General features: G+C 53.7%; 3 protein-coding genes across 4 annotated transcripts; 1 reads left to right on the top strand and 2 right to left on the bottom strand.

The window, feature by feature from the left end:
* Positions 1–5,274: 5,274 nt before the first annotated feature.
* On the top strand, positions 5,275–5,814 carry GP9 (glycoprotein IX platelet; the record flags this gene model as incomplete). The annotated part of the gene is made up of 1 exon (XM_079713784.1): positions 5,275–5,814. One exon carries the CDS (start codon positions 5,275–5,277, stop codon positions 5,812–5,814), a length of 540 nt encoding a protein of 179 aa, XP_079569910.1.
* Positions 5,815–12,636: 6,822 nt separating this feature from the next.
* Positions 12,637–37,476, bottom strand: RAB43 (RAB43, member RAS oncogene family). 2 transcript variants are annotated; one of them, XM_079713943.1, is made up of 3 exons: positions 37,193–37,476; positions 15,397–15,580; positions 12,637–13,002 (listed from the first exon to the last, which is right to left on the bottom strand). In XM_079713943.1, exons 1-3 carry the CDS (start codon positions 37,388–37,390, stop codon positions 12,752–12,754), a joined length of 633 nt encoding a protein of 210 aa, XP_079570069.1. In that variant the 5' UTR covers positions 37,391–37,476; the 3' UTR covers positions 12,637–12,751. The 2 variants fall into 2 exon arrangements, with proteins under 2 accessions (XP_079570069.1, XP_079570070.1); XM_079713944.1 differs by having other exon boundaries at positions 15,397–15,574.
* Positions 37,477–43,019: 5,543 nt separating this feature from the next.
* Positions 43,020–61,285, bottom strand: LOC307059746 (pre-mRNA-splicing factor ISY1 homolog). The gene is made up of 11 exons (XM_079713942.1): positions 61,173–61,285; positions 59,062–59,084; positions 58,502–58,553; positions 57,462–57,527; positions 57,011–57,053; positions 54,055–54,167; positions 51,133–51,250; positions 47,595–47,717; positions 46,117–46,244; positions 43,968–44,054; positions 43,020–43,647 (listed from the first exon to the last, which is right to left on the bottom strand). The coding sequence occupies exons 1-11, from the start codon at positions 61,173–61,175 to the stop codon at positions 43,540–43,542; spliced, it is 864 nt and encodes a 287-aa protein (XP_079570068.1). The 5' UTR covers positions 61,176–61,285; the 3' UTR covers positions 43,020–43,539.
* Positions 61,286–69,888: the final 8,603 nt, after the last annotated feature.

Below are 69,888 nucleotides of genomic sequence, written 5' to 3'. Positions count from 1 at the left end.
GTTCTACGTTAGCGGAGACAGCAAGCAGCCTTACCCGCGCTGCAGAGGCGGAAGCGCGACGTAAGTTCACAGAAGATGCGGTGACGTTGTTCACTTCCGACCAGGTGTGTCTGCTGAGCCTGAGGAGACCAGCGCGGGGAGGCCCGTGTCAGGGCTGCAGGCCGCGTCCCGACACGGAAGCCCTCCGACTCCGGGGGCAGAGCAGGGTCTTCAGGCCACCCCTGCGCCTGAGGAGGCCGGCTCCAAGCAGCCCTCGGTCAACGCCGGCCGCGCTCAAGCCTCACGCTTCATTCTCCCCACTTTACAGACGAGCAAACTGAGGCAGAGGGAGGCTGAGACTCTCCCAGACCACAGAGCTGGCGCGAAGCACACCGGGCTCGGGAGCCAGGCGTAGCCCCGCAGCCCAGCCCCACACCGCCCTGTTGATAGAGACGCGTGTCTGCAAAGACGCAGCGAGTGACAGTCGCCGACGTGCGCTGAGACGCCAGGTTTGCAGCAGAGAGAGGGCTTATTCACGAGCCGCCAAGGGAGAAGACGGAAGAGCAAACCTCAAATCCCCCTCCCGGAAGGCGAGGCGCTGGGGTATCTATGGGATAAAGCTGAGGCTGCGGAGGAGGGAACGGTGATTGGACAGAAGAAAAAGGTGCGGTGCGATCCTTCCGCTCCAGGCTTCTTCATGGGACGCATGCTCAGAAAAAGGCCTCGTTAACATCTTCGGAGGGTGGAGTTTGGGGCCTCTGATGTCAAAGGTCAGGGAGCGGACACTCGCGCAGGCCCTGTTGGAGGGTCGGTGGTCCTAACCAGTCTTAACCGGCTCGAGCTCAAACTCGGCAAAACAACTCGGGGAAACATGTTTTTTAGGCTCCAGGCGGCCCGGAGGAGGTGCAAGGCTTCCAGCGAGCCCGTGGGGGCAGGTTACAGGTGTGATGTGTCTAGGTGATGATCGCCCTCAGACTCACAAGCAGGGTTTCTGTTTCTGCGAGAAGGAAGAATTGCTTCGGGGGGATAGTGAAGGGTCCTGGGCCCGCGGGATAAAGGTCTTCCTCAGCGTCCTCCCTTATAACACAGTAAATGGACGAAGGCTCCGCCTCCAGGTCAGGGCAGCGGAAAGGGGGCTCTGCCCCTTGTGTTTCTCGTTATTTCTTAGGCGTGTACCGCCTGAAACCGCCTAAGAGCCCTGCCCAACTTTCAGTCGCACCTGCTCTGTGAACAGCGCCCAGGACGCTTCCCGTGTGGCCACCATGGTCCCCCGGAGCTGTTGGGCTCGCGGGCAGACACACAGCAAACAGCAGCACCACTTACTCTACTGGGGGAGCGGTCCAGGAGAGCTTCCTGGAAGAGGTCATGCCCTAGGTGGATCTGAAAGGATGGAGAGTGCCAGGTGGAGTTCAGGGGAGGGTTCCAGAAAGAGAACGGCCTGTGGTGGGGAGAGGGGACGAGGGTGACCTGCTGTGAAGCTTCCGGTTACAAGGCAATGACAGGGGAGGCTGGAGAGGAGGCCAGGGAGCACCCTGCTGAGGAGCTGACTTTAACCTGAGGACACTGAAGATGAGGTCAAACCTCTGTCACCAGAGGCGGAGCCCGGCACTCAGGAAACAGCCGTCCTAGAGAGAAGCGGATTGGCTGGAACCAGAGGAGACAGGGTCCACAAGGCTGACAGATGCTTGTTACACCTGCTCTGTGCCAGGCACTGGTGTGTCCTAAACAGCGGTTACCCTTCTGAAGTTCCCATCCAGTGGGAGGAGACATTTCATAACTGCACACAAAATGTAAACAGAAGATAATTTTAGGTCCTGCAAAATGCTGTGGCAGAGGCAGAGAAAGCAGAGGCATTTGGAGGAAGATGTGGACTTAGGGGGTGGGCTTTCCAGAAGCACCGTGTTCTAGGCATCTGCAATCTGATGCTAAGGGTCCAGTGAAGAAGGAAAGGCGATGGGAGTGGGCTCGCGGCAGTAGCCATGACCTTGAACCGGTGAAGGGGGCAGAATTCAGAGCTCAAGAGCAGAGTCAGCCTTTGTGTTGATCTTCTCTTGCTGCTGTAACAAAGCCCTGCCAACGAAGAGGTGACCGCAGCAACGTCCCCTAGTGCTGCGTCCCTCGCTTCCTCTTCTGCACCAGCCGCAGAAGGCTGTCTGCATCTAAGGGCTCCCACGTTCAGCTCAGGCCTCCTGGAAGACCTCCCTCTTTCGGGGTCAGCCGTCCCATGAAACACAGCCCTGAGGTTGCACCAGATTCTCTGGGTCCAGGGATCAGGCTGTGGGATGGTGGGGGCCGTTCCTGGGGATTCCTACAGGAGCAGGAGCCCCTTGCGCTGGAGCAGGTGGGAAGGCAGGACGTGGAGGCCTGTGTGCACGCACACACACATAGGATTTTTCCAGAATAAAGGAGGCCTGAGCACGTTTAAAGACAGAAGGAGCCAGAGAGAGGGGCCTCCACAGGTAGGGAGGAAGGGAGGGACCTAGCAAGGAGCCCGAGAGGCTGGAGCAGGAACGCCTCAGCCTCCCCCCGGGGAAACCGTGTGGTCAGCCAGGCCGGCCAGCTCAGGCAGCCCTGGAAGCGGGGGTCCCCTCCGGAAGCCCAGAGGCTGCCCCCCGCCCCGTCCCCACAAACGCCTGTTGCGGGGAGATAAGGGGAGCCGGCGAGCCCTGCATGCCCAGGATCCCCACATAGAAGATGCGCCCAGAGCGGAGCCACGTGAACGCTGGTGACCTGCGGCTGGACCCACAGGCGCGAAAGCAGGGTCCCCAAGGCCGTGGACCCTGCGTGGCCCTGTTTGGGTAAGAGAACAATACTCACAGGACAGAAATAAAAGGTAGTCTTGCTGGATATCGGGGTTGAGGACAATTTTTATCATCTTCTTCCCGCTCAGCTGCAGAGTTCAGGTTTTCCACAACGAAAACGATTTCTTATTTGTGTCGCTTTTCGTGGTTTTAAGTTGTACGTGTTGAAAATAAGAAGGAAACCTCAGAGGCCCCAGAGGAGGAGAGAGCGTGGGCCCGACCAGATGAGGTCGGGTCAGGAACGGCCTGGGAGTCGCAGGGCCAACACCCGCTGCCTGTCCTGAACGTAAGGAACATTCCTGGGGGTCTGGGGTGCCGGGGGTAAAGCGCCCTCAGCCCCCTGACTTTAATTTCTCCTGCCCAGTGCCGTGACCTCCAGTGCGACAACCCTGTTTTAAGAACAAGGAATCAGCTGGAGAGGGTGCGGGCTCCCTTCCCTCCCGCTGGGGTGGTACCTGGCCCTGCTCACGGTCCAGTGTCCCCTCGGCTGGCAGCACAGCAGCTCTGGGCCTCAGTTTTGCGCTCCAGCCCAAACCCTCTGAGTTTTAAGAGGGTTTACAACTGTCCAGACTGGGGGCCCGAGACTGACGTCCTTGGCTGACTCTGGCCACAGCCATGGGGGATGGCCAGGGGTCCCTCTCCTCAGCAGCCCCCCACTCTGGGCTCCTCTCCTGGGCCCCTCTGGTTGCTAGAACCCCTTCTCCCTGTTCCCAAAGCATTGCTATACCCCAGGGGTTCCCACACCTCAGTCCCCCCACCCCGCCACGGGTGCAACTTTTGCCATCTCTGCAAATCCCTTATTGACTAAGTTAATATTTCATATTGCTGACATTTTTATCACTTATAATAAAAAGCATAATGTTTTAATTTTCCGATACAATTCTTTGTAATATTTCACTGTTCAGCTTCATTTTAATTCATATTTTATAACGTTAAAATATAATTAAAGATACATTTACCTTTTATAGAGAACTTTATATCACTAACATAGATGGGAAGCTGATGTCACTCCCCAGAGTAGAATGTCGCTATAGAAGTAAGTACAATGCACATACGACTATGGTCTTGACGTCTAGCCTGAGACTGATGCAGCTCTTTGTTAAAAAGAAGGATCAGAAAGTGTTGAAAGGCGCTGAAGATGCTACTGCACCCTCCTCCTGGATGCCTTGCACACCTTCTGGGACCGGGACCCCCCTTGGTTCTCCCGCACGCCCTGGACTGAGGATCATGGGGCACTGGCGGTGCAGTGAGATGCACTGTACCCTTCCGTAAACTGGGCTTGAACTGCGGTTCTGTGAGCAAGTCCCTGGGACCCCGAGGGCCCCCACCTCTAGAGATAAGCCCTCTGGGGGCTGCACACAGGGATAAGCCAGGCTGCTTTCACCATTTCCTTCCTCCTGCTCGGGCAGGGGCTGCCATCGGCTGCCCCACACAGAGTGATCACTGTGGCCTCAGCCAGGACAGCTCAGGCCGGGAAAGGGGCGCCCCGCCAGCAGGCCTGAAAGGTAAGCGGCCCTCATCACCCCAGCACCACCTCCCGCTGTGTGGGCCCCTGGCAGGGGAGGCGGTGGGACCAGGCCGGGCAGGGAGAGAGGAGGCCAGCAGGCAAGTCCAGCTTCTGTCCCTCCTGGGGGGTGGGGGGCACGGGCAGGCGTTCACCCCGAGACACCAGGTCCTTGGCTGAGTCAAGATTCATTGGTTTATTCAACAAACGTTCATTGGAAGCTTGTCTTCGCGAGGGGAAACGGCCCGCACCGAGTCCTGGAGGGGCAGTGAACCAGGCAGAAAGCAGAGGCTTGAGTGCCAATGTGGTCTCTGACGTGGAGCGCTGGGCAGCTCTGCACAAGTCACTCTCCCTCTCTGGGCCTCAATTTCCCAACTCCAAGCACGAGCCTCGATCAACAGCTTTCCAGGCTCAGCCCCTTCTGGGTCCCCTTCCCCATTCCCCCGTCAGCATCCTCAGCCAGCTGCCTTCCACACGAGAGACCACTTGTGAGAGTTCACTCCGCTGGGGCCAAGCTACTTGGAATCCGCGGGCCGAGGTGTGGTCTGTGGCGTGCACACCATCTGCCAGACCAAGGCTTGAGGGTGGGTGTTGGGAGCAGCCTGGGAGGCCCTCCCCGGCCTCGGGGCGGGGGCGGGGCCAGGCCTGGGATCCTTTAGCAGGCATCTGCTTCCCCCACCGCGGAGTAGAGGCTGGGTCTCTGCCAGAGGACGGGAGGGTCCTTCCTCTTCCCAAAGAAGGACTAAGCCCGCTCCGTGCTCCCCCCGCAGCGGCCGTCACGGTCCTGCCTGCTGACCATCCGGGGAGGGTCAGCCGGCCTGGACCCCGCACGCTTCACTTCCTTGATCCCAGCACCCATTTCACAAAGGAGACAGCCCGGCCGGAGAGGGAGGTGAGTGGTCCCTTGTCCGGTCGGGTCCCACCAGCCCTTGGGTCGGGTGCAGGCCGCCAGGACCTCACGGCCACTGTCCCCGCAGCCCGTCCTGCCCGATGTCCATCTGGGCTGCCCTGCTCTTGCTCTGGGCGATCGCCGAGGCCTCCGAGGACTGCCCCGCCGCGTGCGCCTGCCGCGCCCTGGACACCATGGGGTTGCTGGTGGACTGCGGGGGCCGGGGACTCGCGGAGCTGCCCGCCCTCCCGGCCCACACGCGCCACCTCTTGCTGGCCAACAACAGCCTGCGCTCAGTGCCCCCGGGAGCCTTCGACCACCTGCCGCAGCTGCAGAGCCTCGACGTGGCGCACAACCCCTGGCGCTGCGACTGCGGCGTCACGTACCTGCGCCTCTGGCTGGAGGACCGCGCGCCCGCGGAGCTGCTACGCGTGCGCTGTGCCGGCCCCGGCCCCGACCCCGCCTCCGGCCGCGCGCTCGGGCAGCTCAGCGGCTCGGAGCTGGGCAGCTGCGGCTGGAGCCTGCGGGCGTCCTGGGCCGACCCGGGGCCCTGGTGGGACGCGGCGCTGGCCGTGGTGGCCGCGCTGGGCCTGGCTCTCCTGGCGGGCCTGCTGTGCACCGTCTCCGTGCCCCGAGCCTGAGCCGGGGCCCCCCAGGTCATCCCGGACCCGGCCCTGGGTATTCCAACCACCGGTAGCTCAAAATAAACCAGCGGCTTAGCCGTTATCCAGGCTCAGAGATGTTTCCCTCTTAGCACCCGAGTCTGTCTCATCCTGGAAACCTGCGACCATGTTTGTTTTGACAGATATTGACTGGGGCTTCCCTATCCACCAAGTTCCTAGCAAAATGGTTTATCCCACGTCCACACCTCCTCCAGCCACCCCCAATGCCACCATCTCTGGACACCCCGGGCACTTCCCCAGGTCCCGGGAGTCCCGTTCTCACACCCTCCTGGCTGCTGGCACCTCCTTCCCACATGGGCCGCCAGACAGCCCAGGCCACCCTCACATCAATGTTCTAAGTTCCACAAAAAACCTTGTCCTAACAACGCAGCAGCAAACAGACCCCAGGTGGGAGGAGGGGAGGCATACCTGTGACAGACCTTGGAAGGCACATCACTGTTCCCAAAATGGGCTTTGGCCACCCTGACCTGGCCATGAGGCCACCTGGCCTCACCCCACCCCGTCCTTTGTCATCTTCTTCTCTCTCTCACTCTCTCTCCTTTTCCTCCTCTCTACGCCTCTTCTTCAGAAACCAAACCACCAATTCCCCCCTTTCTCATGGAAGCAACTCCCCTCCTGATGCTGGCATCAGACACCTGCAAACTCTGGGCTTCCACCTCTACCCTAAGCAATGGTCACCAAAGTCTTCAAACAAAATGCTTCTCTCCCTCAGTGGGTTTCTGGTGCCAGCAGTTACAATATTAAACTTTTTCCCACCATATGAGATAATAATTACAGATCCATTACTGGCCAACCCAAATCCAATATAATTATACCAAAGATCCCCCCGCAAGGAGGCCCACATAGTGGGGCTGTGGGTCAGAGGGTGCCACGAGGAAGGCCAAGTGGGCACCAGGCGCCACTGGAGGGCAGTGACCCACAGAGGTGAGGCTGGACCAGGAGCCCCAAACTCGGGGCTGGTGGACAATAGGGAGTGCTGGGGACTGCGGTAAACCGGGGAGCCCACGCTCCATCCAGAGGCCCAGTGGAATGTTGCCACGTGGAAAGGTGGCCAGGTGCCTGTTCTTCCAGAGAGGTTGGAAGAAGTTTATGTTAAACTGAATTATTCAAGCATTGGCGACTAAATTTAAATTTTTTTAAAATATACATCAACGGGACAAATAAAACATATTAATCAACATGAATAGTCCGGAGGCTGAGAGTTTGGTTTCTGCATTAGGAAACAGCTAGCATCCGCTCGCTGGGCACTTACTATGTGGGAGGCTCTGCATAAAGCACCCCCCACGGGCCTTTCTCCTGGACCCTGTGAGCCCTGTGAGGGGGTGCTGTCCTCCTGCACCACATGGAGGTGGACTCAGGCCCAGGCCCGTAGTCACTTCACAGGCACAGGCCAGACACGTCCCCCATCAGACCTGAGAAGCGCTCCCTTGGAAGCTTCCTGGCCCTGGGCCCCCAGAACTGAGCCCCTTCAGCCTCAAGTCCCCAAGCGGGTGCCCCTAATTTCTGCCCTGCTCCTTCCTGGGGGGCCGTCCTCCCGTGACCCCCGTGGCCTCCGCACCCACGGCTGCGGATCAGGGCTGAAGCGGCAGGGTCCGCGGCGCCGGCCTGTGGGGAGCACACAGAGGATGCCTGGGAGTCGGTCCAAACCCGCCATCCAGCCGAGTCTTTCCCTCCCAGTGGGGAGAACCCACAGCAGAGGCCACAGCTCCGGGCAGAGTGGGGGGGCTCCCCACCCTCGGGAGGGGTCCTGGGCGTGTCAGCAGAACCGTGTAGCTGCCGTGGTCCCGGCGGGCCTCCCGAAGGAGACTGGGGGCAGCGGAGCAGTGCCAGCCTGAGCGAGGAGGTGACCGTCAGCGTGTGACCTGCCTTAGGATGTTCCCTAGCCAGGGTGGAGGGGGTCAGGCAGAGGCTGGGCAGGGTGGGCAGTGGCCGTGGGGAAGGTGACCTGGGGTGACCTGGGAGGGGAGGGCACAGGACTGGGCCGGGGGCTTCCCTTCCCTGGAGGCAGGGCTGGAGGGGCCCCTGGGCGAGTGTGTGCCAGGAGCAGAGAGGGTCAGGGCTGGAGCGCTTGGAGCCCCGGGGGCCGGGCAGGGTCAGACTCAGCCCTGGGACCCACACCCAGCCCGAGGCTGGCCCCCGGCAGGGGCTCAGGAGCAACTCAGTGGGGACTTGGAGCAGGTCCCTCTGGACACCGGCCTCAGGTTCCCTGTCTTAAAGGCCAGGACTGGACCTGGTGCCCTCCGAGTTCCCCCCGGGTCTGGGCAGTCCCATGGGGTGGGCAGAGGTGGGGGTGGGGGGGGCTTGGGACAGCCAGCCCCTGGGGAGCGTTTGGAGGGCCCAGCTCAGATGGCCCAGTTACACGGTTTTCGTCCAAGGGTCACTCGGGTGGGGATCCTCGCTTTCAGTGAGAGCAGGCGGTTCAAACGACAGGTGTTTCTCGTCCCTGGAAAGATGGTTGGCAGGTGCGTGGGGCTCGGCCCACCTGGACAGTCCCTCTCCTTCCCACCCACCCACCGCACCCCCGGCTCCCCAAGCCTCACAGTGGCTTCCTGGGATGGGATGCAGGCAGTGCAGGAATCAGTGTCCCGAAGAAACCAGGCTCTGGTGGAGGAATGCCTCGTCCAAGGTCACAAACCAGCCTGGGCAGACCTGGGTTTTGAGTGGAGGCTGGTGTGACCCCCAGCCTGTCAGCCTGTCTTGGGGGAGGCTGGGCAGGTGGGCACAGCACACCTGGTGCCCTGAGCGGCTGTGCCCTCCCGTCAGCAGGGCCCCCCTCTCTGAGGGACCAGGGACGGACTCTGCTGATCTCGGGGGGCTATAGATTCATGGGGTCCCTGGGGTCAAGGCTCTGATCCAGGTGCTCAGCAGCTCTCTGAGCGCCTACTGTGTGCATGGATCCGGGCACGGTGCTGGAGAACAGTGATGAGCAAGACCCATCCCACCCTCCGGGACCTCGCAGACCCTGACTCGGAATAACAGCTGTACTTCCTCGTGGCTGCAGGACTCAGGCAAGGAACTCCCTACCCCGAGCATGTCAGCTCATCTGAATAAATCAGGGGTGGAGGGATGGTAACACGTGTGCCTCGCAGGGTTGCTGGGCTGGTGCCCCTGGCGCTCACCAAGTAGCACTTCCCAACCTGCCTCCCCAACACGAAACCAGATGAGGGATCCTGGGGCCCAGAGAGGTGCAGTGACTCGCCCAAGGTATCCCTGGCAGGGATGGGACCGAACCCCAGCTCCTCCCTGCCCCTGAGGCACTGTCTGCTCCTCTGTCCAGGGGTCCCGATGGTCTTAACAGGGCTCTGGGCAACAGACGGGCAGGGGGCAGTGTGTGGGCCTGGAGGCCAGTCGGGGGAGCCAGCCAGGCAGGTGGGACATCTGTGGATCCGTGGGCACTGGAGCCAGCTCCGAGCTCCAAGCCAAGAGAACCAGTCTGGGCGCTGCCGGCTCGTTACAGAAACGTTTAATGGTTTAGGAATGCGTACACTCTGGCTCTGCTAAGTCTCCATAAAGGCAACTTTTCCATGTTTTAAAAAATAGATTCGCTATAAAGATTTATATATTCATAAATAGGCAACGTGAAAAATCCCCAAATTCAATGGCATCCTTGGGCTGAGGCCCTCCCCACCCCAGCCCAGGTGCAGGCTCAGAGGTCTCTGAGGGCCCAGCCTCGGCAGCCCTCCGGGGAGAAGTAACTGCATTCAATGTGAATTAGGAACTTCCTCCAGCTTCACGCCTGCTGGGGCCTGTGTCCTTGAGCTCCACCCCCAACACCCGCCCCGCCCTCTGGACCGGGCCCACCTCTGTGGCTGAGGAGTCAGGATCCCCGTCCCTTGCCTGTCCCCCTCCCGGGAGTATAAAACACAAGCTTTCCTCTGGTTCTCCTTCAGCCCAGGCCACAGACAGCCCTCCTCCGCCCGATGGCTGGGACACTTCCTGGCCCTCCTGCCCGGCTTCCTCTCCCGGCCCCTGGCCCCTGACCTCACCTGCCCCTGTTCTTGGGCAACTTATAAACAAAGGAAGAGGCCCTGGGAGAGGGAAGAGGCGGGGCCGTGCTGTCTTACACACTTCCCCGTTGTCCCTTGGCCAAGTCCATCCGTCCGGGCCCATCTGACAGAGGACTTAGGCCCAGAGAGGTAGTGAGGCCCCTACCTGCCAGGGCACCCCAGAGCAGGCAGCCAGCAGCACGCCCAGGGAGGTCCTGAGCACTAGCATTTGGCTCTGAGACAGAGGACGGGAAGCCTCTGTAGGAAATGGCTTCAGCCCAGGACGGGAACCTCGCAGGCCAAGGGTGGGTAGGGAAGGAAAGCATTCTTGCCAGGGGGTACGATGAGCAAGGGACCAGCTGGGGCCTGTCCTCAGAGGCATCCCGCTGGTCATCTGTGAGATTCTAAATGGCACGTATTCAAGGGCAGGGTCGGTAAGCGGGGGAGGGCAGGAAGGAGTCTGCCTGGACAGAAGCTGCTCCTGTGGGCAAGATGGTGCAGGGGAGAAGGAACGGAGCTGTGTGAGGCCTTGGACATCCGCGTGAGGATGGACTGCATCCCGAGGGCCCAGGGGCGACTGGAAGGTGTCAGGATGGGGGAGGGACCTTTCATAGCGGCCCCCCTCACAGCAGCAGGATGGTGCTTGGGCTGGTGGAAGCCCAGGCCAAGGAGGTCAGGGAGGCATCCAGGGGAGGGGATGGGGCCCATCTGGGCAGAGGGGCCAGGGGCACGGTTATAGGGTGGAGGAGAAAGTGGGGAGCCCGAAATGACCCCTGAGTTCTAGGCTACAGCCCTGGAGCGAGGCTGCTCTGTGCGGAGGATGGGTGACAGGAGACCCACTGGGCCCTGGGACTGTGAAAGGAGAGAGTGAAGTGCTGCTTCCTTGGTTCTGGGTGAGGAAGGGCCACCGTGAGGCCACCTCCCCTGTGCAGGGCTCCGGGCACAGGAGTAGGGGGATGGCTCACAGCCCAAGGTGGCAGGTGAGCCCCTGTCACCTGTCTCCTGTACCTGTGCACCCTGGATGCTCCCGGCAGCCTGGCAGGGCTCCTTCTGGAGGAGGTGAGCTGGGGGCCTCCCTCCTTCCCTAAGCCCTGTGAGGCAGCCCTGAGCCCAGGGTCAGTACCTGTGCTCGCTGGAACTGGGGCGCAGTCCCGGCCGCTGCTCCTTGCATGCACCCCACCCCCCAGAGCAGCAGGTCTGTGCAAGGTGGTCTTCGTGAGACTTCTCTCCCAGCTGGGCCTGGACTGAACGCCCAGCTCTGCCCAAACATCAGCCCCCTGCAGAGAGGTCATGGGGCTGGAGGACCTCTGCCCTTGGCCTGAAGGGGGCCCCTCTCTGGGGAACCCCTCAGTGCAGGCACTTTCTACTGTGCAGGTGGAGGGGCTGGGCCCCATCCCATCAGCAGGGACGGGGGAGGGAAGCCAGGCAGCCTTCTTGCTCCCAGTTCCCACCCCACTCGGCCGACAGCGGGCTGACCCCTGCTCAGCAGCTCCTGGCCCGTCCAGGCCAGCGTCCTTCCCCTCCAGGACCAGGCTCAGTCTCCGCGGCTGGAAGGGCCAGCAGCCCTGCCCGACCCGCCTCCTGGGGCTGCCTGGCAAGGTCTGACTTCCTGCTCTGCGTCCAGGCCTGCCTGGGAGGGTTCAACGCAGACCAGGTGCTGGGATGGAAGGCAGGGAGCCCGATTGCAGCTGTGCGGCACCTCTGGGCTCCCAGGGGCCCTGGGCTGTGTCTCCCTGATGTGGCCTCGCCCATGGCTCTGAGAGCAGCTGATTTCCTGGGGCCCCACACTGGGGCGGGGGGCCTGCAGGGCTGAACTGGGCTGATGGGAGGGACTGGGATTGGCTTAGGAAGACCACCTGCTCCCCCAGTCCAGTCCCTGTGCTCCTCTGAGCTGCACCCAGAGAACGGTGCTGCTTCCAAGGGCCCCAGTGATCCTGGTCCCCCGCTGTCTAACCTCAGTGCCCAGCGTACGCAGAGGCCATTAGAGTGGGTGGGCCCAGACCCAGGCCTGCCGGGGCCTCTCCTTTTCTGTGTGGGAAACTCTCTAAGCTGGACTGGGAGCGGCGGGGGAGCTGGCACTCTGAACGTGGCACGCAGGATCTCTGCAAGTGGGGTGGGACACGGTGGGCTCAGGGGCGCGAGCGTTTACTTTTCCCTTACATGTCCACACTCCTATCTCATTCCCACCACCCCCCAGCTTCTGAGAGCCGGAGCCAAAGGATTCACTGCTTTTGCAACCTGAGTGGCAAAGCTTCGGGCCCCAAGCCAGCAGACGAGCGCTGTGGGCCGTGACCCACCGTCGTCCCGGTGAGAACGAGAAGCTCCATGGAAATGGGAGAGGGAGGCCCCGCTGAGGCAGGAGCCGGCCCCGGGCGCCCGGGAGCTGAGAGCTGGCCGTGAAGGAAGGAGGGAGGTAGGGACCCCCCGGGACGGAGCTCAGGACTGAGTCTGCTGGGCCATTGCTCCTGCACAGGAGGCCCTGGAATGCCCTGGGTGGACCCGGAGCTCCGGCCACATCCCTGGAAAGCAACACCCTGCTGCGGCCTCGGGTGTGCAACGGTCCCAACCAGGCAAGCACGTAGACCGGGAGGCCCACTCCCAGCCCCTGGGCCGAGGTCCACACCGCTGGGCTCGGGCCAGTCCTGGGACGTGCCGCGTGCGGCGGGGACAGCAGCTGGCTGGCAGGAAGGGCCCCACACCCTACCCTGTGCCAACAGGGCCTCCCCGGGAGGAATCCTGCTTCTTCCTTCCTGGAGAGCAGTGCTCCCATCAAGCATCCAGGCCACAGGCGGGGTAATTCCAGGCCTTTATCTGGCTGGCACCCTGGAGGCCAGCTCTGGAGGGCTGGGCGAGGAGGCCCCAGGGCGGGAGGAGGTGAGGCGGCCCCGCCTGCCTGCCCTGCACCCCGGTCAGCACCCGCAGCCCCAGCTCTCTCCGACGTCCTTGCTGTCCAGCTGGATGTGGTCAGTGCCCTTCTCGCTGAGCAGAGGGCCCCCGTGCCGCATGACCAGCTCCGTGGCCACCCTCACGAAGGCCTCCTCCACGTTGCTCGAGTCCTTGGCCGACGTCTCGATGGCGCACAGGATGTCGTGGTGCTCCGCCAGGCTCTGCGCCTCGGCCAGCGGCACCTCCCTCAGCTCCCTGAGGTCCGACTTGTTCCCTGCGGGGAGGTGGGGCAATGGTGAGGCCCAGGGCCCAGGTGGGCGCAGCTACAGCTAAAGGCAGCGAGCCAGAGAGTCTATCTTTAATGCTCTTATCCCATCCTTTTGTCCCTCATCTCATCTCTTCCTATCTTTGCCAGGGGCTTGTGCATTTTATTGCTTTTTCCTAAAAAATAGAAGCAGGAAGGTCTGGTGAAAAGAACAGGGTGCTTAGAGCTGGAAGAAGACCTGGGTAGAGACGCCAGCTTCCTGTCACCTGCTGGGTGACGCTCGGGTAACACACTCCATCTCTGAGTCTCAGCCTCCCCATCTACGACACCACCTTCTGCAGAGCAGGGATTAAATGACACAGTGGACACGAGCTAGCACCTGGCGGGCACTCCACCAATGCTGAAGTTAAAGAAATCTGGCCTTGCTATTTTTTTTTGGCTAAAACTTTGTCATTTTTCTGATTATTTATGCTCTCCTGTTTTCCTTTGGAATTTTTAAATTCTCTGTAAGATTGTGGGTTTTGATTATTTTGCTTTTCTGATAATGAGAGCACAGACTACAGCTGCCCCTGAGAACACACCTTTGCTTCTCCCATGAGGTATGAGGTGTTTCATTATGTTTTAAATAATCTGGTCAATTGCTCCTTGGTCCAATTTCTACAAGAATTGTTTTTAAGTCTCTAAGTGATTGACTTTTACAATGTGATTATAGGGACAAAAAAAAATAGATAAGCATCTCTGAAGATCTAGGGACTTCCCTGGCGGTCTAGTGGTTATGGCTTGTTGCTTTCACTGCCAGGGCCCGGGTTCAATCCCTCGTCGGGGATCTAAGATCCCCGCAAGCCACGTGGAATGGCCAAAAAAAAAGAAAAAAAATTTCTAAAATTTCTTTGGTAAACTTAAACAATGCAGCAACCAATTTCAATGTTTGGAACTTATTTGGATCCTGATTTCAACAAACTGGAAAGAAAAGCACGTGTGATATTTATGAGCAATTATAAATCTGACCACAGATCAGCTAACTTGATTGTATTAGGAGATGTCAGTAGGTTTTAAATGTGAAAAGCGTACTGTTATTATATATTTTTAAGTGTTTGTATCTTTTATAGATTCATGCTGGAACATTTGCAAATGAAATCATTTGGTGTTGGGATTTGCCTCAAAATAATATGAGGTCGGGGGAGGGGCCGAGGGCTGAAATGAACGTGCACAGGACTTGCCGGCTCTGCTGAATCTGGGGTTTGCTAACACTATTCCTTTTATGTCCTTGTGTAGCGTGCTCTATGATAGAATGTTTTATTTTAAAAGTCCTGGATTGGGAATTCCCTGGCGGTCCAGTGGTTAGGACTTTGCGCTTCCACTGCAGGGGACCCCGGTTCGATCCCTGGTCAGGGAACTAAGATCCTGCAAGCCGAGCAGCGTGGCCAAAAAAAAAAAAAAAAAAAACTAAGAAAATTAAAATAAAAGTCCTGGATGAAAGGGGAGCATCAGGCCACGTAGGGAGAACTCCCTTCCTGCCCGGGGAGATCAATCCACCTAGAGCACCCACACCCCAGTCCAGGCCCATCTGCACTTGCTCACCTTAGAGGAATCAGCCTGACTGTTGGGACGAGCACCCCAGGGACCACACACATGGTCCAAAGCTTCTTGAATCCACGCCCGAGAAGTTTATGCCGGAGGAAAAGGTAAAATGGAGGTCACGGCACCCCCTGCAGCACCGGTTCTCAAAGTGGGATCACTGTGTCACCTGGGAACTTGTTAGAAATGCACATGCATGGGTCCCCCCAGTGCTCCCGAATCAGATGCTCTGCAGGTGGTGCCAGCGTCTGCCCTCCACCAAGACTTCAGAGTGGCTGGGGGGAGTGTGGACACCTGAGAAGCACCCCCTGCAGGGTGGCCGACAGAGCAGGCCACTGAATCACGATCGGCCACGTTTACATGCTCACAGGCTATGTGGACGCGATAAATGACTTCACTTTTCTGACCCTCAGCCCCGTCCCTGACACATGGGGAGCAGGCAGGGTTATGAGAACACACATGATGAAGACCGAACTAGCCTGGACCAAGGTGCGGCCACGTGGCGACCGCTTCCTGGCCTGCAGTCATCTCATTTCCACTTTGACTGTAACTTTACAAGTGATTAGCAGGATCCGAAGTTTCTTTTTTTTCTGGCTGCGCCTCGTGGCATGTGGGATCTCGAACCCGTGCCCCCTGCAGTGGAAGCTCAGAGTCTTAACCACCGGACCAACAGGGAAGTCCCCAAATGTTCTAGATCATGGTCCTGGCTCCGCTCCTACCTGGCCAAGCTCAGCCCTCTCTGTGCTCTGTTTGCCCTTTGTTTAGAAAGGAGAGAGAGACTGAGACAGACAGACAGACGGGTGGAGCGCAGGGGCCCCCGCTCACCGATGAGCAGCTGCACGATGTTGGAGCCCGCGTACTTCCTCACGTCCTCGATCCAGTGAGGCACCGACAGGAAGGAGCTCCTCTTGGTGATGTCATAGGCCAGGATGGCCCCGTTGGCGCTGCGGTAGTAGCTCTGGGTGATGGTGCGGAAGCGCTCCTGGCCAGCCGTGTCCCAGATCTGCAGCTAAAGGAACAGGGGTCCCGTGAACCCGGGGGTGCAGCCGAGTGCAGGGGACGGGGAGGCCGAGCCCCCAGACCCACCCCCACCCCAAAGCGCTGCTTCCGGGGGCAGGCCACCAGCCACACCTCGGCAGGCACCACGCAGGACGGGCCAGAAGGTGGACGGAGCGGCGAGGCCTTCTGAGCCCTTGGAAGGCAACTCAGCAGCCTGAGCAGGACGGGGGCAGCAAAGTGGAGGCGGGCAGCCCCGTTTCCACCTCCAGGGTCCCAGGACAAGGGGGTGGGTTCTGCACGGTGGCGGGAAGCACACTGGACCCCGAATCCTCTCTGCCCTGGACACCAGGCTCACTGCTGGCACTGTGTCCAGTGCCTGCCCCCCTGGGCCGTGAGTGCCCGCCGCCCCCGCCGTCGGGAGGCCCCCAGCACTCAGGCTCTCTGTTCTGCCTCAGCAGCGCCGAGGAAGATGCTCACGCTGGGCAGCGACGGCCCGGGGAGGCTCCTCTCAGGCGGCCTCTGCCATCAGCTGGCGCAGCCTGCTAACCCTAACCCCGGTCCCAACCCTCCTCCCGCCCAGGTCCTCACTTCACCAGCACCCATCAGGGCCGCTGCCGGGCCTGCCTGGATGGGCGCCCGGGGGGGCGGGAGCATCCCTGGCTTCCAGCGGCAGCAGCAGGATGGCGGCAGAGACGCCAGGTAGGGCGGCGGAGGCTGGGCCAGGGGCCGACCTGGACGGTCACTGTGCCCGGGCCAGGAGGCTGCACCACAGAGGGCACCAGAATGGGCAGGTCCAGGGCTCTCAGCGGCTCAGGGCCTGCCTTCTCTGCTGCACAGACCACAGGTCCTCGGGGCCCTGAAGATGACATCCTGAGCCGCAGGCCATCCACCCTCCTCCACTGGCACAAGCACTCTGGGTGCCTCTTTATCCCGTTCTCAAGGGGCGTCCGGGGTGGAGACAGACCCAGAGGCCTCAGACAGTTCCTGCGGGCAGGGCTTCTGGCCCTGGCACTGTGGAGGTGACCACCTCTTCCTGGGCCTCACAAGAGGGGTCCACCAGTTGACGTGTTCTGAGCCACGACTCGCCAAACCAAACCCCCGGCCTGAGATGTCCCATTTGCTCCGCAGGGTGAGAGGCTCCAGGAAGCAGGCCCCGGGGCACAGCTCACACAGGGGTGACGTGAAAGGCGGGACCTCGGCACCACACCAGCCTGGGATCCAGACGACCTAGGACTCCCCTGCACACCCCAGAGGGGAGCGTCAAACACAGAGGCCAAGCAGACACGGGAAAAGGCAACTTGGCGGAAATAGAAACTAGGCAGTTTCTCAAAACAATCTCCAAAATAATCATCAGTGTTTTCAGAGATAAGAAAAGGTCCATGAAATGATAGAAGAACACTCTTATTTTAAGTAGAGGGAACATTCGGAAAGGAAAAACGAGCTCTTGGAAATTAAAAATATAACATAAATGAAAAATGCAACATAAGGGTTGGAAGATAAACTTGAAGAATTTCCAAGTAGGGGGTAAAAATGCAAAGAGATGGAAAAGAGAGAAAAGGAATTGGGGAACCAACCTAGAAGGTCCACCATCAGGATAGTAAGAGTTTTGGAAAAAAAGAATAGTAAAATCAAAGAAATGCTTCAAGAAAATTCCCCAGAACTGAGTGAAAAGGCCCATTAAGTACACAATGGAGGAAAACAGACCCACACAAGACACTTGGCCGTGGGAACTCCAGAAGAGTGAGGAAGAAGAAAGGACCCTAAAAAGTTGCAGGGGAAGAAAAAGAGAGAAAGGAAGAACGGGTTTGAAGCCTTCACAGAAAAGATCCATATCGCATTAGACATTCAATGAAACGATGCCTAAAATTACAAGGGAGGGCTTCCCTGGTGGCGCAGTGGTTGAGAGTCCGCCTGCCGATGCAGGGGACACGGGTTCGTGCCCCGGTCCAGGAGGATCCCACATGCCGCGGAGCGGCTGGGCCTGTGAGCCATGGCCGCTGAGCCTGTGCGTCCGCAGCCTGTGCTCCGCAACGGGAGAGGCCACGGCAGTGAGAGGCCCGCGTACCGCAAAAAAAAAAAAAAAAAAAAAAAAATTACAAGGGAAAATAATTTCCAGCCTAGAATTCTCCACCTAATCACTATGAGTCAAGTGCGATGGTTTAACAAAGGCATTTGCAGACACAGGGGCCTCAAAAAATTTACCTTCCTGCCACCCATTCTAAGGAAGCTGCTGAAATCAACCAACATGAAGAAAATGGGGGATCCAGAAAGAGAACTCAACTCAAAAGAGAGGCGAAGGGAAACCCTGGGGTGGTAGGGAGATCCCAAGACAGCAGCCAAGCCGCAAGCCAGGATGCGGGCCAGTCGGGAGCCTCCAGTTCTGGCAGAATATTTAGTGGCCGTCGAGACCTCCCTCCTTAAACAACCGGGAGACTGAGAAAAACATGGGAGGCTACTGTTTTCAGGATGTAAACAACACAGCACGAGACCCTAATCCTTGAAAGAAGCAAAACTCATGGAAGGCGCCTCATGATTGCCAGCAGTCTACAGGGGACGGTTTCCTGACCACAGGACAGGGGGCTAGATTCCAAGCAGGGCATGGAGCCTGGAGCAGCTGGTGTGACCGGGACGAGGAGCAATGTGGGGGAGTCCCTGGTGGGTCCTGGCCCGCGGGCTCCGTGCACAGTGTGGGGCTCCCAGGTTCTAACCAGAAAGCGGCTCCTCCGGGGGTGAGAACACACCAGAGGTGGAGGCTGAGCAGTGCTGGGGGATATTCCAACCCAGCCACGGGGAAGAGGCCTCCTTAGCACCTCGCGAAGGACCCAGATATTGAGCTGAGACATCAGGAAGGCTGTGCCCCACGAGTGAGGACCACGGCAAGAGGCAGGCCTCCCGACACCTGCCCAAGAAACCCTAAACCAAGCTCTCAGGTTTGGAGGCCGCGTTCTGTCAAGGTGAAAGGCTAGAGAAACACTGTCAGACTTGCATCTCTGCCCTAACAGAACATGAAGACAAGCCACACAGGTTCGAGGTGATCAGCCAGTCACTGAATTGACTACTAGAACATGAATCAGTGCCCTTTAAACACGTTCCAGAGTCACTACCCAGTATCAACCAGTATTTCCAGTATACAATTTAAAAATTGCTAAACATGCAAAAAAAAAAAAAAAAAAAGACAATTTAACCCCAAGAGAGAAAAGCAGTCAATAGAAAATGATGCCAAAATCGCCCAAATATTGGATTTAGTAGACAAAGACTTTAAAGCAGTTATTTTAAATATGATCAGAGAATTAAAGGAAAATATGTTTGAAGAACTGAAGCAAAATATCACTCTAAGTGGGCAAATAGGGGATTTCAGTTAGAGAAGTGGGAATTATTTCTAAAAACATATTTTAAAAGGGTCAAAATTCTAGAACTTAAAAGTACAGTAAGTGAAGTGGAAAATTCATTTGATGAGCTTAACAGCAGAATGGAGACAGAAAAAAAGAATCAGTGAACTTGAAGAAAAATCAATACCAAGTATTTAATCTTTGATTAAATAAGATCTTAAATCTTAAGATAAGCCTCAGTAAATCTCAAAAGATTGTATTCTTACAGAATATTCCTCTAGCCACAGAAAATCTAAAACAGAAATTAAGAATGCTCTGGGAGAGACTTCTTCAAGAAGATGGAAGAGGGCTTCCCTGGTGGCGCAGTGGTTGGGAATCCGCCTGCCGATGCAGGGGACACGGGTTCGTGCCCCGGTCCAGGAAGATCCCACATGCCACGGACGGCTGGGCCCGTGAGCCATGGCCGCTGAGCCTGCACGTCCGGAGCCTGTGCTCCGCAACGGGAGAGGCCACAGCAGTGAGAGGCCCGCGTACCGCAAAAAAAAAAAAAAAAAAAAAAGAAGAAGATGGAACTGAGAGGCAGCAAGATGTTGTGGGGACAATTACACAGTACATGGGGTAGATGGAGAGGGTGAGTGTGCCAATTAGGGGAGGATTTGGAGCTGAGTTAATGGTAAATACATAGACCCCACGCAGAAACAAGATAATCACTACCGCCAGGAAAAACTAGGGAGCACGGGGAATGAAAGACAGTGCTACATGGCTCAGCCGTGAACAGCTCTTACTAACCGACATGTGTTCATTCAGCCATTTCAACAGCGCTTACTGGACACCTGCTCTATGTTCTAGGTACCAGAGAAAGCAGAGGAAACAGATGCAAATTCCTGGGCTCAAGCTTACAGTCTAGTGCAGGAGACAGATGCTAAGTAAGATAATAATAAGTAATATGGATATATATTTGTTTATATGGAAATACAGAATATAAATAAAATATTTATCATAAAATAAGTAATACAGTAATCAGTATGCTAGATAGTGATAAGATGGAAAAAAACAAGCAGAGGAAGAAGTGATCAAGTACGGTGAGGAATGACGTTTTAGATAGGAAGGCCTCATTGAGATAACAGTTGGGTAAAGATCTGAAGAAAGTTAGCTAGCTGTGCCGATGCCTGCGAGACAAGCATTCCAGGGAGAGAGAGAGCCAGTGCAAAGGCCCTGAGGCAGAGACATGACTGGTGCACGAAGATCAGTGTGTTGGGAGCAGAGTGAAAAGGGAGAGAGAAATGAGGGATGACCGAGGAATTGGGCCAGATCATGCAGTGGTGCCCTGGAGACCACAGCAAGAACTTTGTCCTTCACTGTGAGTGAACGGGAAGCCAGGGAGTTTCGAGCCAATCAAATTTACTTTTAAACAGGATCACTCTGACTACCGTATGGACAACAGATCAAAAGAGAGCAAGGACAGGGAATTCCCTGGTGATCCAGTAGTTAGGATTCCATGGGTTCACTGCTGAGGGCGCGGGTTCAATCCCTGGTCGGGGAGCTAGGATCCCGCAAGCCGTGCAGCCAAAACAAAAAAGAGGAGGCACAGAAACGGGGAGCCCAGTTAGATGGTTGTGGCCATAATCCAGGGAAAAGACCACAGTCGTCGTAGTGAAGTTAGGGAGAAGTGATCAAATTGGGGCTATGTTTTGCGAATAGAACTGAAAGGAACTTAATGCTGATCTAATCAACATTACCACCCACCTCTACTGGGAGGGTGCAAAGTGTGTGTGTGTGTGTGTGTGTGCACGTGCATGCGCGCATGTGTGTGATGGGGGCTAGGGTAGTGCTGAGAGAGTTAAACCCTCATCTTCCAAAGCAGGAAGTCAATAGAGGATGCGTGTACCTGGGGAGGAGGGATAGCAACACGAGCAAGAGAAGGAGAAACAGAAGAGCCGGAAGCGGCTGCCCCTAGAGGCTGGGGGCAGAGGGGAGTGTCCGGAGGCCGTCCTGTAACAAGCCTTGCTGAACCATCCTACACAAGTGTAACCGATAACAAGGAAAAATAAAAACCCAACACAATAGCTACAGATTACGGTATCTGGGTCAACCGACTCGTGAAATCTGGGCAGTAATGGAGGAAATATTTTTGGAAAGTAGGTCCTTCTCATGACCGGTAATACTCTAATCCTACTTCCCCACATCAGAGCCAGGGGAAGAGAAAGAGCAGGGTCAGTGCTCGGGCCCGGCAGCCTGAGATCCTGGACCAATCCCGTCACTTCCCACCTTGGCGTCTGCAGGCTAAAACCTAATTCAGTTTTCATCTGTCAAAAAAGGTGCCGTAAGGGTCAATGATCGACGCAGTGTGCTCAGAGCCGAGTGCAGAGAAGGGGCTGGATAAATGCGCCCACTTAACAGTGTTACTGAGCTGGCATCACTTGGGGCTGGCGTTTTTAATACACGCCAAGGAGCTTTAATGCAAAGTCGAACACGTAAAGGGCTCAAAGAAAGGCACACCGGGCTGTGTGCACGACCACACATTTGTTCATTCAGTACGAACTGAGCGTCAGCCATGTCCTAGCCCCTGTTGGAAGGACTGGCCACGTTGCAGGGGGTGAAACAGGAACAGAGCTCCCTTTCCAGTAACAAGGAGGCAGACGAGAAGAAGGCCAGTGGGATACTTGCAGAGAAGGGGGCACGAGCACCCTGAAGAAAGCAAAGGTAACGGGAGGGCCTCCCTGGATGGCACCTCTGAGGGTGGTCACAGAAGGTGGCCCCTGGGCTGAGGCTCCTGCCAGTCATGGGAACAGTGTTCAGGCGCAGGGGACAAAGGCGCAGAGGCAGGACAGAGCCTGCCACACTGGAAACACAGCAAGGGCAGTGTGGCCAGATGGCGGCAAAGCAGCACCCCGGAAGGCGAGGCCGTCGGCGGTGCCGGAGCCAGAGCCTGAGGGTGGGTGTTACTTCACTGTGGTGGGAGACGGCGACAGATCGTCCGAAGCAGGGGATGTGTATCAGACGCCTCTCATTCCGCTTTGCATGTCTTAGCAGCACCCTGTGCTCCAGCCGTTGCTGCAGCAACCACCCTCGCACAGAAACAGCCTTCGAGCCTCCCTGATCCTAGCCCGGGAGGCCCGCTGGAAACCACCAAACACTCGGGACTTGTGACCCAGATGAGAGGGACCCGCCAGCCTATGGACTGACATTCAGCCAGCGCAGGGCAGGGGATGCCGGGCCTAATCAAGCCCCACTTGCCCACAGAGGGACCCACGTGAGAATGCAGCCTACACAGCCTTTCCTCCCTTCTCTGTTCTAGAAACAGATGAGCTCCGCGCACGCTCTTGCCTACGGCTGTCCTCAGGGAACCCAGGCAAAGCCGGGACGTGCCCCGACTTATGTCTGTAAAGCTGCCGGCTGCTGGGTGGAGGACGGTCCTACAGAGGCGGCCCTATGGCTTGGCCCGAATGCCCCCTGTGTTCCAAGAGCTGGGTGAAGCCAGGCTGGGAGCGGCCCCGCTTTCCGGGCAGCCCAGCACAGCTCCGCCACCAGGCAGGGCCCTGGGGTGGCTGGTGAAAAAGTTAATGAGGCTGATCAGCCACCTGAGCTACCAGAGACCCAGGCGAGCAGAGCAGCATCGTCCTGAGCCATCTCCGGGCAGCACAGGCCCGGGCTCTGCCTTAGAAACCAGAGCAGGGACTCCCCTGGTGGCGCAGTGTTTAGGAGTCCGCCTGCCATTGCGGGGGACACGGGTTCGATCCCTGGTCCGGGAAGATCCCTCATGCCGTGGAGCAACCAGGCCCATGCACAACTACTCAGCCAAAAACTTAAAAAAAAAAAAAAAAAAATTAGAAACCAGCGCAGAAGCGCCGTGTGGATGCTGTGGGGACCTGTGCAGGGGTAGTGTGGGGACCCGCGGGGGGTGCCGGCCTCGCTCGGGGTCTCACGGGGCTGTGGGCAAAGACCGTGAGCCCCACGTCACAGAGGAGAAAGCCGGCTCTGGAGATGCAGTGATTGGCCGAGGAAGGCATCTCGGCATCGTGCTGGGTCCGAGCCCATCTGCCTGCCTGCCTGCTCCCCGGCACAGACCTCGGCAGGGGACCGGCGCCCGGGAAATCACGGGTGTGGAGGCCCCTCTGCTCTGCGGTTCCCGCTCCTTCACACGCATCACCGCCAAGCCGGCGCCAGGCTCCCTGCGGACGGCCTCCACCTGCCCAGCACCCGGCCCACGCCCCGCACAGCAGCCACTGTGGAGCCGCCAGAACCCAGCTGAGATCCTGCAGCCCCTCCGATCTCCGGCCTCCACCCTCAAGTGCGTCCCCCGAGCCCTCCGCATCGCCTGCAGGCCCCACAGGCCCCGACTTCCTGCAGCCGCCCACCCCGCGTGTCCAGCTCCCGGGAGGTCGCATCAAGGCCCCTGCCTGAAACGCTCTTGTCCCAGCCCCTCGCCAGCCCAGCCCCGCACCCCAGGGCCCCGCCTCAGCCTGTCCACCGCCCGGCTGGACACAGGCGTGCACGCACACTTCTGAAATGTTTACTGTGCCTCCCTCACGTGGGACGCTTGAGGGCAGGGGCCGTGTCTGGCTGGCTTTCTGCATAAGCCCACCAGCCAGCACAGCACCTGGCGGGTAGAAGGTGCTCGATGAATACACGGTCCATCCATCGGCTGGATGCGCACCTGCCTGCCAAATTGAAGCCACCACCCCCGCCCACCTCCTTCCCCACCTGGAAGTCCTCCACCTGCACTCACTGGACAGACAGACGGGGGCCTTGTTCACGGATCACACCCGAGCCCCCTCCCCGACGCCTGCCTGCCACCCACCTCCCACCGGGCATATCGCCAGTTTCTCCGACCTTCCCAGCCAGGCTCACTCATCTGACAGTTGACTTTGGGGGAAGTTCTCTGGCCTGCTGATACCCAGAGTGAAGTCCGGAGGCATCTTCGGGGCACAGAGGGTAGGACTGAGGCCCGGCCAGGATGGACAAGGGCTCCCAGAGCACGGATGCTCAGGAGAGGGGAGCTGCCCCCTCCAGCTCCGCAGGGGTCAGTCAGGTGAGTTTCAAACAGGTGGGGCGGGGATTTCAAGGGGAAGTATGGTATCAAGGTGAGGAATGAGGCTATTTTCCCTCCTAAGCTCCACACCTAACAACTCCCAGCTCACACTGTCCCTCTGGGTCCCCACACCCAGGAAGGGTGTTATCATTTTGTCATTATCTCCTTTTCTAGGATAGACTGCATTCCTCCTGACCTTTTGGTGAACTCCTACCTAACCGTCAGGGCCCCAGTTCAAGGTCACCTGGTCAGTGGCGCTTCCCCGACGCACACACCTGGGCCCCACACCAAGCGGACTCAGCTTTCTTTTCCTCGTGGTCCACAGCCCTTTACTCTTGCCTCTATGACAGCATACACCACAGAGGATGTCCACTGTCCCAAACTTGGGTGCCTCTGGGGGCCAGGAAGGGAACATAAAATGCAGCAAGGTGACAGAAAAGGATATCCTGCCTAAAGCAAATTCAATAAAAAACAAACCAGCAAATCACCACTGCGCAGGCCAAACGAAACGGTTCAGGGTGGGAACCGGCCCAGGGCTGTATGTGCGGGGCTCCCGGTTTGTAACTCTGCCCCTCGCCATCAAGGATGGGCTCTGGGGGCTTCCCTGGTGGCGCAGTGGTTAAGAACCCACCTGCCCATGCACGGGACACAGGTTCAATCCCCGGTCCGGGAAGATCCCACATGCCACGGAGCAACTAAGCCTGTGAGCCACAACTACTGAGCCTGTGCTCTAGAGCCCCTGTGCCACAACTACTGAAGCCCATGAGCCACAACTACTGAAGCCCACGCGCCTAGAGCCCGTGCTCCGCAAAAAGAGAAGCCACCGCAATGAGAACCCCACACACTGCAACGAAGACTAGGCCCCGCTCACCGCAACCAGAGAAAGCCCCGCGGGCAGAAACGAAGACCCAACACAGCCAAAAGTTAAAAAACAAATAAAACAAAAAATAGGCTCTGGTGGGGACAGACCCGATCTCATTCCTTTGCAACCTGGCGCAGAGCAGGCGCCTGACCAGGAAGGAAGCCCTCTGAGAGCAGGTCCTGCGGTCAGGCCAGTGGGAGCGAGATGAGGCTGGCGGGGCAAGGGCTGCTCTCCAGGGAGGGTTCCCATGTGCCCCGGTGGGAGGTCAATTCTGCTTCGTAGGTTAAATAAACCTAGTAAATAAAAGCAACTGCACCGTTGGCGATTCAGGTCCCAGAACCTTTGTCCAGCACCATCCCTCCCGATGGAAACAGAAGAGGATTTTATCTGAACAGCCTTTCTCCCACAGGATGAGGCCGGCAGTGGGAAGTTCCTTGCTTCTTCACAGCAGAAAGGGACCTTGGAAAAATTAGTTCTCAAGACAAAACTCCAAAAACTGCTTAGAGAGACCCAAATACGAGGCCCCACGCTGCTGTTCATCGTGTCTCGGAATGTGGGGAGTCTGAACCAGGAGGTGGTCTGCAAGCTACTCCCCGGCCAGCCGCGGTCACTTCTGCCTCAGTCTTCAGGGAAGAGCTCAGCCCCGAGCTTGAAAATAAGCCTCGGCCGAGAGGCATGTGCACTGCTGGAAGCGACGGTAAGACCCTGCAAAACCTCCAATGTGTTAGCGGGTGAGACAGGCAGGAGGGGATGGAGGCTAAGCGAGGAGAACCGGGGCAGCGACACCGGCCGGGGGGCCGCGCGGACCTGACACAGACGCGCCCCCCAGCGGCTGACAAGGGCTGCGGACGGGTTCCGGGGCCCACATTCCTCCCGCCCCCGAAACACGACTGCTCAGGATCCCAGCGTCAGAGGCAACCTTCTGTGTCCCTTGTCACCATGCAGCTCTCCCTGTAGAGCCACCACCACTGGAAGAAGGCAGGCGAGACCCCTGGTTCCCCGCCCTGCTCTGCCAGCCGGGGGACCAAGCGTGATCAGGTGGCTTCCTGGCATCTGCGTTTCACCTCCAGCATCTTGGCAACAGTGGTGGGAACCCGGGTGATGAAGATGACAGACGCGCTGTGAGCCCCTCCAGGCTGACTCTGCCGGAGCTCCCTGTCTCGGTACATTCCATCCTCAGGCAGCCCTGCAGGTGCACCTCAGCGCCTTTTACAAGACGGGTCCCAGGGCACAGGAGAGGAGAGCTCAGTCTGACTCCGAAACCTGTGCCCTTCGCTGTGGGCACGGCGCCTCCACAGACCATGTCCTGTGCTCTTTTCGTCAAACCCCCTCCTCCTGCAGGAATCAGTCAGCCTGTCCTTAAGTCCTGGTGGGAAGAAAGGCCCAGCCTCCGCCCATGGGGGATGTGGGCAGCCTGAGCTCCCGGTGCAGCGAGGAGCTCTGGGGAGCTGGTGGCCCTGTGCTGGTGACCAAGGTGGGACTCACAGGTGGCCTCTTACCTGCTTGTAGCCCCTTCAGGCACAATGGGGTACATGGGGACGAAACCCAGGCAGGACGCCAGGCAGCAGTCTGTGCCCCCCAGGGAGGTCAAGAGCAGGGGCCGCAGCACCTGGACCAGGACTTGCGGCTGCGCCGCCACCCAGCGCCAGACAAAGCCAACCCATTCGCTCCTTGGCCCAGAGCATACCTTCCAGCATGACCGGAAGGCGGATCCCACGGCCCACGGGGCCCCACTTCCCCTGACTGGATGAACACCAGGCCCTCTCCTGCTTCCGGGGCTGCACATGAACACGGCCCTGGAGCACAGCCCGTCTTTCCTCACTGGGAACTGTCCTCCTTCAACGCCCAGCTCCAAGCCCGGGAAGAGGACCGCGCATCGTCTGTGTCCTAGGCACCAGGCAAGCAGCCCCGTGACAGCATGGCACCCGAGCAGGAACAGTCCAAATTTCAGATATCTGGTCCGGCTATGGCCACGGTAAACACACGTGTGCTTGTAAGGCCGCATGATTCGGTTCCTGGTTTCGCAGTTCAGTGCCTGCAGCAGCAGTACGGACGGCACTCATGCTAGTTAGGTGCTTGCACGTCTGTCCCCCAAGCCAGACATGAGCTCCGAGGCACAGGCACACATCTCATGTGTCTTCCTTTTGTAGGTACTCAGAAGAGCACCTGGGAGAGAGGAGGTTCTCACAGAACAAACCCTGAACCCACTGACGTGCAGTTTCTGTCCTGGGTGTCACACGGAAATGTCCAGCCAACAACCACAGTTAAGCTCGACAGAGCACCTTCTAAGTTTCAGGTGTTTTTCCCTTTTCATCTCACTTAACTTGTCTGTTGCTCCAGACAGAAGAGGCCAGCTCAAGGCCCTGGCTCTTAAATTATAACCCAAGAAACAAAGGAAAATGGAGCAAAAAGGAATCTTTAACAATAAATGTGAGTGGAGATCAAACTTGGCCTCACCTCCAGCGGGGGACCTTCATCACGTCCCGCCTGCCATGGGGCAGTGTGGGTGCAAACATTACCCGTGGGTCATTCTCGCCAAAACCCTTCCACCCGAGTGTCTCTGAACCTCTAAACTCAACCTCCAGTCTACAGAAAATACAAAGGATAGAGGAACAAGGGAAAAGACACCACGAGGGAAATGGGAGACAAATCCAGAAAGCGACTCTTAAAAAACATCAGTCATCAAAACAGAAGTGAGGCATCGTTCTGGACTAAACCCACACTGGACTCCAGCTCAAGGGGGAAAACTCTATACAAGACATTTTGGAGGACGTTGGGGAAACTTAAAAATGGACTAAGTAGATGCTTATAGAAACAATGATTTGCTTAGGTATGATAACACACTGTGCTTACTTTTAAAAGCTGTATGTCAAGGTATCCAGGGGTGAAGTATCATGCTACCTGCAACTTACTTTCAAATAAAAAAATTTATATTACACATACAAAAAGATAAGACAAATTCAGCAAAACATGAGCAACTGTTAAATCTATGTAGAGCATATATGGGGCTCACTATGTTATTCTTCCAACTTTTCTATATTTTTTAACTTTTTCATAGTGAAAAATTGGGAAAAATAGAAGTATTAATAATGTCCTGAAAATGAAAATATTACCGATAGGAGAAAGTACCAACTGGAGATCTTGGAAATGAAACACGTAATTGTCAGAATACAGAAGCTAAAAGATGAAATGAACATCGGGGGCTTCCCTCGTGGCGCAGTGGTTGAGAGTCCACCTGCCGATGCAGGGGACACGGGTTCGTGCCCCGGTCCGGGGAGATCCCACATGCCACAGAGCAGCTGGGCCCGTGAGCCATGGCCGCTGGGCCTGCGCGTCCGGAGCCTGTGCTCCGCAACGGGAGAGGCCACAGCAGTGAGAGGCCCGCGTACCTCAAAAAGAAAAAAAAAAAAAAGAACATCGGAATAGAGGCAGCTGAAAAGTAAATCAGGGATCTGGAAGGTGGGGCACGGGCTGCCAGAACACAGCACAGCAGAACACACTGTCACTACAGAGGCCAGACCGTAAGCCCAGCTCCCGCCCTGCGCAGCCTCCAGAGGAGAACAGGGAGAATGACAAGAAGGAATGAATCGAAGCAATACAAGCAAATCCCATAGATCTTCAGGAACATGGGACTTTTCATATTGATTATACCTACTGAGCTCAGAGAGGACGCATGGGAATATCCCATCACCTGGAGAGAGTGCTTTACTCACCTGCCAGGACACACGGGGAAGGCACAGTGTCAGGTGCAGACGCACGGAACGACACGGTGACCGTGACTTGGGGGGTGGGTGGAGTGCTAGGAAGAAAAACCAAGCAGGGCGAGGAAGGGATGAAAAGTAACTCAGACCTCAAAAACATGACCCAAGGACCCCGCGACAGTGCGTGGTTCCATGTACATGTGTGTCCAGAAGCGGCAGCTCCACAGAAATGGGCTGGGGGAGAGTGGAACAGGCATGACTGCTGAGAGCTACCAGGTTCCTGTCTGGGTGATGAAAATATCCTAAAGTTGACCCTGGTGAGTATTCAAAACAACAGGAAAAAACACTGAATTGCACACTTTAAATGGGGGAATTCACAGTATATGAATTTTATCTCAATAAAGATTTTTTTTAAAAGGAACTTGGTGGAGTACTACTTTGGACAGGATGGTCAGGTAAGGCTGACTTACGTAAAGCAAAACAATAATGTGTTGATGTACATACACACGTACACACACACAGAGCAAACTGCCCCAGGCATCCTAGCACACGGGGCCTTCCATCTCCCCGGCTCTTGCATGGACCCTGCTCTGCAAGCTGAGGTTCCAGACCCACCTCCGGCGCAGACATGCCCCTCCGCCTCTCCCCCGCCACACCCCCCGCCCTCTCCCTCACTCGCTCCTTCATTCAGCCAATACTGGTCAAGGGCTTATTCTGGGGAAAATAACCTGATGCAAACCGCAGAGCTGGAGTTTACATTGAGGTATTTACCTTGTGATTTCAATATTAAGGTTAATTTTTCCCATGCATTTCATCTGTAATGCAAACATGGCAGATACTGACAATTCATAGCTGGCAAACTGAAGTTTATCCTGTGATCCATTTTTTCATCATGAAATCATCCACTGTTCGTGTCCCCACTACAGATTTAAAACCCGAGAGTAAAAAACAAGTCAAACCAAAAAATCAAAGTGTTTCACTGAAAAATATAAACAGAATATTTTTAATTTTAAAAAAAATCTGATTTTTACACTTCTCAGACATAAAAAAAGGCAGAGGTGGGGACTACCTGGCTTGAAACTACAAGGAACTTTCCTCAAGGAAAATGGAATCCCTCAGTGATCGTGGTCCAGCCTCCTCATATGGCGCCCAAGGAAACTGACATGCGGAAGGGAAATGACCCGCCGACTGTCCGCTGTGAGGTGGAGGCCACCTCTGCAGGCCTCTGGGATCAGGATGAACTTTGTTGCCCACACATGGCGACTGCGCTCAGGCAAGGCCCGGCCTGCCGTGAGCGTGGACTCTGCTTTCACAGTCAGACCTCATCTGGGACCAAAGGCCTGACAGCGTGGCAGGCTCTGCTCCGGTGTCCTCTGACCCTTCTGAGTCATCAAACCCACCCTGTGATCCAATATCCGGAAATACTTGTGCAATTTCCCAAGGAGACCACTTTGAGAGGGACAGGTCCTAGCGACACATCTAAGCTCCAGGTTGTTGCCTTTTAAACAACCTGTGTGGAAAGTCACGTACCTGGTCTAGGGCTACTCTGACCTCTTCCTTGGGTAGGAGAGGGAGGCCTGCAAGGCCAAGCAGGGCAGGTAAGAAGGGAGGGGATGCGTATGTAACCCACGGAGAAGGGTGCTGCTAGTCACTAACGGTCCTGACTCACTACATCCCCAGAGCAGGTTGCAGGCGCCTCTACCTACCAGCACTGGCTGTACGTTCAATAAAACAGCATTACGGGTCTTCCCTGGTGGCGCAGTGGTTAAGAATCCGCCTGCCAATGCAGGAGACACGGGTTCGAGCCCTGGTCCAGGAAGATCCCACATGCTGTGGAGCAACTAAGCCAGTGCGCCACAACTACTGAGCCTGTACTCCAGAGCCCACAAGCCACAACTACTGAAGCCTGTGCGCCTAGAGCCCGTGCTCCACGACAAGAGAAGCCACCGCAATGAGAAGCCCATGCACCGCAACCAAGAGTAGCCCCCGCTCGCCGCAAGTAGAGAAAGCCCACACACAGCAACGGAGACCCAACACAGCCAGAAATAAATAAATAAATTTATAAAAAAAAAAACAACCCAGCATTACGTAGGTCATTCTAGAAGGCAGGCGCTTTCTTTTGTTCACACTGGCCATAAGCACCGCTTCTGCTAATTAATCTGAATTAATAAGGATTTGTTTAACAAGCAGATGGCATTAGTATGTTGATGTGACACCGCTAATCAAAATGTAAGAAAATGTAAAATGCAAGTGATAAACGACGGCCCCGATTTCACATTGGTCCCAAACCTTTCCGTGTGTGTGTTCATGCACGTGTGTCTGTGTGTGCGTGCGCGCACATGAGCTCACACATGTGCGTGTGGCAGCTGGTAGTGGTAGAGGGCGTGCACAGCGATGAGGAAAAGGCGCCACACGAGGAGCTGGCAGGCAAGGTTCTGGTTCAGACCTGCCACACATGGCCTTCATCTCCCTGTCTGTGAAATGGGGTCTCACCGGGTGGCTGCAAGGACGAGGCAGAACAGAACACGAGAACAGTGGTGAAAACTCGGGAGATGATTATAAAGCAGAAACTAATTTAAAAAATAATAATAAAATAAAATATATTATAAAAAAACACAACACAAAACTCGGGAGATGGGGGACTCAGGGAGGGAGGGCTACCCCCTTACTACTAAGCTTTACGATCCCTCACGCCCAAAGCCTCTCTGCAAGGGCCACACAGGGCTGACGGAAGGAAGGAAAACGCCAACAGGCCGAAACACCAAAGGGATGGAAGCAAAAAAAGGAGGCAGGTGGAGGCCCTGAGCTGTGAGAAGGCCCGGTCTGGGCGATGCCGCCCCCTGTGACCGCAGTGGGCTTGCCTTTTCATACACAGCGGGCCCTCCATGGCACGGACATGGGGATTCTGCCTTCACTTCATCGCTGGGGAAGCAGATCAGTGCACAAGGGCAGCTGGGCAGCCAGGCTGAGAAGCTGAGCCTCCGGAGCCCCAGGCCACCAACTCTCTCAGGGGACCCACGCTCGTGTCAGCTCCCACCTGCTGCTGCTCTGCTGTGCGTCAGGTCCCTAAGCTCGGGGTTGACAGGCGAACAGATCAGGAGCGGTGATGCCACGTGCCCCAGGCGGCAAAGCCAAGATTGTGACCTGGGGCCCGAGGCTCTACCGCTGGCCCCCTTTCCACCGTCTTCCCACAGCATGTGCTGCCTCGGAACTTGCAGAAACCTCAGGAGGCAGGTTCGTTTTGCCATGAGGATGATTGTCACCGGCATCAAGAACAGATTTCTTGGGCTTCCCTGGTGGCGCAGTGGTTGAGAGTCCACCTGCCAATGCAGGGGACACGGGTTCGTGCCCCGGTCCGGGAAGAGCCCACATGCCGCGGAGCGGCTGGGCCCGTGAGCCATGGCCGCTGGGCCTGTGCATCCGGAGCCTGTGCTCCGCAACGGGAGAGGCCACAACAGTGAGAGGCCCGTGTACCGCAAAAAAAGAAAAAAAAAGGAACAGATTTCTTCAGACAACCAGCGTGACCCAGAACTTATCTCTTATCTAGCGATCCTTTTGCTATCTCTGATCAAAATCGGAAGAGTCAAACCAATTTTACCCAAATAGGAAAAGCACATGAGCAAGGCCACACCCCCAGCTGGAAAGGCTAAGGATGCAAACTTTAAAAAGAAGCACTTTCGCACCAGGAGGGCGATGGAGCGCAAGGTCCCGGAACGTGGGGCCCGGGGCCCAGGGCAGAGACTGAGCTCTGTGTGGGAGGACCCTGGCTGCCTTCCCAGCATGGGGACACTGACCCCGACAGAGGGCCGAATAAAGGGGCGCAGCTGTCCAGGGCCGACCCGTGTGCGCGTCCCCTGTGAGGTGCACAGACCAGTTTACATAACAGGCCTTTGTGTCGTCCCAGATAAGGGTGCGTGAGCAGCACTCGGATGTGCTCAGGATTTAGAACCGGCTGAGATTTCCTGGGGGATGGTGAGGTGGGGAGGGGCAGGTTAAGAAATAATCCTAATAATAATCCCTGGGGAGGAAAATGCTAACAACAGCAACCATCAAATAATCCCTTATGTTTGTAACTCCTTGGTTTTATTCACAATAGCACTTTCAAGATAGACAAGAGGTGGGTAGCATTGTCTGCCTTTTCTTACACGGTGTCAGAAATGGAAAGGACGGCTGTTGTTTTTTTTTTACGGTACGCCCTTTTATGTCTTTGAAATTTTGAAATTCTGAACCATGTGGATGAATTATCCAAAAACACACAAGGGGAATTTTTAACTATTTTGAGCGTGTCCATAGCCGTCCAACAACCCTGAGAAGTAGGCAGAGCAAAGATCGTTTGTTCCATTTCACAAAGGAGGAAGCCCGGGGCTCCAAGAGGGGACAAGGAACCGGCCAGGGCTAGGATGAGGCTGCACAGACCTTTGGACACCTAGTCCAGGGTTCTCCTGCAGAGACATCACCGCTGAGAGGCCAGCAGCTCCCAGAGTTGCCCCCAGCTTCAGCCTGCACAGCTAGAGCCCAGTGAACTCACACAGGGCCGCCCGGGGACCAGCGCCACGGCCAGAGCCTTGCCACCAGCAAGGCTGCTACGGGAGCTGCCCAGGGCTGCCTGATGCTCTGTTAGCAGACAGCACCCTGAAACTCCTTGGGGTTTCCACCCTCCTTCCTGAAAATCTAGAAAATGCCCAAGTCCATACGCTTCTCTCCAAGTGCGGTGACCACAGTTGTCTTTTCACTAGAGTCAATAACATACAGAGTCTCAGGGTCATCGGTACGAACTGAGTGGGACTCAGAAGGGTAGTCAAGTGTAAAAAGAGGCGCTGCAACTCGGAGCCAGGGAGACCCTGGGTTCAAAGCCTGGTTTTGCCACTGACTTGTGTGGGGCCTTGGGAGTGTCGGTCACTTCCTTTATTGTGGCCTCAGCTTCCTCCCTATAAATAAAAATCAATGAACACAAAGGTAGTGAGCACCGTGTGTCTGACACTATTGTAGGTGCGGGGATTCACAGGTACGCAAGGCGGTGTCCACTTTCAAGGAGCGGACACTGTACGGGAGAGACCCACACACAAGGGAATGTCAAGTCCTGGTAAATGCTATGAACCTACCCTGTAATGGGACGGAGGGCCTAGGAGGCCAGGGAAGGCGTCTCTGAAGAGGTGGCCTGTGCAGTGACAGCCGAATGATGAAGCAGCTGTTACACGGGGATCTGGGGGTGGAATGTGGCACGCAGGACAGCAGAGACAAAGGGCCTGAGGCAGGCATGTTGGAAGGACAGAAAGGGCCGGCGAGGCTGGGGACTGCGTGTGGGGCAGAGGCAGGGAGATGAAGTGGCCGAGGCAGACAGGGGCCCAGCTCTCCAGGTCAGGTGTTGGGATGTCATTCTGGTCGCAAGAGGAAGTGACTATAGAAATAAAGGGATTTAATTCAATCTGTGATGTTCCCGACTTTTTATTTTTTTAGCAGCAGAACTCTTCAGTCAAAGACAAGCGGAACCTCAATATATAACTGGATAAAAGTAAGCTAGTTAAGGCCCTTCTGACCCTGCGGTCTCTCGGCCTCCCTCCTTCAGTCCGCAGCTCCCCAAGTACAGAGCAGCTGGAAAAGCGCTAGGTGATCTCTCTTTGAGCTTCCTCAAGAGCCAACAAGAGCCAGCAAGCACAGGAGAGGCGGCTTTGAGATCCTGCTGGATGCTTGCTGGACCCCAGACAGGCCTGGGAAGGTTTTAAACTAAATCCCTGATGTGGACATGCTTTCTGCAGAAACAACAACGATAAACTCTGGCTCCTCAAAGGTTCCAGTTAAAAACCACAGTGTTGAAACTATAGGGACAGAAAAGAGATCAGTGGTTGCCAGGGCCTGGGGTGAAGGGAGGATGCTGACACAAAGGGACACAGGAGAACTTTCTGGGTTGATGGAAGGAATCTATACTCTGAATGTGGTGGTGGTGACAGGACTGCATAGGTTTGTCAAGATTCACAGAACTCGACACCTGAAATGAGGCCCATTTACTGTGTGTAAGCTGAACTTCAATAAACTTGCTTTTAAAAAAATCACCTTGCTGGAAGACACCCCAGAGATAGTTTATGGGTGAGGAAAAATGACCTGCCCCCGCTGAGTCCCGAGAGCCCAGCACCCGGGGCCAGGGAGGCTGTCCTCTCACCCCACCCACCCAACTGCAATTCACAGCCTCTTCAGTGCCTGAGCCTCAGGATTCTCTGGCTGCAAGATCAGGAAGTAAATGCTTGCACAGGCTTTCCCACTCCACGCAATCAGAAGCAGCAGTCTGGTGTAGGGAAAGACCCCAACGCCCTGGAGTCCGAAAAGCTGGAAGAAAACTTGCACGTCTGTCACTTCCCAGCTGTGTGCCTGGGGAAGCCTGCCCCGTGTGAGGCGGGGTTAATCACAAGAACACATCTGTAAGACAGCTGGCACACATCAGAGTCTTGAGAGGGGTGGCCGCTGTTAACTCTTAGGGGGGTTACCACGCCTACACTGCTCTCCTGGTCCCAGAACCACCCGGCTGCCTCCCAAGTAGAACAATCTGAAGGTGACCAAAAGGAAAAGAAATCTCGAAGTGCCTGCCCTGCATTGCATAACCTGTGCTCGGTACACAGTGCACCCAGGGCTCCGCACAGGTTATCTCGCCAGGTAAACAGGAACACCCAGCCCCTCCTTGACCACCTTCAGCACCGGGAGAGGGGAGAGGGGAGGGCAGGGGGAGGGGAGGGGAGGGGACGGGGGAGGGGAGGGGGAAGGGAAGGGGAGGGGGAAGGGGAGGGGAGGGGGAAGGGGAGGGGGAAGGGGAGGGGAGGAGAGGGGAAGGGAGGGGAGGAGAGGGGAAGGGAGGGGAGGAGAGGGGGAAGGGAAGGGGAGGGGAGGGGGAGGGGAGGAGGAAGGGGAGGGGGAAGGGGAGGGGAGGAGAGGGGAAGGGAGGGGGAAGGGGAGGGGGAAGGGGAGGGGAGGAGGAAGGGGAGGGGGAAGGGGAGGGGAGGGGAGGGGACGGGGGAGGGGAGGAGGAAGGGGAGGGGAAGGGGAGGGGAGGGGACGGGGGAGGGGAGGAGGAAGGGGAGGGGAAGGGGAGGGGAGGGGAGGGGACGGGGAGGGGAGGGGACGGGGAGGGGAGGAGGAAGGGGAGGGGGAAGGGGAGGGGAGGGGACGGGGAGGGGAGGGGGAAGGGGAGGGGGAAGGGGAGGGGAGGGGACGGGGAGGGGAGGAGGAAGGGGAGGGGGAAGGGGAGGGGGAAGGGGAGGGGAGCCGGAGCAGGCCGCCCGCTTGTTTACGCCTATCCTTCAACTCGCCACTTCCCCGTGGCTGCTGGCAGCGTCTCAGGGCACAGACTCATCCGCGGACCCCATCCCACAGCCTTCCCTCGCAACCTGCTCCAGAGGGTGGTCCCGAATAATGACTCAAAGCTGCCTGCCACACCTTGTTCTTTTTTCCTATCTTAAGGAGACTCAAAACACACAGAAACCCAAAAGACTGTTAAAAAAAGAAAAGAAAAAAAAAAAAGCAACCCTTCTGGCAGGGAGCTTCTGCTTCCCCTGTCACATCAACTCCAGAGGCACCGTGTGCATGGAAAGGCTTTTGGCTGACTTCTTCTCCATGCTGGGTCGGGAGGAAGAAATTATCCCAATTTTGTAGAAACAAAGAGTTAAGCATCCTGCCGAAAGCCAACCGGTAGCAGGCCCACAGCAGCCCAGGGAGGCCGGGCGCCACAGTATCGAGGCTCACGGGACTCAATCACCCGGCTCCACCTGAAAACGCGGAGATACCAGGAGATGCCTTGGCCCTGGGCTGCCCCGCCCAGGGCTCTTAGGAGCCATCCCGGAACCGGTGGGAACTCAAAACCACCAAAGAGGGGAAAGGATTTCCGTCCGGCGCAGTTCAGGCAAGTTCCCGAGCAAGAACAATGGTGTCTCGCTGCGTTCGGGAGGGCTGACACTCAGGTTAAGAAACTGATTCACTAATCACAAATGTTAGTTCTCAGACCACTGCCAGGACTCTGTGGCAGCCACATCCTGCCGGTCTAGTGCGGAGCCACTGCCAAAGCTCGGTCCTCTCCCCCACCTTCCGGGGCCCGTGAAGTTTTCAGCTCCTATCGGGCTGCAGCTGGGGGAGGGGACCCGGGCCGCCCCGGCCGAGTAAAGTTCCACCACCAGGTCCACAAAGAGACTGCAGGGAGGCGTGGCCAGGCCGGAAATTCTGACAAAAAGTTTTGGCCCTCCGGTCCTAGAAGAAACTACTTCCTGGTCCCTCCTAGTCGTGGGGGTGTCCCTTTCTGCCTGGGGTCCCCTCCCGAGGGCCGAGCTGGGGCCTTCGACCGCGGTGGAGCAGGGGTAGGCCGGCCAGGCGGCCCCCGTGCCCGCACCCGAGGCGCTCAGCCGCCGGGCACCGGAGACGCTATTCTAGAGCAAAGTCCCCCAGGGTGTAGCTCGGAGGGCAGGGCCTCTCCTCCGCACTCCCCCCAGCACGCGCACCCCAGCGCCCCGAGGCCCGCGCTCGGCGCCCAGAGGCCGGCCCCAACGCCCAGGCCCAGGCCTGCTCGGACAGGGGGCCAGAGGGGACCCCAGCCCCCGCGGACCAGTCGGGTGCTCGCCGCGGCCCCCGACCCCGACCCCTCCGGGGAGACCCTCCAGGGCCCTGGCCGACCACTAGCGCCATGGGGCCCGGCTGCACGGCGACCCCGGGCCGGGCCTCCCACCTTGACCCGCTGGCCCTGGATCTCCAGCGTCTTCATGGTGAAGTCCACGCCGATGGTGCTGCCCTGGCGCTCGGAGAAGACGCCTGTCTTGAAGCGCTGCACCACGCACGTCTTGCCCACGCTCGCGTCGCCCACCAGCACCAGCTTGAACAGGAAATCGTACTGCTCGTCCGGGTCCCCCGGGCCCGGCCCCGCCATGGCCGCGGGAGCCCAAGGGCCGGCGCTCCGGACGCTGGGGCGGCCTGGGCTCGCGCAAGCCGCGGGCCGCCTGGCGACGTGGAAGCGCCGCAACACCTGGGGAAAGGGCGCCACCGCCCGCCGGCCGCCCCGCCCCGGCCCGCCCCGGCCCGCCCCGGCCCGCCCCGGCCCGCCCGGCCGGCCAGACACCGCGGCCGCGGCTCCGCCCCGTACTCGCCTGGCCCGGCCCTCCGCGCCGCGCCAGGCCAGTCCGGCCCTCAGGGCCGCGCTGGGCACCGCCCCGGGCACGCCCCCGGCCCTACTCTTCCAGCGCTGTTCTCGGGCCCGCCCCCAGGCCTACTGGGCCCTCGGCACTGCCTCTGGCCCGCCTCCAATGAGACTCCGCCCTCAGACTTGACCCAATCAGACTCCACCTTCAGACCCGCCCCGGCCAGACTCCGCCCCCAGCGCTGCTCCCGACCCCGTCCCCATCCGGACTGCGCCCTCAGGGCTGTCCTCAGCTCGTTAACACTCCTCGGCTCCGCCCTTAAGCCCGCCCACAGCGACCCCCGTACCCGCCGCGCCCCCCACCGCCAATTTATCCTCTGCCTCCGCCTCCTCCCCCCTCCCCCCCTCCCCCGCACCTCCCGCTCACCCAGGACTAGCCAGCTGCCTGGGCTCTTCTACCAACCTGGGTTCTCCTACCTGGTCTCTCCCAGACCCACAGAAAGGAGTGGGCTCGAGGGAAGGGTGGCCTGTTAACCCAGCCCTTGGGCCCAGAATGGCCTCCTTCAGAATGGATCTCTGGGGAAGGGAGACCACTGGGCCACCTCGGTGCTCACACCAAAGGGGCTGCAGAATCCCTCTAACAGAGGATGGGAGAGGCGGTAGCATTTTTCCTGTACTGAAGAAGGGAAAGGCCTGGCGCACACTGCAAGGAGGAAAAGAGAAGGCTTCCATGAGGCCAGAAACTAAGCTGGCTACAGAACTGGGGAGGAGGCCAGAATCCTTGTAGGGCTGTGTGCTCAAGGTGGCCGCCCCAGGATTCTGGGAGAGTGGAATTAGGGAACCCCGTTTGGTGGGAGGCTAGGTTTGGGGGATTCCAAAGCCCAAAAGGCAGCCTAGCAGTGGTGGAAGCAGCTGCCCATCCTGTCTCAGGATGGGCTGGCTCAGTTGGGGATTTGGGTCCAGTTGGGGGAACTGACCCACCTGATAAGACTGACCTGAGCTGAGGAACAAGGACGGTTCATGGGTTCTGTGTTAGGGCAGACCCGCTCCCCAGGTGGCCTGGTGAACCAGGGCTCCTCAGAGAAACGAGACCCAAATGTCTCTCAGGAGCTTAAAATAGATCAAATAGGACCGATTCCCCAAAGTCTCCCCAGTACCCAGATGGAAGGGAATTGGGAACACCCCTGCCCTCTTCAGACAGTACCCTTACAAAGGAGCCGCAGAACTTCAATTCCGTGTAATTTTAAAATTCGATTAATGCCTGCTATGGGTCAGGTACTGTTCTAAGGCCTTGAAATCCATCAGTGAACAGCGCAGAGAAAAATCCATATCCTCCCCAGTAGAAAAGGGAAGACGGCCTTCCTGTAGCTTAAGGAGACCACAGAAAGCAAGTTCACCAGGACTAGGAACCCCAAGGACCCTGACCAGCTTTACTGGCCAAGTGGGGAAGAGACTGGACCAGGAGGCAAACGCAGACCCACGGGGATGGGGGAAGAGTTACTGATCTCCACCCCCATGAGAATCACCCAACAGCACCAGACAGGAGCTCCCCAAGTGCCAGGGAAAGCAGGTGTGGGAGCCCAGCTTTGTTACATCACGTTGGAGCCAAGGACATAGCCTCCATCCAAGGCAGAAGTAGGCTGAAGGACATGGGATGGAAGGCTTCCCCCTGCTGGGCTGGCTCTGGGAAGCGGGGGCACGTCAAAGCCCAGGACCCCAGAAAACAACGTCTGTCCCAGTGGCTACCCACAGCACCAGGTGGAGAAGAGGAGGGGAAAGGTGGTTCCAGGAGGGGCCAAAGTCCCACCAACCACAGGGACGGGGAGAGGGAGGAGGCTTGGGCAGCTGTGAGGGTGCTGGGCAAGTGGCTGGCCAGCTGAACTGGCCTCTCCACTGGCCTTGCCTGGAACTGGTTTGCTGTGGGGAGTGTTGGCCCGGGTGTGGACTTTTCCAGAAAACACAACCACCATTTGCATTTGTGGGGTGATGGCATCGTTCTAAAACTGGACTGTCGTGAGGGCTGCATGACCCAGGAGATTTATTAAAATCATTAAGTTGTACACTCGCAGTAGGTTTTTATGGTATGTCAAGTATATCTCAGGAATGCTGTTAAAAAATATCTGCATTTCCTCTCTTTGGTGGTAAATTCTTGGATAGCACAGTGGCATTTTATCTGAAAATGAATTATGCGCCTTTGAAATGGAGTCATTAAAAAATGTTTATGATGTCTCACTTAATGCCCCCCAGTTTTTTTTTTCCCCCTTTGGTTGCACCACATGGTGTGCGGGATCCTAGTTCCCCGACCGACCAGGGATCAAATCTGCACCCCCTGCATTGGAAGAGCGGAGTCTCAACCACTGGACTGCCAGGGAAGTCCAAGGCCCCACATTTTAAATAACGCACCTCCCAAAATCTTTTAAATGTGTCAAGAATTTAACATTCTTAAAGCTAACGGTGGGTGAGCTGAACGAATTTTCAGTTTGTGCTATTGCCACACGGTGGCACCATCCTAGCTCACAGACGGAAGCCCCTGCGGTGAGCCCAGCGTTGCGTGGATCAGAACTCCTCCAAGTGGTGAGAGAGAGACTTTCTGCCCCCCCCTTCCTTCTTTTTTCATCTTTTCCTTTCCTTCTACAGTCACCATTATTAAAATATATAGCCTCTAACGATATCATCCGAGTTTTCTTTCTTTGGAAGAGCCCAGGCTAGGGATGAAAACGTGCCCCTGGTCAGAAACAAAGGTGGAAAACACCACGAAGACCAGACACCAGCCATGACGCCCTGGGTTCTTAATACAGAAGAGTGCTTGCTGCAAAATGTTAAAAAGCTGAAAGCAGCAAGAATGCAAAAATATGCCACAGCAGCTGTAGACTTAGGTGCTCTGGGCTGGTGCTGGCTGAGGGCTGGGAGGACTCCTCGGGGCAGCCGCCTGGTGGCCAGAGAAACGTCAGACGTCCGCTCTCCCCTCCAGTGCCCCCAAACCTCCTAACGGAGGCCAAAGGAGCCCTGCTTCATTCCAAGGTACCAGTCGCACACAGGAGGCTCTGACTGGAAACACAGGGTCACCGGGCTCAGCACCTCCGCCCCAACCTCCGCCAGCCCCGCGGTGCCCTCCCACCCCAGGCGCTGTGCCCGCCCTGGAGGGGTGCCCTGGCGTCCTCCCCTCACAGCTTCCCGCTGGCCCCCAGCCCCCTGCCCACACCAAGTGGGCCTGCTAGACAGACGCCAGGGACAAGCCCCGGCCCCTCGGGAAGCCCCTCTCACCTCTCCCACTGCCTCTGCTCCCCTGCCCTGAGGCTCCTCCCCTAGTTCCCAGCCCCTCACACTTGCTAGTTTTCACACAGTCCTACCCCGCCCCACCAGAGGGACCTGGGGCACAGCTCATCTCCCTGGGGCGAAACGCAGGCTCAGTGACCCAGAAAAGCGCCAGGGGCAGCCCTACAAGAGACCCTTCCTCTACAGTCTGCCTTCGTCTGCGGGGGAGAGTGCGAGAGGGTGAGGCAGGAGGGAGGCAGATGTGAAAACCCGCCACCCCCACCGTGGACCTGTCTGCTCTTCAGTGGACCTGATGCCCCCCGGCTGGATCTGCTGTCACCGCTTCCATTAGTATGAGCAGGGGCTTTGGGAGGAAGCAGTGAGATGCTGACGGTAGCAGAGGATGGGGTGGGCATGGGGCGGTCTGGGAGGAAACGAAATCGGCCCCCCCACCCTGAAAGGTTTTAATCTCGTCCAGGTTTACAAATTGCCCGAGCCAGAGCACGTGGGCTCGGGGCAGAGTGCACAGGGCTGGGGTGCAGGGGAGAAGGGCGCTGCGGGGCCCAGGTGGGGCTGGCGTAGGAGTCTTAAGGCATGACAGGAGATGGGTGTTTCAGACTCACTAGCCGGGCCGGTGGGGGAGTGGGGAGAGGGAAAGGGAGCAAAGTCCAGGGACATGTGTATCTGTGTTTGGGAAACTGTGGGCAGAGCCAAAGCCGGTATAAACCATGAAACAGACTTTGTCAAAGTTTCCGTGGAGCTGGGCCATGGAGACCACACCCCCACCAGTGGCCACACTCCCCTGCTGTTCCAGGCCTGGGGGGAGCCCTGCAGAGACCTCCTCTCCAGTCCCGGGCAACACAAATAACCGGGGCCTGCAGTACAGGAAGAAGCCTGGGGTTTGGCCCATCTCTGCCAGGAACACCTGTGCATCATCAGCAGAGCCCCAGTTTCCTCAGACGCCAGACACTGATTCCTGTGCTGCCCGCATCCCATCTGGGGAAGCCACCGCGAGACCCTGGGGGGCCGTCGGGAGGAGATTCGGGGGACTGTCCAGGTGGGCCGAGCCCCACGCACCTGCCAACTATCTTTCCAGGGACAAGAAACATCTGTCGTTTGAACCGCCTGCTCTCACTGAAAGCGAGGATCCCCACCCGAGTGGCCCTTGGACGTCAACCCTGTAACTGGGCCATCTGAGCTGGGCCCTCCAAACGCTCCCCAGGGGCTGGCTGTCCCAAGGCCCCCACCTGCCTCTGCCCACCCCATGGGACTGCCCAGACCGGGGGGAGCTCAGAGGGCACCAGGTCCAGTCCTGGCCTTTAAGACAGGGAACCTGAAGCCGGTCCTGCTCCAAGTCCCCACTGAGTTTGCTCCTGAGCCCCTGCCGGGGGCCAGCCCCGGGCTGGGTGTGGGTCCCAGGGCTGAGTCTGACCCTGCCCGGCCCCCGGGGCTCCCAGCGCTCCAGCCCTGACCCTCGCTGCTCCCAGCACACACTCGCCCAGGGGCTCGGCCGAGGGGCCCCTCCAGCCCTGCCTCCAGGGAAGGGAAGCCCCCGGCCCAGTCCTGTGCCCTCCCCTCCCCTCCCAGGTCACCCCAGGTCACCTTCCCCACGGCCACTGCCCACCCTGCCCAGCCTCTGCCTGACCCCCTCCACCCTGGCTAGGGAACATCCTAAGGCAGGTCACACGCTGACGGTCACCTCCTCGCTCAGGCTGGCACTGCTCCGCTGCCCCCAGTCTCCTTCGGGAGGCCCGCCGGGACCACGGCAGCTACACGGTTCTGCTGACACGCCCAGGACCCCTCCCGAGGGTGGGGAGCCCCCCCACTCTGCCCGGAGCTGTGGCCTCTGCTGTGGGTTCTCCCCACTGGGAGGGAAAGACTCGGCCGGGATGGCGGGTTTGGACCGACTCCCGGGCATCCTCTGTGCGCTCCCCACAGGCCGGCGCCGTGGACCCTGCCGCTTCAGCCCTGATCCGCAGCCGTGGGTGCGGGGGCCACGGGAGGACGGCCCCGCCACCTCCTCAGCTCCCAGACGGGCCGCCGCTGGTCCCAGCCCTCGCACACCAAGGCTGCGTGTTTAGGGACCCCGTCCCCTGCGGTGACTGTGAACCTCACTCAGGTCCCAGTGCAGACACGGCCTCAAGACAGGCAGCCCAGACCCAGAGGGTGCCTTTCAACAAAAATCTTTAATAAAAATAGCTCTCTGCAGAACCAGTCCTAGACAGCAGTGGCAAACTCAAACTCCTGCCACCTGGGCATGAAGGAGCAAGGCCAGCTGAGGGGTCTGAACTGAGGGCAGGGCTGCCCCGAAGGCGGAGCTCCGCAGGCTGCGACGTGTGGGATGTGGGCTCGGGGCCCACACACCTTCTCATTCTTCCAGAGGAGTTACAAACACAGCTGCGTTTTTTAGGAGTGTCACTAACTGGTCGCCCTCCCCACCAAATGACAGGAGGAGGCTACGTGAGACACTCAAAGGCTGACAGGGAGGAGCGCGTCCTACACACTCCAGACAGAAGTAAGTGGGGTCACACGTCAGCAAAACACCGGGACGAGGTGACACCGGGGCATCCGGCAGGCAACGGCCCTTGGTCAGCACACAGGCGAGAGCAGGGGAGGGAGGAGGAGAAGCGGCAGGCAGCCCGGGCTGCCCACCTCGCACGGCGCTGGGCGACGGCCCCGGCTCGGCCTTAGTAGCCCAGGAGCCGCCTGGCCTCCTCGCTCTGGGCCTGCAGCGTCTCGCTGGTGTACTTCTGCAGGAGCTCCATCTTCTTCCTCCGCACGAGCGCCTCCTCGATCTGCGGGCGGGAGAGCGGAGGGCTCAGGCCACAGGCCCCGCAAGGCCAACACGCCGCCTGGGCCCGGCCGGGAGCCCAGCACCCTGCGTCTGAGGGCCCCGATCTCCGCCGGGGAAGCAGGGGAGTGACGGAGGGCTCGACTGCTGCCTCCAAGGTAGACGGAACGCTGCCTCGTCTGGACGCCTCGCCCTGACCTGAGCCCAGGGACCAACACTCCGTGGAGGGAGTGAGAGCCGCCCAAAGGGACAGGAAGGACCAAGAAAACCACGCAGCGCCCCGTGGGGCCCCTCGGAGGCCAGGCGGCCCCCAGCCTGTCCTACCTCTTGCTGCGATGGCACCGGGACGTGAGCGATGAACTTCTGCTGCCCGTCCTCCCCTCCTTTCTCCTGGCCGCCCTCCTCATCAGACTGCAAAAGAGTGCAACCAGAGGCCGCGCAGAGGAGACCGTTAGTAAGTGCTGGCACCGCCATAACATGCACCAGCCTGCAGCCATTTAAAAGGAAAAACAGCGACGAGGAAGCTCTGTTCTCAGACAGAGAGACACCCAAGACACAGCGTTAAGTACAAGCAGCAACAGAACGCTGTGTATTGCGTGACCTCTTGTACGAGGAAGAAAAGAGAAGCCAGTGATGTCAGTGAGAGCCAGTGGACAGAGGACAGGGCTGCGAAAGACAAGCCGTGTTGAATCTCTGTACGCTTTTTGTGTTTTGGGTCTTGTGAATACATTATCTATTTTTTAAATTAAACTTGAAAAAAGCATATATAGAAGAAAGCATCACTCAGAGGCTGCCTGTGAGTCAGCAGAGATCACTCATAACCTAAGGAATGACGCAGCCCTGGAGGCGTGAGGAGAGAGGAGGCCTGTGTGGACGCAGGTCCGCTGCCCGCAGGTCTCTGGGCCGGACCCTGACCCCATCCCCCGCCCCAGGTCACCAGCTGCCAGGAAAGCCGCGCCGCTGGTAGGAGAAACTGGTCCCAGGGCTCTGGGAAAGTCGGGCTGCATCCACCGAGGCAAGACCACGGGTGGAAGCTCCACTCCTCAGGGCAGACTCCAACAAGGAAGGCTGTCGTAGCCCCAGAGAATCCACACATGTGATGAAAGACACAGCACTGCCCACACGCGTCACACCACGTCAGGTCCCTCGGTGGACACTGCACTGTCACTGTGCAAGCCACTGGGGACACTGGGTGAAGAACCACACAGGGCCCTCGGCAGCAGCTGTGCAACTTCCCGTAAATCTTAAGCATTTCAGGATAAACAATTTTTACCTCCTCTGATGGCTTTCCATCGCTCTCACGGTAAAGGAAGATGCTTCCCCAGGGGAGCCGGGGCCCTTGCTCGGCCCACCTCCCCTCCCCCAGCCTCCACTCTGCCCTCCGGCCACCGGCCCGTCCTCTGTCCCCCGCGCTCCCATGGGGTCGTCCGCTCACACTGTTCCCTGCTGCCTCTTCACTTGTGTCCAGATCTCAGCTGAAGGGTCACGTCCCCAGCAAAGCCTTCACTGGCCCTGCCTTCACCATGTCGCTACCCAGAGCTCCTATCACAGCTGCCATTTCCCACGGTGTCTGCTGACCGGACTGTCCCCCCGGGCTTCAAGCTACAAGCGAAGCGTGTTTGCTGTCCTGCCCCTCGAGTGGGCCTCACAGTAGCCACTCATTAAACAAACATCCCTTGAAAGAGCAAATGGGTTATTTGCATCTAGAGAAAATCTTCCTAGGGCACGCTGCCATCCTGTTTCAAATGCCTGCCTGAGGGCACGAACCTCAGGTCTGCTAGATCCTGTGTGATGGTGACTAAGTCACTAAGCCTCTCTGAGCCTGCTTCCTTGCCACTGACATCATGGCAAGCCATGTGACGTCACACAGGGCCTGACCCATAGTCCAGGCATGGGTGCTTCCCCTCCCCTTGCTCAGTCGAGCAAATCAGTTCCATCCTGGACCTGCCCAGGGAGCAAGGCCTGCAGGGGTGCTGGGAGCGAGGGGGCTCTGCCTGAGGGATCACAGTTCCATCGCCAACCGGGACCCCCTGAGGAAGTCTCTTCTGTGCTCTGGGCTGGTTTCCAGCTATAGCAGGCGGTGGTTAAGACTACAAAAGTTACTGACGCTGTCATCTAAGCAGAAACAATGAGGTCATGGGCTAAAACACACTGGCTTCAAATGTGTTTATAAATCCGATTCCAGCATGTTCAGGAGGGCCTATCTCTGAGATGCAAGGAAGCTATCCCTGGTGTAAAGCAGTTTAGCAAGTGCCCTCACAGCCATTCCTCTCTGGAACCCTCCCTGTGAACCCGGAAGGTGACCTTCATCCCCACCATCTAGGAGAGAAGGCCGAAGCCTCAGATGGCGGCAGGGGCGAGAGCCGGGCCTTGACCCTGACCCCTCGTCTGTGCTTCCTGCTACCGCTCCCCCATCCTCCGCGGCACAGAGAAGGCGGTGAGTGCAGGAGGTCCCTCGCCGCCCCCCCAGTACCTCCTCGTCGGCGACGGCATAGATGTCAGCCTCGGCCTCCTCCTCGTCCTCCTCCTCCTCCTCCTCCTCCCCTCTTGCCAGCCGGGCCTCTCTCTCTGCTTTCCACTTGTCCACTAACTCGGCTCTGACTGCAGACAAGGGAGACCGGGCGTTACTCACTCTGGCCTCTCAGAAAGCGTCAAGCCCCACGCAGGGCGAGGCCAAGGCCTCCCTGCTGGAAAGGGTCACCTGCATCCTGCCCCGGTGGGCAGGAATCAGACAGGAATCAGACGGGCGGGCAGCTTTTAGGGGACACACCCAGACCCTCCCCAGTTCAGCACCCTGAGGTTCTCAAAAAACTAAAACTAGAACTACCATGTGATCCAGCAATTCCATTCCCGGGTATATATCTGAAAACAACAAAAACACTAATACGAAAAGATACAGGCACCCCAATGTTCACAGCAGTATTATTTACAGTTGCCAAGATATGGAAGTAAACTAAGTGCCCATCAACAGATGGATGGGTAAGTAAGATGTGGTGTATACACACACACACACACACACACAGACAGACACAGACACACACACACACACGCATATACACAATGGGATCCTACTCAGCCATAAAAAAGAATGAAATAATGCCATTTGCAGCAACATGGATGGACCTACAGATTATCATACTAAGTGAAGTAAGTCAAATGGAGAAAGACAAATACTGTATGATATCACTTATATGTGGAATCTAAAAAATACAGCAAAGTAGTGAATATAACAAAGAAGAAGGAGGCTCACAGATATAGAGAACAAACTAGTGGTTACCAGTGGAGAGACGGAAGGGGGGAGAGGCAATTTAGCGGTAGGGGATTAAGAGGTACAAACTATTAAGATAAAATAAGCTGGGGCTTCCCTGGTGGCGCAGTGGTTGAGAATCTGCATGCCAATGCAGGGGACACGGGTTCGAGCCCTGGTCTGGGAAGATCCCACATGCCGCAGAGCAACTAGGCTCGTGAGCCACAACTACTGAGCCTGCGCGTCTGGAGCCTGTGCTCCGCAACAAGAGAGGCCGCGATAGTGAGAGGCCCGCGCACCACGATGAAGAGTGGCCCCGGCTCGCCGCAACTAGAGAAAGCCCACGCACAGAAACGAAGACCCAACACAGCCGTAAGTAAATAAACAAACAAACAAATAAATAAATAAATAATTTTAAAATTGGATAAAAAAGATAAAATAAGCTATACAAGGATATATTATACAACATGGGGAATACAGCCAATATTTTATAATAACTGCTAATGGAATATACCTTTAAAAATTGTGAATCTCTATACTGTACACCTGTAACTTACGTAATATTGTACATCAACTACTTCAATTTTTTAAAAAGCCCTAAAAAAACAATGTTCCTTATAAAAATAAAAATAAAACCCCATTTTCAAGGGAGAGAAAAGAAACCAGATGCCAGCAGCAATGAAATGAAACGCCCGCAGACCTACGTTTCTTTTCATATTCCTGTTCCAAAGGCACAATAACACCATCGTCTTCATCTAGGTAACCGTAGTATTCAAAATCGATCGCCTTCATGAGCTCAGCGCGTGTCTTTCTTGGAGGAGGAAGAGCTAAAAGAAAGAATTCACCAGCTTAGCTGAATTCCCCAACATAATCTCACTCAAGCCTTCTCCTCATACAATGTTACGCAGGCATATAGTAGGTGTGTTCATGAAAATATCATGAAATAGGCACTTCTCTACACTAGTAATGGGATTATATACGTACTACCACCCTTTTTTGTGTGTGTGTGGTATGCGGGCCTCTCACTGTTGTGGCCTCTCCCATTGCGGAGCTCTGGACGCACAGGCTCAGCGGCCATGGCTCATGGGCCCAGCCGCTCCGCAGCAATGTTGGATCCTCCCAGACCAGGGCACGAACCCGCGTCCCCTGCATCCGCAGGCAGACTCTCAACCATTGCGCCACCAGGGAAGCCCGGTACCACCCTTTTGAAAATCAGTGTTGAGGGCTTCCCTGGTGGCGCAGTGGTTAAGAATCCACCTGCCAATGCAGGGGACACAGGTTCAAGCCCTGGTCCCGGAAGATCCCACATGCCGCGGATAGCAACTAAGCCCTTGTGCCACAGCTACTGAGCCACAACTACTGAGCGCACGAGCCACAACTACCAAAAGCCCGCATGCCTAGAGCCTGTGCTCCACAACAAGAGAAGCTACCACGATGAGAAGCCTGTGCACCGCAACGAAGAGTAGCCCCCGCTCGCTGCAACTAGAGAACGCCTGCGTGCAGCAACACAGACCCAATGCAGCCAAAAATAAATAAATAAAATAAATTTAAAATAAATAAATAAATAAAATTAAATCAGTGTTGAAATCTTTGACCCAATTAGTCCATTTAGAAGGAATCTATCCTAATTTAAAAAACAGAAACAAAACCTGGCAAAGCTTTATGGACAGAGGTGTGCATCACAGCGTTATTTATACAACAGTGAAAACTTGGACACCCAAGGACTATGATCTGCAATTCAAGCATGGCGGAGGGGAGGGGATCCTGCAGCTCCAGTAATGCTGCTTCACAGGGTGCTTTAACAACACAGGAAATGCCATAATATTTAATGAAAAAACTAAGAATACAGATAAAACAAAAGAAACTACAAACAAAAAAGATAAATGAGAAATTCCTGAGGAAAATACTTTCACATTAAGACTTACTATTCAGAATATTTAGTAATACTTGAAAATCAAAAGGGAAATGACAACCCAACAGATTAGTCAAAGAATAAAGCCTGATAATTGAAGAAGAAAAAACTCTTATGTATGAAAATTTCATTTAGTAACTGAATTCGATTGTCAATTTCATTAGTAATGGGGGGAAACAAAAAAATAAAAATAATACATTGTTTCAAGCACCAGATCAGCAAAAATGTTATAATTATAAACATCTAGAAATAACTAAGTACCAAAGGAGGGATGGTCACACCAAGTACGGTTAATCCCTGAGACTCTAATCCGTCACATCACTTGGCATTCTAAGGAGAACCATGAGAGGACATGGAAGGACTGAACACACAACCCTGTCCACCCCTCCACCACGTGGGCTTGCTGCATCCAGGACAGGGCTGAAACCTAGCAGGCTCAGAGCACTGCACGCATTCCGGCCACAGGATGGAGCTGTGATCCAACCAAAGCCAACCAGACTCAATTCTGGGAATTCTGCTTGAACTGTTAGGGGGAAAAAAATCTGTTGCTGAGAGAGAACAAAATTTAAGTCGATGACGGACAACGAGCCACCACAAGAGGAGAGTGAGACAGAGAAAAAAGCTCACAGGATGGAAGCCAAAACTGCAAAACGGAGCAATGTGACCTGGAACCGGCCATTCCCGAAGGCAAACTTGTCAGTTATGTGAGCCAATAAATTTATAGACTTTTCTGCCTAAAGTAATTGGGGTTGAGTCATCTGTCACTTATGCTGATGTAATTTAGTTGATGAAATAAGCATGGAAGTGTATGGAAAAGGCTGGAAGGGAACATTCCAAACAGATAATAACAGTGACGGGTCATCTCTAGCAGGGCACTGGGATGGGGGTCAAGGGGACTGTGCTACTATTTTTATTTTTATTTTTTTTGCCGTGCGACATTCGGGATATTAGTTTCCCGACCAGGGTTTAAACCCGTGCCCCCTGTAGGGGAGGCATGGAGTCTTAACCACTGGACCACCAGGGAAGTCCCTGTGCTACTATTTCCATTATATGCATTAAGACTAAGTTGTGCACTTTCTTGGTAAAAAAAAAAAAAACACTCTATGACTGGAATAAATAAATAAATTTAGAAACAATGTAAAAGCAAAAAAAAAAACCAGTAACATACACAGCACACCCTCATTTTAGGAGCCTTAAAAAACTGGAAGGGGATACACCCCAACATGTCAACAACCATCATCTATAAGTTGTGAAAATGTGGGTGTTTTTTCTGATTTTCTGTATTTTACAACTTGTCTATAATAAAATTATACTGCATTCATAATAAACAGCATGATATTTAAACTCTGAATTATTTTAAGTGATGTCAATCACGCACGCAAAACCAGTGCGTGCATAATGAATTTAAGAATGAGGGCTTCCCTGGTGGCGCAGTGGTTGAGAATCTGCCTGCCAATGCAGGGGACATGGGTTCGAGCCCTGGTCTGGGAAGATCCCACGTGCCGCGGAGCAGCTGGGCCCGTGAGCCACAATTACTGAGCATGCGCGTCTGGAGCCTGTGCTCCGCAACAAGAGAGGCCACAACAGTGAGAGGCCCGCGCACCGCGATGAAGAGTGGCTCCCGCTTGCCACAACTAGAGAAAGCCCTCGCAGAGAAACGAAGACCCAACACAGCCATAAATAAATAAAACAAACAAACAAACAAACAAAAAAAGAATGAGCAGAACTGTATTTTTAAACAAATAGGAAAACCGACTGGAAGGAAACAGCAGAACGCCAGCAGTGGGAGGAATCCCGGTCTCATCCTTCTCTACTTTCCACACTGCTTTCTATAAAATACTTGGACTGCTTTTTGAAAAGTCAAAATTAAGATACACAGAAATTCCAGACCAGCGGTTTCCAACAGCATTTTGGAGGCTCCCAGGGCTGTGGAGGGGCGGGCAGGAGCGGAGAGGGTACCCAGCTTGGATTCACTCTCCTCCACTTGTGCATCTCGGGGTTCGGCCCAAGGTGTCATGTGTCCTTCAGTTAAGAGTTTTTTCAACTAAACACGTAACTGAAAACGAAGCTGACTGAACTACAAACAGGGAGACTCCTCGCTCACACTCAGACAGGTGTGGGCAGAGCCTACAATGTGACACCTGTCAGTTCTGGGTTCCCGTTCTCGCCCCAACTGTGTGCCCACCTGAGAACGATAATCCTCTGAGGACACGGGGCTGCTGTGCGGCTAAGAAATGGCACAGGAAGAGTGCCCTGCAGACGGCATGTCTACTGTTACAAGCAGGACCAAGAAGTCCAGGCTAACGCCCCGGCGAACACCAGTTACTTACGTTCTCTCTCAAACAGTTCTCTGACGCCAGGCAAGTCTTTCGCTGCTCCGAAGTACTTGTAACCTCGATTTCCTGGGACTTCTTTCCCTTCATGATCCAGCATTTTAGGGCCAACTTTCTTATTGGGAAGGAAAAAGAGAAAATGGATGTGATCCTTAAGCCCAGTATTTCCATGTTTGCAAACAGATTTAAGGTAATAATGCTAAAGGTAGAAAATATTAATGTACAACAGAAATATATTCAGGTACTTTTTTTAATCCCTTAAAAATCAACCTAAATACCTAACAGTAAGAGGATGATTTAAGTAAATTATAGCATATTCAGGATGGAATATATCCTATAGCTTAAAAATGATGGTTCATATGGAACTCTTTTATTGACTTAGAAAAACACAATATAATGTTAAGTGAAAAAAGCTTTAAGAAATTGCGAAAAACCTAAATGACAAGCAGTAGAAGACAAATGAAATATCCAGAAGATGGAATTCTCTCCACTAAAAATGATGATGTTGACAACTGCATACAGTATGCGACCCTGGACAAGGCTCTGTACTATAAGGGGAAAGGCCATAAAGGATGAAAATCAATAAAACAGCCAGAGGATTGGATCAAAGTTAAATGTCTTAAACTCTACCATGGTTATATAAGGGAACATTCTTATTCTTAGGAAATACACACAAAAGTATTTCTTAGTCGGCAGGCGGACTCTCAACCACTGCGCCACCAGGGAAGCCCGCAGAAATGCTTTTTGAAACGATTATATAAATGATTATTTACTGACATGAACATATGCGTCTGATAAACTGTTAAGTGAACAAAGCATATAGTTAGAATAATGAACCATTATCTGTAAAAGTAAATATATATATGTATAGAAGAAATTCTAGAAAGATAAGTAGAAAATGTTAATAGCAGTCATTTCTGTGTCGTAGGAAAATATATAATGTAATCTGTATCACACATAGAATATATAAAATTTTTTTATATTTTAGAATTTTTATATTTTTTGTTATGTATTCTTTTTTTGACATAAAAGTAGGTACTCTTTATACAATCAAAGTTACCATTTTGAAAAGAAGTATACAACCTAGAACCAAAACTGTACATACATGAGTATGACCTCAGTTACAGGACTCATGGAAAAACAATGGACGCAAATATTCCACAAGTTGCTCCTAGTTCAAAGCAGCCTGACTGCATGGTGCCCTGCTCTATACTTTTCGGAACTTAATAACAACATATTACTTTTTCTCTTATTATTGTACTAAAATACAAGTAACAAAAAAAATTGCCGTCTTAACCATTTTTAAGGGTCCAGGTCAGTGGTATTAGTACATTCATAGCGTCATGCAACCATCACCATCATCTTGTAAAACAAACTCTGAACGTGTCACTTTTTTTTTTCAGCTGCGCTGAGCGGCTTGCAGGATCTTAGTTCCCCGACGAGGGACAGAACCTGGGCCACGGCAGTTAAAGTGCTGAGTCCTAACCACTGGACCACCAGGGAATGCCCTAAATGTTACTTTTGTACATAGAAAATGAAAATAAAATTCTTTAGCATTAAAAAGACGCTAGAGCTTCCCTGATGGCGCAGTGGTTAAGAATCCGCCTGCCAATGCAGGGGACATGGGTTCGAGCCCCGGTCCGGGAAGATCCCACATGCCACGGAACAACTAAGCCCATGCGCCACAACTACTGAGCCTGTGTTCTAGAGCCTGTGAGACACAACTACTGAAGCCCACGTGCCTAGAGCCCACGCTCCGCAACAAGAGAAGCCACGGCAAGAAGAAGCCCATGCACCGCAATGAAGAGTAGCCCCCGCTCGCCGCAACTAGAGAAAGCCCATGCGCAGCAACGAAGACCCACCGCAGCCAACAAATAAAAGAAATAAATTTAAAAAAAAAAGACTCTAGAAGGAAATACATAAAAACATTACTGGTGACTCTGGGTGGTGGAACTTAAGAATATTGTACATATTAATTTTGTAACCCTTCCAGGAAGGGTAATAAACCTCTGCACTAAAGCAGTCTGACAGGGAGCAAAATCACCGTCACAGAACTACTGAAGATGCAGTGAGAACGTTCCTAGCACAGGTACCCCAGGAGTGGAAGTGCCTTTCCTTCTGCAACAAGAATAAATGCCTTATTTTTAGGCCAGGTACTAACATGAGAACTGTGGTTTTGCATTAAATACATAGAAAAACTGCACATATTTCTTACATAACATACTACAGTCCACTGACTAGATACTACTGGTTCAAATGACCTGGGTAAATGGGGCAGGGCCTGGGGCAGCATTTTTCAAAGTTGACACCCACTGGCGGGTTGTGAAATCCATTACATGGGTCATAATCATCCATTTTTTAAAAATCAAGATAGAACAGAATAGAAAACATCAAAGTGCAGCAACATATACCAAGTACTTTTTCAGTACTGTGTTGTGATATAGTGAGTGAGTGTGTGTGTGTGTGTGTGTGTGTGTTTATTTTATAGTGGGTCATGGGCCTAAAAGCTTGAAAGTCACTGTTCTAGAATACTGCATTTAAAGAATCCAGAGAAAGGAAACACAGCCATGTCCCCAGGGCCCCCTTGAGTACAGAAGCCGACAATGGAATGGTTGTCCCAATTCTCAAGGAGTTCAGAGAAGACTGTGAGGGGCCAAGGTCATTTCAAACAAGAGGCCCAGGGAGCCCGAGTGGCTCACTCTGGAACACCTGGCCAGTACACGTACTGAGGCCTGCGCTGTGGACCTTCAAGCACCACTGGCCCGTGCTTTCACGTTTCCTGTCCACGCGCAACAGGCACTTCCAAGCCTCCTTTCATCTCTCCAGTGCCTACTCTGTGGCAGGGCTGCGGGGACAGCAGGAGCCACCCTGCAGGCAGACAGCACCCGAGCTCGGCCCCCAGGGCCGCGGCTTGCTTACCCCATAGTCAGGACCACCCAGCTCCTTGATCCGGGCCTCCCAGTGTCCCTTCTCTCTTAGCAGCTTGTTAATTTCATCATTCAGGTCGCGAATTCGGAATTCACCCAGACCAGCTAGAAAACAAAAATGTCCTATCGTTTCTTGAAAATACCACTCGATGTCGTAGCCTTAAGAGTGAATGTCAACACCTAAAAAGGTGCATAACACAAAGATACTATTTCAATTTATAAGAAAACCCACCCACGCCTAAATCATGGAAGGGCAACCATCATGCACAGAGTTTCAGCAGCGCTGGGGGGAAATAACTTCATCCTCGTTAGCAACCACAGAAATACACACTGAAGCAATCCTGCAGCTCCATTTATACCACCACTGAAACAGCAAACTCTTAGAGGTGGGGACACAGCGTCCAAACAATGTCAGCCAAGATGCAGTGAGGCAGCGTCAGCATCAGGGCTGGCGGCAGTCTGTGTTAGCCTAGTTCTTTCAGGAAAGGACTTGTTCCCACCTTGCTAAGGGGGAACATCTTTGACAAAGACTAGGGCCTGAGAACTGAGACTAAGGGACAGATTTATAGTCTTTATTTTTTACTTATTTATTTTTTGGCCGCACTGCACAGCACACCGTATCTTACTTCCCTGACCAGGGATCGAACCCGTGCCCCCTGCAGTGGAAGCACGGGTTCTTAACCACTGGGCCGCCAGGGAAGTCCCTAAGGGATGGATTTAAAGGGATGACGACAGGGAGTTTGCTGAGGTGTTGTCGTTGGCAGCTGGGAGCCGGGAGCAGTTGGGGCTATTCCAAGGGAGAAGCCCTCCCTTTCTCCACTGAACTGCTTTTGTACCTTTGTCAAGTCAACTGACCACATACGTGTGCCCCTATTTCTGGACTTCTTACTCTGTTCAATTGGTCTGTGTGTCTATTTTTCACCAATATCCAATTGTCTTGAATACCTTTAGCTTTACATTAAATCATGAAATTAGGTGTCATGAATACTCCAATTTTTTTCTTTTTCAAAACTGTTTTGGCTATTCTAGTTCCTTTGCCTTTCCATTTAAATTTTAGAAACAGTTCGTCAACATAAACCAAAAACCACTGCTGGGATTTTGACTGTGATAGATTTTGAGAAGAAAAAGAATTGACACCTTTCCTATATTGAGTCTTCCCATCCACAAACACTGTCTATGTCTCCATTTGATTGGTTCTTTGACTCTTTCATCACTGTTTCATAGTTTTCAGCATACAGATCATACATATATTTTGTTAGATTTATACCTAAATATTTCTTGTTTTGATGCTTCTGTAAATAACACTTTAATAAAAGTTCTAGTTCCAAATGTTCAATGCTAGTACATAGAAATAGAATTGATTTTTGTGTATTGATTTTCTATTCTGTGATATTGCTAAACTCATTTATACATTTAAGAAATCTTTCTGTAGATTCCTTGGGATTTTCTACATAGAAAATTATGTCATCTCAGAATAGAGCATTTTTCTTCCCTTCCAATCTTTGGGCCTTTTATTTCCTTTTCTTGCTTTACTGTACTGGAAAGGAATTCCAGTACAATACTGAATAGAAGCGGTGAGAAGGGATATCTCCACCTGGTTCCTGATCTTAGGAGGAAAGCATTCAACCTATAGCTGGCCATAGGTTTTCTGGTAGAAGTGCCTTATCAGGAAAAAAAAAAAAAAAGTTCCCTTCAATTCCCAGTTAGCTGAGGTTTTTTTTTTTTTTTTTTTTTTGGTTTTGGTTTTTAATTTTATTTATTTATTTATTTTTGCCTGCATTGGGTCTTTGCTGCTGCACGCAGGCTTTCGGTGCAGCGCTTGTTGCGGCACGTGTTGCGGCACGTGTGCTCTTCTTTGTGGTGCGCGGAGTTCTCTCTTGTTGCAGCGTGCGGCCTTTCTCTCTCTAGTTGTGGCATGCAGGCTCCAGGGAGCATGGGCTCTGTAGTTTGTGGCACACGGGCTTAGTTGCCCTGCAGCATGCGGGATTTTAGTTCCCGGACCAGGGATTGAACCTGTGTCCCCTGCACTGGAAGGCAGACTCTATACCGCTGGACCACCAGGGAAGTCCCATGTGTCTTCGTTTTTTCTTGATCAGTCTGACTGACTGGAAGTTTATCGATTTTACCGATCTTTTTATTTTTATTTTTTAAATTTTATTTTATTTATTTTTGGCTGCGCTGGGTGTCCGTTGCTGCTGCGTGTGGCACGTGGGCCCCTGCATTGGCTGGCAGATTCTTAACCGCTGCGCCACCAGGTAAGTTCTGATCTTTTTAAAGAACCCGCTTTTGTTCTATTTTCTCTATTCATCTTCTGTTTTCAATTTCATTGATTTCTTCTCTTTATTATTTCCTTCCTTCTGCTTACTTTGGAATTAATTTGCTCTTCCTTTTTAGTTTCTTAGGGTAGAAGCTTAGATCACTGACTTGAGACCTTTCTTATTTTCTTTTATTTTAATACTATAAATTTTTTTGTCCCCTGAATTCTGACATTATGTTTTCATTCTCATTCAATTCAAAATATTTTCTAATCTCCTTGAGGTTTCCTCTTAGACATATGGGTTGTTTAGATGTTTAATTTCTAAATAGTTAGGAATTTTCCAGATATCTTTTTGTTATCGATTTCTACGTTAACTGTGTTATAATCAGTGAACATACTTTTCAAAATTTTAATTATTTTAAGTTTGCTAACATTCATATTATAACCTAAAATATGCTTTATTTTGGCGAATATTCCATTTGTTCTTAAGAAAATGTACTCTTTTCTGTGAGGTGGAGTGTTCCATAAAGGTCAACTAGGTCAAACTGATCGACAGTATTGTTCAATTCTTCTATGTTCTTACTCATTTTGTACCTACTTGTTCTATTGATTATTGAGAGAGGAGGCTGACGTCCCCAAGGCTAACTGTGGATTTGAGAATCGAGCACTTTAAACAGACAAGCTAGCTTACCATTCTGAATCTGAGCCACTTTTTTTGAGATCTCTCCAATGATCTGTGAAAAAAAATAAAAGGCAATATATTTTTATGACTTTTGAGTAAGTCTGAAAGCAAAAGAAATATATAATTCAAAATGAGTAATTAAAAATTCTTAGAGGGCCTCCCTGGTGGCGCGGTGGTTGGGAGTCCGCCTGCCGATGCAGGGGATACGGGTTCGTGCCCCGGTCTGGGAGGATCCCATGTGCCGCGGAGCGGCTGGGCCCGTGAGCCATGGCTGCTGAGCCTGTGCATCCGGAGCCTGTGCTCCGCAACGGGAGAGGCCACAGCGGTGAGAGGCCCGCGTACCACAAAAAAAAAAAAAAAAAAAAAAAAAAATTCTTAGAATTCTGGTTGAAGAGTCATGTAGGTACAAAAGCCATCAGAGACCCGTTCTCCTGTAAGATCAGATTCACCCAGCACGTACCTGTCGTCTCCACTTCTCGGCTTTGGGTAGCTCAGTACACTCCGAGGCGAGGAAGGGTCTTCGCTCCTAAGGAAAAGCAAAACACATGCTGCCGCTGTACTGTACGAAATTACAAACTTCGTGCAACATTTGTGACTGACTCAGGCATGAAGCCTGGAACGTCTAACAGGCTAAAGACACCTGCAGCTTCAGGTCCAGGGGCTCTTCTTCAAGCACTATGGCTCGCGCTGCAGCCTCTCCTTAGAAAAGAACTACACAGGCAAAAACATTCCCTGCGTTGTACCTGGTACAGGCAGCCACTGGAAACAACGTAAAAGTCCAGTACACTTGACCCTTGAGCAACATGGGGGTTAACCCAAGTATAACTTACAGTCGGGCTTCAGTATCCGTGTCTCCTCCGCACCCACAGATTCAACCGAGCACAAACTGTGTAGTTCTGTAGTATTTACCGTTGAAAAAATCCGTGTATAAGTGAACCAATGCAGTTCAAACCCATGTTCTTCAGGGTCAGTCGTTACAGAGAGATGGCGAAGTACACGGGTTATACCCATTTCATGGCATATGTATACTACCTTAGGAAATGACAGCTGTCAGTGTTTAGAACAAACATAAACATACATGCGTGTCTGTGTGTATACAGGTGTGTGTGCGGGGGTGTGTATAATTTTAAAAAACAAAACAAAAATATCCGAAACAGTACGTATCACCCCTAACCTGGCTGAGTCTCCATGAGCTAAGGTCGTTACTGGTTTCAGGTTAGAGCTGCTCCTCACAGCACAGCCCACTTTGTACTATTCAGTATTAGACAGGGCTGGGATAACGTGGAAACCCAATCGTCATATTACAGAGCAGACAGAAGCACAAGTAGTCAGAGCATCACACTGCCCCAGCTACCTGGGATTCAAGTGTACAGACTCATAAGACACAGGAAAGCATGGACGAGAAAGAGGAAGATCTGGAGTCTGAAGTCTGTTCAGGAGGCAGTTTTACTGCACTTCTTCTCAATAATTTAAAAATTCATGAGGAAGATTTAAACCAACCTTTACTTTTCCCTCTTCCAGCTGAGCTTGGCGAAATCTTGCTAAGGCCGTCCTGCCGGGAACAGAGAAGACTCCGTTAGATCCTGCTCAGAGATCTCTTACCATCCAAGTTCCTGGATGGGTAAATCTGCTCATGACCATACTGAATGTCATCCATCACTCATAAACATATATACATATTGCAGTCAAGAAACCACAGAGAAGTTATGGGTTTCCATGTTCCAAAAAGTAGGGCTTATAAGGATTTGTGTTCCTTTCACCCATATGGCGTGTAAGGACTGGACTGTGGGAAACTCTACTCATCAGGCCACTGTGGTGAGCCACACATCCAGATGTTAAAAAGACTAATATTATGGGGCTGTCACTCTAACAGCCCCTGCACCACCGCAGGTGAGCAAATGTTCATCCAGAATAAGTTTTGGGAGCTGTCAGAAAACACTACGGGGGAAACAAATGTATGGGCAAATACTATATGAATACTATTTCAACACAGGTAGAGAAAGAAAGCTATATCAAAAGACCAAACAGAAATTTACAGACGAAATCGAGTTGATACGTACATGGCCTTTTCCGCATTTCGGGCCTAAAAGGAGAGAGAAGGGAAGAAAAATGTCCATGTTTAAAGAGCTTTTTCTTTTGCTTTCTAGAGAAACGTTTCATTTACTTTGTAGAGAAAAGTTTCACAATGACACAGGCACAAGCAGAATGCCTGAACTAGTACATGAACACGGTAACAATCGCAACATCAATCACAAGACGCCCACATCCGGGGGCCTTACTTACGCTGCACTCTCTACCTGAAGTCTTTATTCCTCCACTCCCCCAAACCCCTTGCATCTGGCCACTCATCCTTCAGAATCTACCTGTGTTATCACCGTCCCAGACAAGTCTTCTGTGGCCCCTTCATCCCAGCCAGGCTGCCCGCCTTTGTCTGGGTTTATACCTACCACACAATTTCCACCCAGCACCACAATTGTCTGTTCCCTGCCAGTGAAATTTGAGGAAGGAAAGACTGGCTTTTACAAAGTGAGTTTTATCTAAATACTGTTGCACTAATGTCAAGTCAATTATCCCTGAAACACAGTGTCAGGCACGGAACACATTTTCTGGGTTGTAGTGTAAGTAGAAAGAGTATTGATGAGTCAAGGACTTGAGTTTCACTCCCGGCTCTCCAACTTACCATCCCTGAGAAGTTGTCTCTCTAAGCCTCAGTTCCCCCACCTTTACAGCAGGGATCACACCTTTTATCTCATAAAGATGTCATGATGATTTAATGAGATAACTACATGAAGTCATCAGATGCTCAGCAAAAGCGAGCTCAATTTAAATCTTTTTGACTCTCCCTTTCAATGGACACAGAAACAAACTTGTCAAGTTTGTTTGGTAGATAAATGAACACAGTATCTACTAAGGAATAAAACAGAGGTTCTCCCAGGAGAAGCCATCATCTTGAGGGCTGAGGCTGTGTCCTACCTATTTCATTAAAGCCTACAGATTCTAAGTATTTAATTTAATGTTTCTCAATGCTTACTCCATGCTTGAAACACCACGCTGGGTACTAGGAATTTGGTCACGGTTCTTACTTTTGAGGGAACTCATAGGAATTTACCCAAAAAAACCATGAATCTTGTGATAAGGGCATGTACCAGGGGTGATGGAAACCCACAAATATGAATGCGTGTTGGTGACAGTTTGCCAGAAACATCCAGGCCCAGGGATCCTTCTGTCCTGCTAGGGAACGGAGACCGGCGATTCCCTATGTTTGTCAGAGTTCAGAAACAAGAGGCAGAATCAAGAGGCTGAGCCGGCTAGTATGAAGCAGTAATACGGGGCATATCCTCCGAGGGCTGGAGAATAGAAAGGGCTGCTTTTTGTCCACCGGTTTCTCTCGTCCTCCGGATCTTGGGCTCATCAGTCTACAGTGGCATCCATTACACCTTCTACCATTTATTACGACGTCGTGCGCTTCGCTTAATGAGACCATCATGGTAACCAACATGTAAGAGTATCTTCCTCGTGCCGGCACTCTGCGTGCTCCGGATCTTGGGCTCATCAGTCTACAGTGGCATCCATTACACCTTCTACCATTTATTACGGTGTCGTGCGCTTCGCTTAATGAGACCATCATGGTAACCAACATGTAAGAGTATCTTCCTCGTGCCGGCACTCTGCGTGCTCCGTCGTGAGCGCTTCTAGAACAAATGAAGCAGCCGACCACCCGCGCCCGACCACATTGATCACACCCTCCTGCGGTCACACGACGCCGGCCACTCGTCCATCCCTGGACCCCGACAATGCGCCAGACACCGCGTCAGGCTTTAAGGAGGCAGAGGTGGGAAGACCCTGCCCTCGGGAAGCTCCCCGCTGGGGAGCCGGAGAGCAGACACAAGGCAAATAGCGCAGGAACCGCTGCTGGGCCCCCCACGGGACGCGGCGCCGGCCCTGCGCGTCCCAGAGCCTGGGCTTCCCGGTGGGGAACTACAGCGCGCCGTCCGGACTAAGCACGGCCGCGGACGGCGCGGCGGCGCCGAGGCTCAGCTTCCTCCAGCCTCTGGGCTCACGCGGCGCGAAGACACCCGCGTCCCGCCGCGGATCCTGTAGCCCGCAGGGGTCCTCTGGGCGCCCCGGACCCGGCCCGCTGCTCGCCTCCCTCACTCCCCGCCCCGCTCACCATGGTGCAAGGGAGGGTGCCGCCCTCAGGCCACGCGGGCCCAGCCCGCGGAGCTTCGCCGCCCCAGGAGCGGCCGACCCGGACGGGAACTGAAGGTTCTAGGTGACCGCACCACCGGCTTCTGAGTCGGAAGGATAACTAGGAAGGACCAGAAGTGAGGGACCGGAAGCGAAATGGAGAATTGACCCGGGGAGGGGAAGAAAACGCAGGCGAGCTCCCGTAGGCTGCCCTCTCTCGGCGTCTGGACCTCGCACCGACACGCCCGTTCGGAAAAGAGGGGCGCTGGCAGAACCGCGCTTGCGCAGTGGAACCGACGTGCCTCTAACTGGGCGCGGGGCGCTGGTTTTGCTCTCGCGATAACAACGGCGAGACGTCCCGCGGTAACTGTTGGTCCTGCAGACGCGGTCCTGCAGTTGTGTGTGAGGCTACGCGAGATGTGTGTGCAACTGTAGGTGCGCATCCCTCCTGCCCTGTCTGGTTCTGTGAGAGCAGACACGCCGTGTGGAAGTTACTCGTCCTCATCCCTCGGAGTGGACGGGGCCGCTGGACTGGGCCCTCCCCCACGCCTGCGTGCTCTCCAGGGGCAGGAGCTGGCCCGGCCTCGCCAACCCCCACTCGCCTCCCAGGCGTTTACTTGCGGCCTGTGCTTTTTCTGAGATTTTCTCTTCCTGGAATCGAGGGGTCTGTCGGAGCTGGACCTGGGCTTGAGGTCACCCTTTTAAAATAAGAAATGTAAGGTCCAGGGGAGAAAAGGCCACTTATGTAAGGAGAGTGGTGAGAGAGGGACGGTAAGTCGGTGTCTGCTGGGCACGTTGTGGGGATCAGAAGGGCCACAGAGCAGGACCAGGGAGGCAGGGGAGAGGCCACCGGTAGGGATGGTCCTGGTGGCTCCTCCCTCAGGGTGTCAGTGATGGAGCGAGCTGCGGTGTGACATTAAGGCGGGGGCCAGTGGCTACTTCAGCCATTTCCAGCGGCTCCCCCTTTGCAAGCATGGTGCTTCGCCGTGGCGACTTGCTCCGCCACGGGGCCTAACCGATGCCGGGAACTCCGGCTGCAGGCGGGAAGCACAGGCCAGTGGGAGAAGCAGCTGACGTGTGTGGTTCAGGATCAGTCAGGACAGACATGTACTTGGGATAGACACCAGGAGCTCGTGCCTGAACCATGGCAAGTTTTCTCCTTAAAAGTTTAGGCCGTTCTGCTAGACTCCATCGTCCCACCTCCATGACGGCTAGGTGTAGGGTTGCCAGTAAATAATGGCCAATGGGAATTGAATGAAAGGAATGTGTGCCACTTAGGCGGTGCCCTGAAAAGTATGGACGTGCCTTGCCCTTTTCCCCTCTCTGCTGACTGGTGACTATGGGAGCAGCCACCGTGAAGGAAGAAATGAAGTATTTTGAGAATTGGGGGGGGGTTCCCTTCCAGGCTGACAGCCACTTTCAGACTCCAAAGGCAGATAATCCTTAGTATTTGGTGACATCACTGAGTTGCTGAAAGAGTCTTTGCCTGGAGCCCACTACTCGATCTTCAGTTGTGTGAACCAATGAATTCCCTTTAGTGTTGCAGCCAATAGTCAGCCTTTCTGGTACTTGAAACTCAGAGCATCCTGATCCACTTATCTTGCCACAGTCGGCTACGTGTCCTTCCTCTCTAGGCTCACACCGATCCTGTCTTTGTCCATGTCAGCTGTCCCTGCTGCCTGCAGAACCCTTCTCCATCCAGCCACCCACTTCCCTGTTCATGCCTGCTTATCATTTAAGGCAGTTCAGACAGCCTGGATTCGTAACCCGATTCCAATGCTTCTTAGCTCTGTGGCCTCAGATGACATACTCGACCTCTCTGTTTAATTTTTACTCTGCTGTGAAATTGGCCTAGGAGTATTTACCTTCCTGTTCTCATTTTACCTCATCCACGAAATTGGGACATTTGCCTTAAAGAGCTGTTTTTGTTTTTTTTCTTTTTTTGCGGTACGCGGGCCTCTCACGGTTGTGGCCTCTCCCGTCACGGAGCACAGGCTCTGGACGCGCAGGCCCAGCGGCCAAGGCCCACTGGCCCAGCTGCTCCGCGGCACGCGGGATCTTCCCGGACCGGGGCACAAACCCGCGTCCCCTGCATCGGCAGGCACACTCTCAACCATTACGCCACCAGGGAAGCCCAGGAGCTGTGGTTTTAAAGGAGACACTACACACAAAAACTGCTCAAAACAGATCTATGTAAAGTTCTGAACTATTTCAAAAACAAAAACCCCAAGCACTGCAGTCAGATCTAGTGTGTGGGCACACCTAACTCCCATGTACCGTCAGCTGGCCAGGCTCAGGGGCTTGCAGGGCTTTGTAAAAGCTCTCTTAGGGGATTCCCTGGTGGTGCAGTGGTTGAGAGTCCACCTGCCAATGCAGGGGGCACTGGTTCGTGCCCCGGTCCGGGAAGATCCCACATGCTGCAGAGCGGCTGGGCCCGTGAGCCATGTCCGCAGAGCCTGCGCGTCTGGAGCCTGTGCTCCGCGACGGGAGAGGCCACAACGGTGAGAGGCCCTCGTACCACAAAAAAAAAAAAAAAAGCTCTTAGCCTTTAAATCACTAGGTTTAAGATCGACAGGCCTGCCTTACTGTAATCCTCTCTTGTTTTCTATGTCCACCTCCACACCCACCTCAGGCACAGGTCTGACATGGAAGATTTTATGGCTGAATAAAGGGCACATACAACAAGGCTATGCTTGCTGCCTTCTGTTCGGGCCAACAGCCCCAGCTGATGCTGCTTCCTAGTAACCCTGTGTGCTGTAACAGCGTTTTTGTAGTAAGCGTCTCTGTACTCATATCCTAGTATCAACCATCTATATATTTTATCTATATATCTGCAGTAAAACTGTAAAATATGCTAAAATTAGGAGATTCACTATCAAGGGACGTGTGCTCTGGAGGAAAAGCCAAGGGTGTGGGTTGCCTGCAGAACCCTTCCCAAAGGACAGATGCCTTTTGGAAGAAATTAGGTGTGTGACTCATGGGTCCCCTCAACCATTTCAGCAGAAGCCAGGAAGAGAGATGGGATTATCCAGAAATGATCCGTGGAGAAACCTCGTGTAAGAGTGCATTCCCATGACATACACAGGAGACTCCCTAGGCTGAACATTTTACACCAGCAGAACCGCTGCCAGCTTGGACTTCGAGGGACAGGGGACAAAAACGAAAGGCTGTTCAACTCCCGAAATTGTAGGGGCAGCAAAACAGACTGATGAAAGTAGGCAACCGTAAACAGGTGCCACCCTTCAGGGAAAGAATGGATGTCTCTGGGGGAGGCAGCTCAAGCAGAGGAAATGCTCAGGCCTTAAAACCTAATACTGTTTGCCCTGCTGGATTCTGTAACTGGTTGAGACCAGTGATGCCTTTTCCTTCCACTGTCTCCCACTGTCAAAGGTGGTGTCCTTTGTCCGACTGCTGGTGTTTTATTGATTTTGGGGAGCAGATAACTTTACAACAAGTTATAAAACCGCAGACAGGAGTTCTGCCCTGGGATGGATCATACCCAGATCTCACCCATACCTGACTTAAGACAATGAGGTTGGGGACTGTGGAGCTGATGACGTTTAGATGAGACTTGAAGACTGTGGTGGGCTGACACGCTCAGTGACCTTAGGATGAGGTGGATGCATTTGTGCATGTGAGACGGCTGTGAATCTTGAGGGAACAGAGTGCAGCCTGAGGCAGAAGCACACCCTCCCCCTTTACGTACATGTCCTGATCCCCAAACCCTGTGAAACGCTACCTTATATTGCAAAGGACTTTGTAGATGGGAAAGTAATACAGTGGTTGATTCCTTGTGATCAGAATAGATGTTGGAGCATTCTGTTCTTAGGGGAAAATAAGGATGTGACAATATGAGAAAAAAATAATAAAAAGTAATTCATAAAAGGCCATGAGTTTGTGATTTTGCTAAGAAAAGGACGTTTACCAAACGTTTACCAAACGTTTACCAAAAAAGTTATGGATACTTCTGATTATACAGGTGTGTACCTATTTTGCCTGTGAAGAAGTGAACATATCAGTCAAACAATCCAGAAAATTTATAAACTATACAAAGAACGAAAAGCATGCTCAACACCTGTGGCCTACTATAACAACATATTGTAAGAACCCTTCGTTTCTTGAAAAAAGGGTTCCAACATCCAAAATGTCTGAAAGATAGCAATTATAAGAGACTCATCATGTATTAATGTATTAAGAGGAACTGTTCTGAAAGAGGATTCAACCTCACTTCTAGAATCTCAGGTTTTAATCGACTTTGGGCTTCTGTGCCCCAACCTAGAGTTAACCAGCCAAAAATACCAGAAACTCCCATGCTCATGATGAGATGGCATTCTCTTGGGTCTCATAGGAGTATTAACATCCAAGAAAAGAATAAAAATGGAGTATGGTAAAATCCTTAGGAAGGGGTATGACTGGAGCATCCCAAAGTTATAAGAAAAATTTTAGTTATTAACAAAACTTTAATCCATTATATTTATAGTGTTTGTTTCAAACTGTCAAAGCCAAATCGCGTTTCTAACCAAAGTCTAAATAGTGAACTAATTGGGAATCAAGATCTAAATGCCCAAGAAAGACTGATTTTCAAAATGTGGCTCAGGTTTAGCCAAGAATGCATTAAACACACTTTAGAACAGTAGACGGCTCCCCCCGCGCACCCCAGCCCTGGAGAGTGTCTCCGCAGCAGAGCAGAGCCAGGGAGCTGCTGTTGTCCCTGGTGGGACAGGGCTCTTCTCCAGTTCCCTGCAGCACCACCTCCTCCACTTCCCAGCACACCAGCTTCACCCACATCAGCTATTGCCTTCCAGCCTCCAGAGTCAGCGGCTGCACACTAAGTGTCCCAGAGCTGGCTCAGCCAGTCCCATTTCAGACTTGCTCAACGCTGACAGGTATTCCTCTCAAGTGGCATGCAATCTGGTGGCACAGCAGGAAGAGTTTGAAAACAAAGGATAGGTACCACTAATTATTCTACCAAGTGCTAGGCCCTTTGCCAACAACGTCTCACGTCATCCATCATAGTGATTCTTCAGTATAGGGTTTTTTTTTCCACTTTACAGATGAGCTTAGAGCTACTGGCTCAGTTTCAAATACGAGCGAACAACTGACCTAGAGCCGAGATTTCAATGTGGTCCGACACCACAGCCCATGCTGCCTGCACGATGCTACATAGCTTCAAACACGAGCAAGGCCCTGCTGCTAAAACCAGAAGGGCTTTGGAGGCCTGGGTACAGAGGCACCAATAACCCTCGTGGGAGGTGAGAGATTACTTAGCCCGGTTTTTAGAAGTCACACATAACTCCTGGGGTCTGTGACTGAAAACTCTGACCTCTGTCTTATCTGCTCAGGTTCACGTTGTAGAATATTTCACCCAAAATATTAGTGGATAAGCAAATGGTCTCAGCTAGGAGACGAGTGTCACCTCATCTGTGGTAAACAGACCGTATCATTTGCAGTTTCACTTTCCCAAATTAAAAATACCACCTGGAGGCAATGAAAGAAATGCCCATCCCTCTACATCAGCCAGGAATCTTCTCCTGACCTTGAAACATTCATCCGGGTCTAATCAGCTCTTGGGTCGAAGGCTCCCCAAAGCTCCAGTGACCAAATAAGGCAGCCTCATAAATGGCAGGAATATCACCTAAGCACCAAGTACTGAGAAAATGTGCCTCATGCATGAATCTCGGTGGCCTGACCAGGAAATATAAATGTAGGTCAAATGACACGAGTTCCCCATTCTCCTTTTGGGGAACTGCTTACCACTCCTCCCCACATGCATCTACCTTAAGTGGAGGCCCTGACTGCAATAACCTCGCTCCAATGACTATCATGACAGGGGGCACAAGAGGGCAAGCTAACTGCAACTAGTAACATCTAAACTGAACCTGATGGAAGTGGATGGTTACTGTGGGAAGGAAAAGGCACGAGGGAGGACGACTACAAGCGCAGGTAGCCGTGCTTATGAACGAAGTCCATCTCAGTGAACGGGGGAACTCCTACTGAGAAGTCACTGAATTCATTACCTCTGCCACCAAATTATCTTTGCCCAAGCTTGGTAACGTAGTACTGTCCTCTGGGGAGGACAAGAGTAGTCAGGTTCCAGGCCATGGTTCACACTTCACGTTGCAAAGTATCTTCCATGGAAAATGCAATGATGAAAACGGGGAGCCCGGACGGGCAGAAGTGCACGCACACTACTCAGTGCAGCTGCCTTGTGGCCACCTCAGGCCCACTTAGGAATTTTTTCAAGTGCAAGAGTAGAAATGGAAGTGTGAAAAATACGTTTATGATTTTGAAGACACTACTATGACCATCCTTGCCATCACATACGTATCAGCTAGCTCAGGAGACAGGTTTGATACCACAACTTGCTACCAAAACCTTTACTAAGAGATTACAAGTAGTTAAACTCCTTGCCAAGGTTTGTAGTGGAGGTGGAAATGGATAGATGGGAAGCAGTTATGTTTAATGAATGCTCTTTCAGTTCTATGGCAAGCAGAAAGGATAATTAGATGTACATAAACCACTGTAATTTACACCATAAGCTCTGGACTGAGCTGTTCTCAAATTCCAACCATGCTACTGAGGCTATGACCTTGCTTCCTTATCCCGGTAGCTGTCAATCCAGTGACACCGTAGAATCACCGGGAAGCTTATAAAATACTGCTCAGGACCCACTCTGAGAAATTCAAGCCAAATGCCAACATCTCGTAATTCTAGTAAAGAAGTTCCTTAATACCTACTCCATAAAACTGCTGTTAGGACTGATGCTTTTAAACGGCTTTAGCAGTTACATGCTCTGCATGGCATGCACTTAAAGGTCAGAGATGTAGCCCTGAATACTTCAGGTCACATACAGCAAATGGAATGTCTAATGCTTATTATTACATATCAGAGTCCAATACAAAAACAATGTAGTCAAATTCTTTGGGAGAACTTACACTTTCTTCCAGTTTTAAAATTATGGAGTTAAGGGACTTCCCTGGTGGTGCAGTGATTAAGAATTCTCCTGCTAATGAAGGAGACACGGGTTCAAGCCCTAGTCTGCAAAGATCCCACATGCTGCGGAGCAACTAAGCCTGTGAGCTACAACTACTGAGCCTGTGCTCTAGAGCCCGCGAGCCACAACCACTGAAGCCCGACTACTGAAGCCCGCGCGCCTAGAGGCCGTGCTCCGCAACAAGAGAAGCCACTGCAATGAGAAGCTCGCACGTTGCAACAAAGAGTAGCCCTCGCTCACCACAGCTAGAGAAAGCCCACGTGCAGCAAAGACCCAATGCAACCATAAATAAATAAGTAAATAGAAAGATAAATAAATAAAAATTTAAAAAAATATATGAAGTTTAACTTAAGATTGTCGCAACCAGTACTAATTCATATTAAGGCAAACACATCCCAAAACAGGGAATAAGAGACAGATGATAAAAGACAAATATGTGCTAAAAACTTCTTTGACCAAAATTCTCAAGATTTTGCTTCCAACGCTTAGAGTAGACAAGGTTACAAACGTACTTGTAAAAGACAGCATAATCTGAATGTTTTCTGGAAGAGTAAACCACCCCAAAGCCCTGTGCTACTAATCAAAGGTAAACGTGCAGTTTTTTGTTCTGCACTGGACTCCTGAAAACACAAAACACTGTGCACAGGGGCCTCGGATGTCACCAAGTCACTAAGTTCATTCCATCACTGTGGCCTTTCACTGCAATACAGCATACAGGTTCTGGGGGGAGGACTGGAATTCCTGACTTATCTACGGCACGGCACGGAAAGGGAAGAATCTTCTCAGTTGCTTTTAAAGTGTCAAAGCAAGAATGCACCGACCAGTCAAATTAGCATTTCTAAAACTTGTTTTGCTAGATAAGAAGTAAGATGCAGGCTCTGTGGTTCGTCACAGCTAAAAACTATTAACAGTGTGGCTTTCTTTGCTATGTGTATCTAAATTAGATGGAATGGAGAATTAAATGAGCTACCCACCTGCAGCTAGGTGGACTTGATCTCCCGGGAGACAATGTCTCACTGCCATTAGAAGCCAGGAACCTGACCTCCTGACCCTGGAACTGCTACATGCTAAGGACACACTATTCCATGAATAATTTAACATATAAAATAGTCAAAATAAATGAAGCTGAACAGCTACAATCTTCCCAGACAAAATCCTTCAAGGCACTCTTTTCCCTACAACTTCAAAAGAAATTTGACTATTTCTATTAAGAGAATCAACTTTTCCTTAATGGGTAATATTCAGTATTTACCGGGAACCTCAAAACCATGAAGGGCACTGTATCACTCAGTACAACCTGGTTTTGCTGAACCAGGGAGCAACATTCTCCATTTCTCCCAACTGCGTAACAAGTTTATGAACTCAAATCAATATCTGCACGGGGGACAATAAATGCTAAAATCATCATGTGAATAGATAATGGAGACCAAGATATTCCTAACTATTCAAGGGAAATGCACGTCACTACAAAGAAAAAAAAAAAAGAGGCTGCCTTAAATGATCAAGTTCTGTATCAAGAGTAAAACTGATGTAATACAACATTACACACTTTGAAGACATTCTCGCCAGCACAAGTTCAAGCTGACCCTAATCATCAAGCCTGTAGACCAGGAAATAAAGGGGATATAAACCAGTGAAATGACACCAAAGAAAATCAATTAGTAAATATAAGACACTCAAGAAAATCGTGCCAGTCTCAAAAAAA

Source organism: Hyperoodon ampullatus, assembly GCF_949752795.1.
Source record: "Hyperoodon ampullatus genome assembly, chromosome: 10".
In the NCBI taxonomy this organism is placed as follows: domain Eukaryota; kingdom Metazoa; phylum Chordata; class Mammalia; order Artiodactyla; family Ziphiidae; genus Hyperoodon; species Hyperoodon ampullatus.
This window is presented reverse-complemented; position numbering and strand designations above follow the sequence as displayed.

Bases quoted from the DNA above. Each gene is read 5' to 3' on its own strand.
- RAB43 (XM_079713943.1), bottom strand. From the start codon at position 37,390: ATGGCGGGGCCGGGCCCGGGGGACCCGGACGAGCAGTACGATTTCCTG. The intron at 15,581-37,192 runs GTGGGAGGCCCG...CTGTTCCTTTAG, and splicing joins TCCAGGGCCAGCGGGTCAAG to CTGCAGATCTGGGACACGGC. The intron at 13,003-15,396 runs GTGAGCGGGGGC...ACCTCCCCGCAG, and splicing joins CATCGTGCAGCTGCTCATCG to GGAACAAGTCGGACCTCAGG.
- LOC307059746 (XM_079713942.1), bottom strand. The intron at 57,054-57,461 runs GTACGTGCTGGG...TTTTTTTCACAG, and splicing joins CCGAGAAGTGGAGACGACAG to ATCATTGGAGAGATCTCAAA. The intron at 44,055-46,116 runs GTACTGGGGGGG...ACTCTTTTGCAG, and splicing joins ATGCCGTCGCCGACGAGGAG to TCTGATGAGGAGGGCGGCCA.